This window comes from Homalodisca vitripennis, chromosome 8 (assembly GCF_021130785.1).
Source record: "Homalodisca vitripennis isolate AUS2020 chromosome 8, UT_GWSS_2.1, whole genome shotgun sequence".
NCBI lineage: Eukaryota > Metazoa > Arthropoda > Insecta > Hemiptera > Cicadellidae > Homalodisca > Homalodisca vitripennis.
The window spans coordinates 5,178,514-5,246,870 of NC_060214.1; the positions used below are offsets into that span (position 1 = coordinate 5,178,514).

At 34.3% G+C, this 68,357-nt stretch overlaps 4 protein-coding genes across 5 annotated transcripts in view; all 4 read left to right on the top strand.

Moving 5' to 3' along the window:
* Window positions 1-659, top strand: part of LOC124367192 (gustatory and pheromone receptor 32a-like) — a 1,023-nt gene extending 364 nt beyond the window's left edge. The window contains exon 1 of the mRNA XM_046823844.1: window positions 1-659. This exon is cut by the window's left edge and continues 364 nt beyond it. Coding sequence (XP_046679800.1) covers window positions 1-659 — 659 coding nt within the window.
* A 5,225-nt stretch (window positions 660-5,884) lies between these two features.
* On the top strand, window positions 5,885-38,361 carry LOC124367229 (prostatic acid phosphatase-like). 2 transcript variants are annotated; one of them, XM_046823905.1, is made up of 9 exons: window positions 5,885-5,950; window positions 15,482-15,707; window positions 17,840-17,955; window positions 21,518-21,625; window positions 28,002-28,244; window positions 29,652-29,852; window positions 35,353-35,512; window positions 36,246-36,445; window positions 38,104-38,361. In XM_046823905.1, exons 1-9 carry the CDS (start codon window positions 5,945-5,947, stop codon window positions 38,296-38,298), a joined length of 1,455 nt encoding a protein of 484 aa, XP_046679861.1. In that variant the 5' UTR covers window positions 5,885-5,944; the 3' UTR covers window positions 38,299-38,361. The 2 variants fall into 2 exon arrangements, with proteins under 2 accessions (XP_046679861.1, XP_046679862.1); XM_046823906.1 differs by having other exon boundaries at window positions 28,002-28,238.
* A 23,493-nt stretch (window positions 38,362-61,854) lies between these two features.
* Window positions 61,855-62,886, top strand: LOC124367193 (gustatory receptor 68a-like). The gene has a single exon (XM_046823845.1). It carries the CDS (start codon window positions 61,855-61,857, stop codon window positions 62,884-62,886), a length of 1,032 nt encoding a protein of 343 aa, XP_046679801.1.
* Window positions 62,887-64,672: 1,786 nt separating this feature from the next.
* On the top strand, window positions 64,673-65,695 carry LOC124367194. Its single transcript, XM_046823846.1, has one exon. It carries the CDS (start codon window positions 64,673-64,675, stop codon window positions 65,693-65,695), a length of 1,023 nt encoding a protein of 340 aa, XP_046679802.1.
* The last annotated feature ends 2,662 nt before the right edge of the window (window positions 65,696-68,357 follow it).

Sequence of the window (68,357 nt, forward strand, 5' to 3'; positions counted from 1 at the left end):
ACTTTGCTCAAGCTGCTCTATTCCTCCACTTTACACAAGTTGCTCAAAGTGTTGCCGCAAGGTTTAGGACCATAAACGGTAGTATAAAAAAGGAATTGGTCAGGAACAGACATGAACAATTAATCGGACGATTTGCTCCAAGGGTCAGTGCCTCTCAAAGTACCAGAGACCTCTCTTCCACCTACAAAGTCAAGTCCCTCATGGACTCCTACTGGCTTTTGTGTGAAGCGGTTCAACAAGCCAATATCTTCTACGGAGATCAGCTGATAGCCACTTTCCTCAGTTCATTTTTTCATGTCACAACCACTCTTTACTATTTCTTCTTCTTAATAATTAACGGTTTAACTATGGTTGCCATTGTCGACGGAGCTTGGATTGTCGTCCATGTTGCCCACTTGGTTCTGTTGACCCGTCCAAGCACAATAATGACACAGCTGGCCGATGAGACGGCATCTGTGATCTGCAAGTTGATGAACATGAATTTGGACCCACCTCTGGTGGAATTGCTTGAAGAGGCTTTACTGCTACTGAGGAAACATAACGCGAGATTTTCAGCTCTTGGATTTTTCCCCATTCACAATTCTACCTTGACTGGCATGGCAGGAGCCATAACCACTTATGTGGTTGTATTGATCCAGTTTCACGCTTTAAAAGACTAAGCACCGTATAAAAACCAACCAGAAAAGTTTAATGTTTGTATATGTTTCTTTTATTTTTGTTAGACGATTTTCAGAAATCTTTAAGAATTCCTCAGTACCCTCGTTATGTAATCATAACTAACCCACGACTTTTTGTTTATTTGGCTTGTAAATATATTTAAATAAATAATTAATAAAAAATATATCTCTTCAAAATTCTAATTTAGAATAACGCTGGTGGTCCTCTTGAAAGTTTTTAATATGAAAAGTTGAAAGTCTATGGTTGCGTAGTTCCGATAAAGTAGTGAAGGTTGGGTCCCATCACAATCCATACCCTTCACACCAAGATTTTCCAAAAGTGATTGAAAGGGAAATACTGATTATATGGTTCTTGCAGCCAAATAAACGTTAGAATGTTGGTCCCCAAGCACTATTTTTAAACTGGATAAAACAAATTTGTACCAGTTCCATTATTTAAAACTATCCAATAAACCTGTCAATTAGAGGAGAATGATTAGGTAGCAGGAAACATAAATGGTACTGCGCAGACATTTCTTTGTCCAAAGACGTCTTGCTCCTAAGTCTGTATCTCTAAAATATTGGTTGAAGTGAATTTTGATGGTAAGGTACTAAACAGAATCATTAATCTTTAGCTACTCAAAAATTTGGGACATGAAAATAAATCTAGATTTATAAATTATCAGGTTTAAAATTTAGTTGATTTTACCTAAAATTGTATGATGAAGTGGGCAAAATAAATATAACACAAAAAACTAAACATGAATGAAACAGGTTTTAATTAATTAAGACATTATTTAAAAGTTGTTATATTATTATATTTCTGAGTGATTTCTATCATATTTATAATAAACGATACATAATGATTTTTGAAATATTCCAACACTCAGAATAATAACTGTTACATTTATTGATAGATCATTAAATTTATTTTAAAGTTTGAGGTTGTAAATTGGAATGCTACAAGTGTTGTAACATAAAATATAAAAAATAAATTATGATTAAGTTACACATATCAACAGAATTTCAATTCCCAGGAAGAGAATTAACAATCTCTGTTTATCAACACTGGTTATTAAACATATATTTGGTCTCTTTACTGTCAATTTACTAGTTATGCAGAGATAAAAATATAAAATATTTGGGTACTTTGGGATTATACCGACCACACCCAGACATGAATCGTTATTTCACATTTCGTTTCTACTGATTACTAGATTAGCGTAGAACAATATTTCGTCAATATAAAACAGGAATTGTCTTATCGCAAACACCTCCCCATCCTCAGACAGAGGTCAAAGTCGAGCGTCTAGTAGATAACGTGATTGCAGAGTCTCGCCGCCCGTTCAGCTGGTGCATCGCTTTGTTGTACTTCCGTGTTTTACCTCTACATTTCTCCAAACACAAAAATTCAACAAAAACAAACATTTACCAAACTAAACTTTTTATTAAAAAAACACTCAAAACTTGTTTTTATTCTTGATCACATTCCGCCACCCAAAATGCGAGTGCCTCCGGCCATCAGCGCGGGCTTCGGCAGCACCTTCGGTGCTGCCCCGCGCTGATGTCGACGAAAGAAAAACATCCCTCGAGATAGTACCTATCAGTAAAATATCAAATTCTAGAGGGGCTAATCAGAAATATAAATTGAATTGTAATGGAAAGGCAATGATGTACCGTGCAAATCACGTGATGCCGCGCGGCCTGCCGTAATCAGGATTCTCGAGAAAGATAAGATAACAGCGACAACAATACCGATCACAATACCTGGAAATGCTTGTAAGTTTGTAATTTTGTAATTGAAGAGTTGTTTTTTCGTTCTATCATGTTTGTTTCTATAAATTTCTATTTTTGTGTTCTTCATACTGGTGTGGTCGGTATAATCCCAAAGTACCAATATTTGTAATATAAGATGTAAGATATAAGTATAAACAACCGATACATCTCATGTTATCCCTACTAATATTATAAATGCGATTGTAAGTTTCACGTGAAAACTACTTAACCGATTGTACTTATATTCTACATGGACATTCTTACGGTTCCTGGAATGAATATAGGCTTATTCATATTTCGAAAATACCTGCGGTCTACACCTTACTGATCTTTCAAATAGCGAAAAATCACATCTTGGTCTCTAAAATTGTGGAATATTAATTGAATGAGTCTGTATAATGTTATAACTGTTCTGTACAAACAAGGTTAATTTGTTTACATTTATAGAGAGTAATTTTCAGTAACCATATGTTTTAACGCCGATTTATATTTTAGCGATTAACAAAACCAACTATAGAACAAACATAATAAGAACTTTAAAATTGTTGACGTATTTTATTGATTGTGGCAAAAAGGCAAACTCAAAATTGGCATCGTAAATATAATTCACTTGAACTACCAGTACGTGCAACGCCTACCAAATTGCGTGCCAAACAAAAGATAACTGATAGCAATGCAGATATAAGAGACAATGTAGCCTGACTTATACTATACAAAGACTGTTATAACTGTTATCTAAGTTGTCTTTTGACAATAATACGAACTTGTCTCAGATTTAAATAAATAAGTTTTGCTAAAATTATTACTGTATTGTTTGTAATGCTGCTAGTTTTCTGTTAATTTTATGATATTTATCACTCCAAACAGGCTTTGCCTTGGAGTTTTTTTCTGTATCGTGTAATAGTAGATGTATGTCGTTGTAGTTGCATATGTATGTATTGTTTATGTGTAAGTACATCTAATGTTTTTTGGTCAGCCTGTGCAGTATTATAAAATTTGTATTTGCCATTTTTATCTGTTAGAAATAGCTTCTTACTTTCTTTTTAATGGGCTTCTCAGAGCTGGGTACGTACGTATATTTTGTTTGTCGGGAAAGAAATAAGATCAGCTTTGGAACAAAAAATAATTGGACTAGCGTAAATTAAAATGATCATAAATATACACGTGTCAACATTGTCGTCGGGAATAAAGTTCACTTGAACCAGAAGTGCTCATAGAGTTCCAAAACCTGTGAAATTGTGTGTGAAGCCGCGGATAACTGCTAGTGTATAAAGTTAATATACCAAGCCATATTTTTACGAGTGCAATTCCCAAAGCTATTTATTCTATTTTGTTTACTTAGTTTATGCTAATTTAGGCTCAGTGTATGGACTAATATTGCCTAGCAACGCTATTCATAATACACGATTCAATTAATACATTTCATAAATTTAATATCGCAGGTGTTCGCGTTCTTTTGATTTAAACATAAGAAATTAAATGTGTTTGTAATCAACAAAAATAATAACTTTACTTAAACAAGACTGTCAATAAATAGTTAATTTTTTTATTACAACAAGTACAAATTAAAATTTATACATGTGGCGCTAACTCTATTAACACGATTCAAAATGTGCAACCAACTGAAGGAATATTGAACATCAGTTGTTGAATATTGAACTAAAACTGTTCGTCCAGGATGAGATATTACCTCTAAATTGAAAACTATTTTGTACTCTGTTATAATATAAAAAGTACTGTATTGTGAATTCATTAGACGTCCTATGTAAATAAAGTTGTATTGAACTAAAACTGTTCGTCTAGGAGGAGAAATTACCTCTAAATTCAACATTATTTTGTACTCTGTTATAATATAAAATCTACTGTATTGTGAATTGATTAGATATCCTATGTAAATAAAGTTGTATTGAACTAAAACTGTTCGTCTAGGAGGAGAAATTACCTCTAAATTCAACATTATTTTGTACTCTGTTATAATATAAAAACTACTGTATTGTGAACTCATTAAACGTCCTATGCAAATAAAGTTATAATTTTTGTAAATTATAAAAAATCGAAATAAACAAAAACTTGCAATAGGTATGGTAAGGATATTGTGAAAGCAGTTCATCAATATAATGTTATAATCTCAGCTGACTGGAGCAGCTAAAACTAAAACAGATGATTGTTGGGACTATAAAACATTGCTGTCATTTAATATCAGTGGATAATTAATATTATTAGTACTCGGTTTTAAAGCACATTATCTTACTTATTTATGGAACAAATACTTCGTATAGTTGAATTTGTAATAAAATTTACTAACTAATATGTAGGAACAGTGACTTCATAACATGCTGTTTTATGATATTTATGCTTAAACCTTTTTTTGGAAAAATAAATGCATCTACGAAATGGACATTTTACGATTAGAACATTATTAAATTTCAAAATTCTTAATACCATATTTTGGTTTGCCTCTGGTCCAGGAATAATACCTTAAAATATTGGTAGAAAGTTCAGAGATACTGTATAACGATGGCAAATGTCCGAAAGATCCTCTCAAACATACCATTGTAATAATACAATATTAATACAGAATTGAGGAAATAATATTGAATGATTTGTAGCTGATTAAAAGCAAACTAGGTAACGAGTAGTGTACAAATAAATTCGACAGGTTTGTTACTGTGATATGCGTTTTGTAGCGTAACAAGATAAATAATAGTGTTGCCTTGCGGCAACAGTTATCTCAGCAGTAGGTTATAAGAAACTCCCTTTTATTTTGACAAAAGGATAACAAGGAACAATGCATTCATTCGTTTCGTTGCCGACAACGGTAACCTTAACTGGAAAAACGGTGGACTCGAAACTCATAAGTTGTTATTATTGGAGAAACTGCATTTTTATACACACGTTTATTCTTTTATTATTTATTATTTGTAACTATGTATTGATATTTTTAATTTTTCGAAAATGTCTTTTATATGAATTAAAATTTCATTTCTTCACACGGGTTTTTATAAAATGTTACTTTTAAGTATGCGGCAACTATTTTAAAAATATAATTCATACAGTTTTTATTTTTGAAGAAAGTTGCATTTAAATGAGAAACCCAAACATATAAAATTACAATGCCGCAAATGAAACCGTTTTAAACCTATGGTTTTTTCAACATAGAATATACAGACAGGCATACGGTAAACGAAACGAAACATACTATAGTGTTCTATGTCAATAATAAACCATGTCCCAAAATATTCCTCTTTTTTCAACACTCTGTATATAATCATGTGAACTTATCAATAACATAAATTAAATATGACCTAAATGTGTAATAGGAATAAATTTATCCTGTGATAAAGGCAGAGCACGTTATGTCTTATCTTTGATAATGCTATGACATGACGACGCACTCGGCTATTAATAGATAATCGGTCAACGGCACACAAGTTTAAAGGTTAAAGTTCAAACTTCCGTAGTCTGCGTTATCTCTACGGCCAGTAGAGTGCGTAAGTTCTGTTTGGACCGGAATGCAGGTAACGCATTTCTCTTAAGTTTTACAAGTAAAGTAAGAGTATTTCCTTTTTTTAACACAACCACGATATATATTTTTAACTAAGAGTGCAACTAATTTTATGTTAAAAATTGTTAAATTAAAATGATTTCTTATACCTATTTCGTAATATATCTATCTCCAGTTCGAGGTTAAAGTAAAAATGAATTTCATTGTAACTGGTTTCAGAGTTCGAATTTTATTTGTCGCGTTTTTTAAAACGATACCAATGAGACCTCAGACGTGTAGGGTTTCAGTTTATTAATTGCGCGGAAATTTGTATTAAGTTTACTCAAACAATTTGCAGTGTACATTGCCATTATGGTGGGTTGCAGAAATACTAGATACAAGTACACAAGTTCTATATATGTCAGTTTATTGTGCCTTTGTGTAATAGATCGGACAGGTTTTCTGATTCCTTGAAACATAAATTATGTTTTGATTATATTTTCCAAAGTTGGTTGAATATTGTTTTAACAACGTATTTTTTTAAATTCTGTTTCCAAGTTTTAGAAAGCAATTTTAATGTTATAATCGTGTAGAACAGGACTTTTTTTAGAAGAAATTACAATGAGCGAACATGATTATCATTTCGGTTAAAATACTGAGTAAACAGGGCTTAACTTAGATAAAAAAAAACACATTCTTACACTAAAATATAATTTTTGGATCATTTGATTTAAAATTACATTGTGATCTTACATCCTATTAGAATGGAAATCACAAGGGAATTTAAAACCTTCTGAAATTTTTTAAGAAATCACGCAATTTTTGACTATTGTGCTATTATACAGGGTGTTTAGTAAAAGTGTTCCAATACTTTAAATTTTGTTCAATATATAAAATTGAACAAAAAGGTTCATACGAAGGTATGTCCTAAAATCTTTATTTTCCTGTTTATCTGTCTGTATGTGTTCTTTATCAAAAGATTATATCTTTTGAACAAGTGAAAAAGTTATTAAACTTGAAAATTATATTAACCTTTGGTAGATCTTATTGAAATTAAATATTAACAAAATCCTTTCACTCGTTTCAAAATGGCGGAAGTTTAAATTATTGCATGAAAATAATTCGAAACCGAATAATGTCCGCTATTTTGAAACTATTCTTACTATTATTCGCTATTAATACTATTCTTAATTTTCATAACTTTTTCTTAACTGGTTCACAAAATAAAATTTGTTTGATAAAATACACATACATACATATAGACAAAAGACTTAAGGTTTTGGGTCATACCTTCAAATGAACTTTATTGCTTGTTTTAATGTTTAGAACAAAATCCAAAATATTGGAAAACTTTGATTGAACACTCTGTGTTTCTTTCAATAAGAAACCTAAGACAAAAACACACCGATTTGTCTGGACAATTTAGTGAGTGTTAAAACTTGTTCTCTAGGCTGAAGGATGCAATAGCGAGTAGCCCTTATACACCAATTAGCTAATTTTTGTAACCCATTTACGACACCCTCAAGTTCCACAGCTGGTTGTTTGTTACTAGAAAACGGCCAAAATTAAACTATTCAAAATGATAGAAACTTACACATTCAGAATTAAAATGTTATGTATACGAGAAAGAGGCCTTAGTTGCAATTTTGTGTATAGGAATATTAAACGAATTTATATAAGTATATAGTTTTAAACATGTATTAGTTCATAAGCGGAAATAGAACGATTCACTCGTTAGTTATGTTTAAAAGATTAAAAACTTTCTATTTACCTAAAAGCTCGGAAGTTAATGCGTTATAACGCATATTTGAGGGGGTTAACGACGATGTTGATCATTAGAACACAGAAAACAGCATGGTAATGATCAGAGTTAAAATGTGGCTAAATTTAATAAAAATAAAAATACATATATTTAAACTCTTCGAGAGCTATAATCTACATGTAATTAACACACATCACGGACATGTGAATAGAAATAGGGAAAGTTTAATTTTTGTGAGATAATTAGCTATTAGCCTTTAAAGATATAAACAGTATCAAAATGTGGATTATGAAACTCAGACTACAGTACAACGTATTGATAAACGGTCAAATAAAGATAACTATTATGTAAAAATGAAATTTTGATGTTTAAAAAAAATTAACATGGTAAAATTTACATTAAAAAATAGTTTTGACAGCACAAATTGTGGATTTTATTTGGAACCCGTAGAACATTATTTTGTTGGAGGTCCCTTAAGTATTTTAGTTACGCTGAGAAAAATAAATCAATATTTTTTATAAAAATAACGTAGATTGTTTGGTGGGTTGTAAAATAAAGATCTGTAATATTTGAAAAATTCGACAGCGGCCCTCTCGTATTTGTACGTAATATGTGTATAAATACCCTTAAGGTTAATAAAAATTATCTTTTTTGTCCATTTGTTTGGATTTTCAAGATGTGCATGGATCTGCCAAGAAAGGGGCTGTAAGGGGTTAAAATGTGTAACTGACAATTATTATTTTTAACAGTATTTTAGTTCTGTGTCAGATATTGCCTTGTATTTTATCTCTGCCGATGTCAAGACATCGTTATTTAAGAACTATATTGAGCATAGGAGATTTTACCTTATAGGGTTAAAATTTGAAGAGGTTATAACGTATATGTAACAATATTACACTTTAAAAAGCTTTACACAGTTTGTAATAAACAAAATATTATTTAGATATATTTTCTGTCTAAATACAGCATATAATGTGGGCATTAGATTCACTGCTCTTGAGTTAAATTTAAATGAAATTTTCAACTTTTGTTTTGTTCTCTTTTAAACCTCAGCCTCAGCTATGTCGGCTTCGATGTACATTGGTGTATTTTCAAAATACGCACACTGTTTCGTGTCTATATATTATTGGCCCTCCCCGGGATTTGAACCCGTAAACTCTCAGTTAGAGAGCCGAGACAACAACCATCAGAGGAGGACACGTTCAACATAATGCCAATAGAATTAAGTATGACTATAAACATGAATACTCCCCCATTTTAGGAAATATCTAGTTTGTTTACTAGTAAGAAACCATAACCTAAATAATAAGGGAAGTTAGTTTACGCCAAGGCCAGCGTAAGTGTACTGGTATTTATACAATTATATATTTTTAGTTAATTAAGGTTCTCAGTGATTAGCCAACAATACAAACACTGAATACACGGCAGCTCTCAATATAGGCCATGTCTTGTCACAGGACATCTGCTTTAAATAAACTATTTATTACTCGATTTAAATAACTTTAGTTTCATCAGATTTGTGATAAAATTTTCTAAAAATTTTTTCTTGTAGTTTTTCTCAATATGTGTTATTAAAATATTCAAAGTTGAACAGTTTTAATGGCCGCCATTTTGAAAATAATAAAGATTATTTCATGATATATTTTTCAGTAACCACCCTTGTCATCATAAATATTCGAGCCAAATTTGGTATAGTTGAAATTATTGGTTTTTTAGGGGATTACTTTTTGTATAAAAAACACATACGGACAGACATAAATGGGAAACTAAGCATCGGAGACCCATGTCCATATGGGGAAATATATCTGTCTTGATCTGAGTAAAATAACGTGGTATACCTTTGTCCAGACAGTTACGGGACACCCTGTAAAATAGCCGAATGGAAATTTTAAATAGAAAATAAATGTTAATGTAAGGGCTGAGTTAATCAGCTCATTCAGTGAACAATGTATAGAAATAGGATTCCCGTTGTCCTTGATGCAATAAATATTAGTGTGGGCAGAAAAGAAAGAAATATTTGTTTGGGTATGCAGGAAGATTCATGTCTGTAGATAACTTGGGGTGAAGCAAAGGATATTACGATAAATATTATAATGATAAGAACTTATCTTAATGTGAATGCCTTACTTGGAAAAGGTAACGGTTTATTTTTTGGCTCCTATTAATACTTATTCCCACTCTACTAGAAGGAATCCGTCCGCCACATCGCGTCAAAGGAATAGTTGGGATTGCATGCAAAAGCTCGAAACGTCCTGACAGATAGACAGGCAGAAAGACAATTATAAGAAAAAGAAATTTTTTTATCCTGCCGCCAGCTAGAAGGAAATTATGGCAACCTACTTCAGTAACGCTCGCCCAAATTGCATGGTTGAACAGAACTATTATATAAACCATTCTCGTCCATGTAGAAATGAAGTTTCATATTCAATTTAACGCATATACATAAAATCTTTCTCGGGATGCCTTGCTAATGATGTATTCAATTTTATTTTCCATTGTGGGGTTTCATAGCAGTGTTTTAACAAAATTATAGTCTACTAATATTTTTCCTCCATGCTACAGACCTAGGCACTACACGTTAGGTTGTATATCGAGTTTGGATACTTAGCATACAAATATACTTGTTAATGTCAAGTAATCAGATGTTACTTTTAGTAACAATTAAAATAGTACGCTAACCAATTTTATATCTTATATAAAAAGATGAACCCTTAAGTGTGTTGGTATGAACTGTAATTTCTAGAAGAGCAGGTACAATTCGGCTAATTCTGTTTTTGTCATTCGTTGTCCAAGAAATATTTGTAAGAATTTAAACGCCGGATAAAATTTCTCTGAATTACTAAAATTCTGTAAAATAATGATTATATGAAAATGTTCCAGAGTTATCTTACATTAAACAGCTATTATCGCTTTCAGTGAAATGGCTGAGGCATTTGTTTAAATTTACATTTTGTAGATAAAAAATAGTGTACAGCCGCATGTGTGGCACTCATTCATATAAGGATAAAGGTTCTAAATTACGTATACATTTAACATTTAGATGTCTGCTGTCTTTTGCTGTGTGACTGACAGGACATACATTTAAAATACCAGACATAAAAAATTGTTACCCACTCAAAATTAAAAATATTCATTTATTAAAGTTTAGTTTTCCTTTTTGATCTCACTAGTGGCCAAACCATAGGTTGTACCTCAAATTTTTGTGAGAGTTTTAGAAAATGAGCTGATCGACAAAACTGTAATAAAACAAATTTTTCCATATCTCCACTTATTAACATGTAAAACGCCCGCAAAATTAAAAATTTTCCCGATTTGTCACATTTTTCTAATTTCTCCATGTTGATTCTGTTTAAAAATGACTATAGTATCTAAGTCATAGGTCATAACTAGATTCTGACGAAAGATAATGGTGTGGAATCAAGTTTAAAACATTTTCTAGTGACTTGTTACCATATCTCACTTGGTTATGCTAAAAAACGTGGTTAAAGTCTAAGTTTTAGGTTAATTTTTTGCAATTTTGGTGTTCTTTGTATTCAAAGGCTGATTCAGAGTTCTTATTCCCTTAGTTTTTCCCTTTTCTCTATCCATCATAGCGGGCACAGTCCTTAAAGACAAAACTATAGTAAATTATTGCCAATTTTATAGATAAAATATGTGTATGATTATAATTTATTCGATTTACAACTCCAGTTTTTATATTACTTGATAAAGATAACAATTTTATTTTTTAATTATCTCCATATCAACTATTGTTAAATAGGGTGTTAGATCAGCAATTAAATAAATTTGCCTATTATTGGCTTAATTAAACTCAATTTACTAATTAAATATAATATATTACTGTATAGTTATTCGCGGCAATATAGTAGGCCTAGATATGACCTGTAAAGAAGAACATGTAAAGGGATGATAGGAGGGTAAACGGACTGTAGGTCCAGGTCGCAAAACTGTCAGGACCATTTCTTACCTACTTCTTAAGGGGTGGACAGTAGGTCCACGGGCCCGGCCTGGGATCCACTGTCCGACTCATGGGTTATGTTTTTGAGGGATCGTCGTATTCATTCTGCAGCACTTAAATGAATGCTTTGAGACCTATACTCTATAATGCTAAATACTTTTCAGTAGACTACAGAAGATGACAACAACACTACAGGAAGAATTAAACAAAATCTATATACATAAAACAAAGTCGGGTTAGTTGCAGCATTTATAACTTAAGAATGGCTGTAACGATTATAATGGTCTGCTTTATTGGATCCGTTTTCGCCCCGACTAGCAGAATAAGGATTAAAGTATCGTAAAAGTGCACGGTAACATCAGGCAAAGAGAACAAGACTTTTATATGTATAAGGACCTGATAATTTTAGTCAAATGTTCTGAGTAAACATTGTTTTATGGCAGCACAATTAAATGTTCAATTAATTTAACCAATATTTGTAATTTGTTCAATTTGGTCTTTAAAAGCAAAGAGTAAGCTTGATAATAACAACACTTCTCATTTCATCCTTTTCTGTAACCACTATTGAGCACTGTAGTAAGAGAAATATTAAGATAAGAAAGTTAAAAGTTTTAGCAGAAATCTACTTTTAACTGTGCATTTGGGTAAATATTACATGTGCAGTGTTGGTGAGTACTGTAATGTAGATATAAAAGAAAAATGTACTATATTAACTTTTACTATAAATTTAAAGCCTGTATTGAAATGAAAGTTCACTCTTGGCATAAGTAGCCTTCTCAGATCTTTGTAAGTCTGTATATTTCCTTGATCGAGGAAACAAGGCAACACCAACTAAGGCACAAAAGATATTAAGCCTAGCATAAATTACAATGGCCATAAGTATACACTTTCAGACATATTTCCTTGGCTGTAGGAACAAGGAAATCGCTACATTGGCGTCGGATATATGTAATTCACTCAAACCAGAAATGTTCATACGAAATTGCGTGCAAAACCGTAATAGTGTACATTTTTAAAACCTTTACAGCTTTTGTGTTTTTTATTAATTAAATTCAACATATTAAAACGTTTAGCGATTAACTGTTTATTTCAAATGGGAATAACACTAATAGGGTTTCAGAAAATATTTTACAATTTGTTGCGATCGAAGTCGCTGGTAACTGCTAGTAACTAAACATATTATCTCCTGTCGTTCCTGGATCACTAATTGAATTAAGTTTACACAATATCGCAGTGGGATATAGCGATGAATAGCAATTGGGAGTTTGAATGAAACTAGACAATTGCTTTATCCGGTCTTCATCGAATTGCTATTTGAGTGATATATACAACCTATTTTTAGCAGCAAAAGGTCACTATTATGTAAGTTAGTATATCTCTGTAGGCATAAGTTTTGTTTACTTTTTGGTTTATAGGTCAAGAGCCCCTATTTAAGGTAATAAAATATTTTGTCTTCTTATAATTATCTATTTAACGTAATTTGATACAACTATAAATGTGATATATTATATATGAAATAAATAGTTGTTTTAATTACTAAAAGTTATAATAAAACATCCATTTCTTTTGACGTGTACTACGAGGAACGTGTTTACTCGCATATACAGTATTATACTAACGATGGACAAGAGGAGTAATGATGAATACAAACTTACTGTAGATACTTACGGTTCATTAGGATAATGCCGAATTACTCAGATATTAATATAGTGCTATGTGGAATTCATTTAAGTTTAATCTCAATTAGTAATCCGTTTCATATGTGATGGATTGAGTTTTGGTTTGATCAAACTTTTGTTAATATTTACTGCCTTAGCAGTACGCTGTGCGAATGTAGTGGAAGCATCACTGATCAGAATGAAGAATGAGTGTAGGTAGAAAAAATAATGCATGGCCAGGTCAGTTTTGAAAAGTAGGACAGTTAGTCCACAGGTGTCGGCGTGGGCTAACTGTCCTACCCTGCAGAAAAGTGACGTCAGCCACCCTCATCAAAACTAGACGTGGGCCTACATTCCTACAATATTATAGGAGACTTTATTTATCAAATTTTACCTTATTTAATAAGATCCATTTATACATCTTGAGATTTTCATTGTCAAACTGTACCACCTCAATTCTATCAAACGCGTTGTGCGACCAAAAAATATTGATGAATTTAAAATGCATCTAGTGCTGAAATCCTGGAATTTCCTAGACGAGTATAATTGCCTAGATGACATGATTATCGGATTCAACAATAGATTTATCTTTTATCTGAATTTGTCATGTCCTTTAAAAAACATTAGAGTAAAAAAATGGCCAAACAGAATACGTGGATTACTCGCGGTATTTTAACTTCCAGGAAAAAAAATAAAATTTTATCATTAAATTTTTATAACAACAAAAATGAGGAATTTAAAATCTATTTTAGGAATTATAAAAGAATTTACAAAAAAGTAAGGGTAGGGTACAATAAGCGGACCCGGTGTTTTATATCGAAATTGGCAAACGATATTACTCAATCATAACCATCGATATAATCAATCGATACTAATTAATTATTTTGAACAATTAACTTAACTAATCTATATCAACAGCTGTAAAGAATTTCAAATAATACACGTAAGGTAATATTTCAATTTTACATATAAGTAACATTTGATTATTAAGAATGGCAGTCAATTTTAGAAAACTGCACAATTTTTGAAAGATGATGACATGTTTTTCGTGGCTTCATCATGTAGGACTCGTACCGAAAAACCCATTATGTGAAATTTGTGGGAAAGAAAAAAATGTAACTGTGAGAGGAGCAAATATTTTCGTCTTCAGTTTTCCTAATTTTGGTTATAATAATTTGTTTGATTGAGATACGAATATTAGGTATCGATGATTACATTCTTCGATATAAAAAACCGGGTTCGCTTACTGTACCCTACCCAAAAGTAATAAGAGCGGGTAAAGCCTACGAAATTGATGATAAACTAAGGAACTGATTAACCAAACTGCTAAACTAAAGTCCACAAAAAGTTTAAAATGTTCGGAAATTGTTAATGGAGATGAAACCTTTACACGGCCAGAACACATTGATGTGTTGGCCAGAACACGGCGAATGAGTTGAATGATTGATCCATACCTGGAATATGGTTTAATACTTTGGGGCAGCTGTGCCAAATACAATATAGTAAGAGTATTCAGACTTCAAAAAAGCTGTTAGAATAATTTCCCAATTAAACATCACAGTCGTGCAGGGATGCTTTCAGGGAGCTCGAATTGCTGACTCTGGCCTGCCTCTATATATTGGAGGTTGCCCTGTATTGTCGATCGAAGTGTGTTCTTATTCGGGGTAGTGACATTCACTCTTACGAAACTAGAGGCAAGGAGAGTTACCGTGCAGAAAATCATAGGACGGTGGCTTTCGAACGCTTGCCGTCACAGGCTGGAGTCAAATTTCTCAATCGGCTCCTTGAGAGTCTTATAAAATCGGATAATTTAAACCAGTTTAAAGCTCTTCTGAAGCGCCTACTGGTGTTGAATACGTTTTAATCTGTCGAAGGGTTCATGGCTGGCTGCTGGGAGATTTATAATCAAAGTTTACATAAAAAGTAATTAGTTAGAGCCCCGAGTCTCATGTTAAATGAATGTTGGCTTGAATGGGCAAGAGATGTATGTTTCAATGAGTATTGTAAGTAGGAATGTGTATAGTAGGGATTTTTTACTAATAACTTAAACCTGACTTTTGCAATATAATATCTTATTGCCAAAATTCAACAAAATAATAATTATTATTATCAAAATGTCTTGCAATTTGACATTATATCAACAATTCTGGCTACTCTACTCGTTCCATATCCTTCTGCTCTGTCCAGGTGGTGTTTCTAGCAGTAACGCTGCTGGCCCTAAGGGTAGCAGCAATCTCAGACACTTCGGACACCCCAGGCCACTGCTGTGAGCTTCACCGCACCCCATGCTGCAGGTCCTGCTACACCCCCATCCCAGGGACGCTATGTTACTGCGACCAACCCTGCAACAGCGACTACGGCAAATGCTGCCCAGATGATCGCTACGTTTGCTTGAACGAGGCCTCTGAACAATGTATGTTTGAGATACCACGTAAGCCTATTCGTAGTTACTGTACAGACCGAACCATATAGCTCGAAGCGAGGTCCGCGCATGCGTACAAATCACCCTTCATTCTCCACTCCACTCGGAAATTCATGATTTAGTCCAAACCAAAATACTACCAGAGGTGGAGCGACTTGTTCTGTCAGTGGCAGTGATTTTGGAAAGGGCTGTACACGGTCGAACCGCGAGTAGGGAAGGGTATTTGCGGGATAAGCGTGCATGCGCTTCATGTCAAATGGTTCGAAACGTACCAGTAAAAGCGAATCAAATTACTTTAAAGTTTAGCGTAATTGCACTCCCGTTGCACGGTATGAAGAACGCTCCCTGGGGTATAGTGCCGAGCCTGGTCTTGTACAAGGACTGGAACTACACCCTCCGGGGGTATAGATCTACTACTGTAAATCTGCACGACCTGAATAATGCTCCCGAGGATATAGTGCCGAGCTTTGTCTTGTACAAGGACTGGAACTACACTCTCCGGGGGTAAAGATCTACTACTGTAAATCTGCACGACCTGAATAATGCTCCCGAGGATATAGTGCCGAGCTTAGTCTTGTACAAGGACTGGAACTACACTCTCCGGGGGTAAAGATCTACTACTGTAAATCTGCACGACCTGAATAATGCTCCCGAGGATATAGTGCCGAGCTTAGTCTTGTACAAGGACTGGAACTACACTCTCCGGGGGTAAAGATCTACTACTGTAAATCTGCACGACCTGAATAATGCTCCCGAGGATATAGTGCCGAGCTTGGTCTTGTACAACGACTGGAACTACACTCTCCGGGAGTAAAGATCTACTACTGTAAATCTGCACGACCTGAATAATGCTCCCGAGGATATAGTGCCGAGCTTGGTCTTGTACAACGACTGGAACTACACTCTCCGGGGGTAAAGATCTACTACTGTAAATCTGCACGACCTGAATGATGCTCCCGAGGATATAGTGCCGAGCTTGGTCTTGTACAAGGACTGGAACTACACCCTCCGGGGGTATAGATCTACTAATGTAAATGTGTACGACCTGAATAATGCTCCCGAGGATATAGTGCCGAGCTTGGTCTTGTACAAGGACTGGAACTACACCTTCCGGGGGTATAGATCTACTACTGTAAATCTGCACGACCTGAATAATTCTCCCGAGGATATAGTGCCGAGCTTGGTCTTGTACAAGGACTGGAACTACACTCTCCGGGGCAAAGATCTACTACTGTAAATCTGCACGACCTGAATAATGCTCCCGAGGATATATTGCCGAGCTTGGTCTTGTACAAGGACTGGAACTACACTCTCCGGGGGTAAAGATCTACTACTGTAAATCTGCACGACCTGAATAATGCTCCCGATGATATAGTGCCGAGCTTGGTCTTGTACAAGGACTGGAACTACACTCTCCTGGGGTAAAGATCTACAACTGTAAATCTGCACGACCTGAATAATGCTCCCGAGGATATATAGTGCCGAGCTTGGTCTTGTACAAGGACTGGAAACTACACTCTCCGGGGGTAAAGATCTACTACTGTAAATCTGCACGACCTGAATAATGCTCCCGAGGTGCCGAGCTTGGTCTTGTACAAGGACTGGAACTACACTCTCCGGGGGTATAGATCTACTACTGTAAATGTGCACGACCTGAATAACGCTCCCGGGGATATAGTGCCGAGCTTGGTCTTGTACAAGGACTGGAACTACACCCTCCGGGGGTATAATGCCAAAGTTGGTGCTGTGGTTGTCTTGACAGTCTGTGAATAAATACATTTATTTTATAGGAAATATATTGTGTCAGTGAAAAAGTAATTGCAGTATAAAAATAGAATGTGTTGTCGGTAATAAGGTATATCTTTATATTACACATCACACACCTTTTTCCAATTTAACCCAAAAACTTTACTAATAAGTTTAAAAATGTGGATTGAATTTGTTCTCTAGGTCTGGCAAGTCCCCCATTTGACGACCCTCCCTTATTTGTATCTACTTACTAAATAGTTGGTAAGGTTGGTGTTAAACCTCACTTTGGCTATAAGAAAAGGAACTTGAGCAATGGATTTACCCTGATAAAGGTTTCTGTTTTCTGTTTGTAATCTTGGCTGAACTGTTCACAGCAAACGAGGCTTTTCCAGGCTTGGTTTTTGCCAACGTGGATTTTTCACGCAGACCACATTATCACGAATTCAACGCAACGCTTCCCCCTACATCTACTCTTCAATATGTCTACGCGGTGAGTATACCTTTGCCTACTGTTCTTGTAATAATGTTGCATCTATATTATTAGAAGGACCTGCAAGGTATATTAGACAAAGACAAAGAATTTATTCGTACAATTGAACATAATGTTTTTTTGTACAAGTCGATTACAAAAAAATGCATACGTGTGACTGGAAATTAATCTAATTTGAATTCAAATAATGTGAATGGACAACTGTAGCAGTAAATTAAAATTAAAATTAAATTAAAATTAAAATTAAATTAAAATTAAAAATAAAATTAAAATTAAAATTAAAATTAAGATTAAAATTAAAATTAAAATTAAAATTAAAATTAAAATTAAAATTAAAATTAAAATTAAAATTAAAATTAAAATTAAAATTAAAATTAAAATTAAAATTAAAATTAAAATTAAAATTAAAATTAAAATTATTAAAATTAAAGTTAAAATTAAAATCAAAATTAAAATTAAATTAAAATTAAAACAAAATTAAAATGGACTTGCTGGCCTCACAACCCTGTTGGGCCTATCGCCTCCCCAAGGCTGTAGAAAGCTGTCTCATTCAAAATTCGTTTTTAATTCCGATTTGAATAATTTTTAAATTTTCTGAGTTTTTAACCTGGTTTTCTATAGGCAACCAATTAAAAATCTTTGGACCGTAGTAAAAAATGGAATTTTTGAACAGACTAAGTTTTGAATCTGTCGGATATTAATTTACCTTTGTGTCGGGTAAAGTGGTCATGTTGAGCTAGAGGGAAAAGATTGCGGTTTTTGAAAAACAAAAATTGATGAGTGGTAAATCAAAAGATTGGTTAGCGTGAAAATTGTCTTTGAAAGAAACAGCTCTCCACAGCTTTTTGCCTGGTCTCAGTCCCCAAACAACTCTTAAAGCCCTCTTTTTGTAAGATGAAAATCCTATTAAAATTTTGGAAGGTCGAGAACCCCCAGAAAATAAGACCATATCTTAGCCTTGATTCGACCAAGCCGAAGTAAGCCGTGGTTAGAGCTTCCTGAGAGGAAAATTTTGAAAGACACCTCAGGGCAAAGATTGATGAGTTGATATGTTTAGACAAGGATTCTATATGAGTTTGCCATTTCATGAAGAAATCTATATGAACTCCTAGAAATTTATAACTGAAGCAATTACTGACATTTTGATTGTTTATTGAGTGTATGTTCGGAAGATTTACAGCTTTTTTTGAGATTGTAACTCCATAACCTGTGTTTTTGAAGTGTTAAGAAAAAGCTTATTTACTGTGAACCAGTGAGAGAGCGAGGACGACACTTTAGAGAACTCGTTGGAAAGGGAAACTGAATTTTTGTTGCTGAAAATCTGCAAAGAGAGATATTGTGGGACAGACATTGTTATTTTGATTTAAAAGGATTGTATCTGGAAGAACATTAATGAAAATCAAAAATAGAAGGGGACCAAGAATCGAGCCCTGAGGTACAACCTGTTTTGACGATAGAAAAATTCGGAAAAACACTGATTGCCGCTAAAATCCTGGATTTGGACATATTGGATACGACCTTGCAAGTAACTTTTGAACCAATCCAAAGTAACACCTCGGAAACCGTATTTTTGCAATTTGGAAAGTAACATTTGATGACCAACTACAATCAAAGGCCTTACTAAGGTCACAGAACAAGCCTAGAGCCTCCTCACCGGCGTCGAGAGATGAAAGGATCCTTTTAATCACTGCAGCAATGGCTACTTCAGTGTTCATCTGTGGTTGAAAGCCATATTGAAAAGGAGATACAATTTTATGTTTCTTTAGAAAGTTGAACATTCTATTGTGTACAATTTTTTTCAAAAACTTTGGAGATAACTGGGGTGATGGCTATTGGTCGGAAAGAAGATACATCACAGGTATTTTTTTATTTGGGTATAGGAACACTTTTGGTTATCTTTAAAATCGGAGCCAAACCTACCGCGAATTCTTTAAGAAAGTGTGTGTGTGAAGAAGTGTGTGTATGTGTGTGTGTGTGTGTGTGGTGTGTGTGTGTGTGTGTGTGTGTGTGTGTGTGTGTGTGTGTGTGTGTGTGTGTGTGTGTGTGTGTGTGTGTGTGTGTGTGTGTGTGTGTGTGTGTGTGTGTGTGTGTGTGTGGTGTGTGTGTGTGTGTGTGTGTGTGTGTGGTGTGTGTGTGTGTGTGTGTGTGTGTGTGTGTGTGTGTGTGTGTGTGTGTGGTGTTGTGTGCTGTCTTTTGATAGTGGGCAATGGTGATGTTGGTGGATAAGGGCCAGAATTATCGGGTACATTGACTTTTCAGTTTTTCTGAGACATTAATAACAGAAATTTTAAGAACATTTGCAATTTCAACTGGATTTTTGAGAAGTTTACCTTCAGCCTCAAGTTCAAGCTCCTTGTTAGCTGATTGTTTTTTTCCCTGGTCGACAACTGTTGATGATGTCCCAGGTTGCCTTTCCTGGTTTCGGCTTTGGGAAAATATACTCTTGGGCGTGTCTAGATTTGGATTCCCTCAGAAGTGCTTGATGTTCTTGCTTCAGGGCGGTTGTAATGGGCTCGCAGCTCTGGTGGACCTCTCATCTCCAGGTAGTAGGCATCCTGCAGTCTTCTTCTGCTTTCCATAACTGTTTCGGTGATCCACTTCGCTCTTCTAGAAACTGGAACGGTTTTTCTTCTTAATAGGGAAAGAAATATTGAATAAATTGATGATAGTGTCTGAAAATTTTGAAAACATAGAATCAACTGAATTTTTTTGGTATATACACTGCTCCAGTTTTCTTTGCAAAGATACTGATGAAATTTATTCTTGTTCAAACCGAAGTTGCGAGTAATTATTATTAATATCAAGTAGAAAATACTTTGGAAAAGAAGTTATAAGCCTAAACGCGGTTGCCCGCTTGAAAATATTCTTAAAATGTCTGTTTTATTTTAGTAAATTTACATGGTCAAATCTACTTATTGAATTTATTATAACTATACCCCATACTCAATTTATTAAAAACATGTATACTGATTTGAGCCTAACACTCGTGGGAGAGTTATTGCCTCCATGTGACCGTTGTACTTGTTCTTAGTACCATCGATCTTGTACTTGACTCTCCTTCTTATTCTGTACTATAAGATCCTCACAATGGCTAATGAAAATATTCAAATATTTTCCATGAGGTCAGCCAGAATAATTCTTAAAAGGAAACACAACTATATATGATGCCAGTTCACTTGTACGTTCTCTTGACAGTCTGGTGTGAAAAACCCAATATTTACCAGGAGTCTTTGTCTTTACAGAAGATTTTTTTGCTCTGTAGTTCACTAGTGTTTTTTTTTAAAGTCCGAAGCCTCGTATCTCTTCCACTGTAATTAAAAGTATTATCTTATTTCTAAACAAACCAAATTGATTTTCACAAGTAATTTGTACGCCCTTTTTACAGTAGCGAAGCACGGGTACTTTTAGCTAGTACATTACAAGTACAAATACACAGTGTATATAATATTTTTCATGACTGGCAGTAAACTTATAGGATAATCACTATTATATAGCATCTTGTATTTTACTGTTGTAATACTATTTATTAATTAGCACACTAATAAGGTGATTTCAATTTCAGATTTTTAGACATGGAATAAGATCTCCGATAAGGGAGCCGTACCCAAAAAGTCCAAACGCTCGGTTATATAAAAACGTTTTTCCTGGAGTTCGAGGAAAACTTACTAAGGTATGACAATATTGGCTAACTAGTTAATACCCTTAATTAGTCATTTTACAACAAACGTTTCATTAAAGTCCATTTAATATCCACCGTTTTTAAAATTAAGTGTTTTATTATAGTACCTGATTATAATCAATTTCATAATAAAACATCCTTTGTACCACCTTGAACTCAACCAAGTTTCATGTTAGGTCATGTTCTGACACTACAAACTGCAATAATTTAATTATTTTACAATGTCTTTATATTTTAATATTAAAAATAAGTAATTATTTAAATAAACGTTATAGAAATAAATACGTTTTTGTATACTGTTATACTAGCGCTGTCTTTTGGAAAATCATTAAGTGTGGGGGGGGGGGTGGTGGTAATAATGGAGTAAAGTTTAGTACAGCAAGGAGATACTGGTGCAGAATAATAAGTTAGAACTATTTTTTGTTCTCTGAGAACAAGTAGCTTAGGAATTGCCCCTAGTCCTAAAATTACCTTTGCGTTGCTTCCGGAGTGACTGTTCTGGATGGTTATGGTTGGAGGTTAGGGGATGAACCCCCGGAAGAACGGAAAGTCAACTCTGAACAGCCTCTCCAGTGGCACACCCTTATGTCTAGACTAGCAAGAACCTTTGTTCCTTAGGGAACAAATCTCACCCACTCCAACAGTCACCCGCAATAGACTAGACCTACCCGAAATACCCTTGCACTCCAGAATCTCGTCATTTGCGGTGAGTGGTGTGCCGCTCATGGACATCCATAAATTTAATTTGCTCAGATTGAAGTATTACATCGGTTTTTGCTTTGCCCAGTGTAGGTTTATCTGGAAGTAATTATTTGATTTTTAAGGGGTTTAAACGGCACAAATAACACGTTTTTTATTTTTAATACATTAATCTTTATTTAGTATAATTTTGGATTTTTATTTGGGTGAGGTAAGTGAAGTGTTATCCTATGCTAAATGTAAAAAATTAAACACAGCTTTTTCTCTCTAAACAGTAAATAACTTTTAAATATTAAATGAATGGTAATTATTATTGTAATTATTATTTTTATGGAAATAGCCAGCACTTATAGGTTTAAAATTTTATCTATGTAAAATCTCCGTTCTCTGCTTGAAAGAGACTATACGAATAATTTGGTCATAATTGTTAATAATTGATTGTCTCTACATGCCGGCCGACCGAACTGTTTTCCTGCAAACATACAGACCTCAGGGGACGAGTTAATTGAATTCTTCTCCTCCAATCGCTCGATTGAATTAAATTGTAAATTTTTTCTGAATTACAAGTACAATCTTTCATTAGGTTTATATCATACAATGTAGAATCTACAGGCACAAATCATTACTAAAATAACGCTTCTACTACAAATTAATATTAAACTAGACTTTGAAACGTTATTACATTTTATACAAACAAATCCATTTGTCAATTCAAGATTTAATGATTTATTACGATACAGATTTAATTACAATACCTAACTTTGTAACATACATATAATAAGTGAATTGCTGTTTAAGATATTTCCCTTAGGCGGTTGCTGCAAGTATATGAGTGTTACTAAATCAAAACAAAATGTTACTAAATCATTTGAAGTATTTAAGATACAGTAGTTACGTTAATTTTCTAAATACAGTTAACGTTATGTATATGGACTAGGGATAACTTTTCCAAAGTAAATTGTAAATATACAAATATTCATAAATAAAAAAAAGATATTTTGATATTTTTGCATGTGGGTTTAAAGTTGTTGATAAGCCATTTTTTATTTATAGGCATTAACCCCACCGTAAAAAACTTTTAGTGCACTCATTGAAGCAAAAAATACAGTCTTACCTCCTAATTGTTTTACTGTGAACCGATTTGCATGAAAATTTTGGAATTAGGCTCATCTTACCCTTAACTTAAAAAGTGAAAATGATCTGAACTCCGCCTATTATTTTTAAGGGGTGTAAACAACCCCTTAATGGAAAAATTGACATTGAGCCATTTTATCGCTAGAAAACATGTCTAATAGTAAGTGGTGGAAATTGTAAAGCGTTTTTTCTAACACCATTACCTCATATTAAAATCATTTTCAACCCCTTGAAAAATCTTACAATCCTTGGAAACAACCCCTACATTGAAAAAATTACAAAAACAAATTCTTTGGTATGACATAAAAAGATGTAAGTAATGAGTAAGTAATATTTTATATTCTCTATAATAATTATAAAATTTTAACCCCCTTTCAACCCTTGATAAAAAATTTTTAAATATTTTTTTTTTATAAAATGAAAAGGATTTACATATTATTCCACACTCTCGAAAATGATTATCATATTCTTAAGCTTTTCTACTCTTAAAACTACCCCTAAATTAGAACAGTAAATATATATGATTACATATTTAAAAATAATTTTTTTAGAGTAAAAAATTACCATTTATTGAATAAAATATTCAATAAATAGGGAATTTTTATTGCCTCCTTCACTCAAATGTGTTATATATACATATAAGAACGTTGGTATGTATTCATACCCACGTTCCCAAAATATATGAGGCCACATTATATATATATATATATATATACATATATATAAATAGTTTTTTTTTGGCTATATACTGCGTACTTTCACATTGCTCCAAATATTCACACTCAGAAAGTTTCAGTGACTAAGTAGAAAAAATATGATAAGTTTTTGGACCCTAACTCCTTCAATTTTCATGCTATCACAATTTATAAAAAACCATTGTAAAGGTAATTAAGAGAGCTACAACATCATTTATTTGCAATATATAGTAAAAAACCTTTTTCTAAAACGGTGAAGGGTTAAAGGGCTTAAGAGAGGCTGTGATTGCGCTGGCTACGCGCTCTTTGAAACAATCATATCTCTGTCACGTTTTTGTTTGGCAGAAAAAAAAAACAAATTGTTTGTCAGAAAAATACCTAAATTTGTTACCCCTAACTTTTACACCTATCTGTAGTCATTTTTGAGATACTTATGAAAAAGGTATTTTTTTTTTAATTTTGAAATTTTTGTTAATCGTTCCTTTTTTTGAAAAATATGTGTCCTGGAGGCAGCCAAACTGATACAAAACTATGAAACTCTTCATAATAAAGTTAATTCTAGGCGGATTACGATTAAATTTTAATTTTGGTGGAAATGGGCACTTATGAAACCCATTGATTTAAAAGAAAAAACATAAGATCCTCCTCTTATTTTACAATACAGTCTCACTTATTTTACTTGCAAAAGACTTTTAATAGTGCTCATTTTAAAGCTTATTTCAATCAATACAAAATGATTTTTTTATTAGAATGCCTAACATGCATCTGCTCGCCGCTAGATGGCATTGACCACATCGATTAAATTTTCAGACAAAATTAAAAACGGCTTTGGTCTTTATATCTAGCTTAATATTGCACTTTAAATACTTTATAAAAACGAAATTATTCATTATTTTACCTGCTACAATTTGTTTTTTATAGAACTTTCGATAAAAACGTATATTTTTTGGAGATATTTGCAAAAAACCAATGAAAAACGTGAAACAATTTGAATTTCCAATTGCCAATAACTTGAAAAGTATTGGATTCTTCGAAAAAAGCCTTTATAGATAGATATATTTGCTTAACAAAGGTAGGCCTTCTATCGATATCCGAGGTTATTTCTGAAAATAAAAAACCCCCGCGAGAAGGGTGGCAACTCATTGTGGTTGTGGAGTTCAAATCATTTTAACTTTTGAAGTTAAGGGTAAGATAAACCTAATTCCAAAATTGTATGCATTTCGGTTCACAGTAAAAAAAAATTCGGAGCAATAATGCTTCAATGACTGTATTTACAGTTGAAGGAAACAGGATTTTTTCCGGACATTTGCCATCGTTCAGTGAAACAAGAAAACAGTAACACTACGTTTCGAGAACTGCAATCTGATCTCTTCTTCAGAACTAACCTAATAAGAACAACCCTAACTGTTTACATGGCAAATGTCCGGAAAAATCCTGTTTCTTTCACAATCCTTCCATCGTCAAAAATAACCTTCAAACAAAGTATTTACAGTTATCGAATTGCTATAATTATTAAACTAGTACTATAAACTTTCATATACACAATTAAGAGCTGGCTACAGTAAAATTATTTTCAATTTTCCCTATAAGGACAATGTTAACATCATGCAGTTTCACGCGCTTATGGTCGTAAATTATGGGAGATATCTCATTTTTAAGACAACATTAATAAGCATCCAGCGCTTTCTAGTTTTTTTCGAGATTTTTATAGGTTTTTCAGGAATAAACCTGAAATCTTGTTGTAATTCACCATTTGAATATAAAAAAATATACACTTAAAAAAAAGTAAACCGTGATTAATAACGTATGAAATATATCTAACGAGATGTCTCCTGGATCGTTTATAGATTATAGAGTAATATAAAAAAACAGTTATTAATGGATAGGGTTATTAGTGAGCGTTAGAAGAGAAGGGTTCATGGAACGATGCCAATCCGCAGGCGTTCTTCTAGCTTCATGCCTGGCTTCCTCCAGGGACGGCACTTCCAGCTTGTTCAGGGCTTCCAGAGCGTTGAAGCGAGCTTCAAGAAAGAACGAGCCACTTATGACACCTCTCTCTTGTCACAACAACAGTCACTGGTATAGGGGTAGGACACAATTTTGGAGGGGATCCATATGTCTATCGCACTCGAGGCAAAGTTCAGAGCGGCACTTCTACTGCAAACGAGTTAACAAAGGGTTTCTAGAGATATCGTCCACCATCCTACCGAGACGAGTCAAAGCCAGGGTGACCAGACGAAAATTCCTAAAAGGGGGGCTTATGGGGGTGAAAAGGAGGACAATATTAAATATTCGTATAAACTTTGTGAAAGCATGTATTTATACATAATTATAAAACGCACATTATATATTAGTACTGTATTGCTTGTAATGCAAATAAAACACTAAATTTGGATTTTTCTGTTAAGTCAAAAAATAAATGGAATTAATATTATTTAATTGTATATTGGTGGAGGAAAGTATATTTTTAGGCTATTAATTTGTATGTGACATAAGATTTAATGAATTATTTAGAATTTTTCTCTGGAATAATATTATGGGTGATTTGAAACAAATATATTTTATTTATACGTATATATATATATATATATATATATATATATATATATATATATATATATATAAAGTATATATAGTATAGGCTATAGCCTACCTATAAAGATTCTTTTAGAGATTATACTCTCGGCGCCAAAAGACCAAAGAGACGATATAGTACTTTGGACATATCGTGCGATATAATGGTCGTTTCTCATTGGTGGAACTTATCACGTGGTCCCGTCTGTATGTCTGCCTGCTGTACTAAGCGTTCCTGACAGAGACGTAGTAGTAGGAGTCTCGTCCTGGAGCTTTCCGCGTAATGAAGTATCAGAAGTGGTCTTATTTTCTCTCTACTAAGGTGAATAAAAATTGAACCCCCTCCCCTCTTGTGTAACTCGTTGGCTGCAGCAGTGCCGTTTTAACCAGGATGACCAGAAGTCCGGCTTTAGGAGGACATGTCCTCCTTTTAATGTTTGTCCTCCTGACCTTCTGGCTTTTGAAAATTATGTAATATGTCCGGCTTTTTAGCGAAAAATTTAATGTTCAAACATAGTAGTAACATGTTAAAATATTTTTCCGATTTCAGAAGCCCCAAAGACAGGCCATGAAACATTATTGCAGCGCACACGTAATGCATGGTATGTGAACTGCTGTTAGATTCAGTTGTATGTTGAGTGGTGTCTATAGTGTCACTGACTCACTGTTGTTCCTATCCGCTCAGCTGCACTAGCGCTACTACCCGTTCCCTTGACTATCTATTCATCCATTATGAATGATAGTGATATATATATATATATATATATATATATATATATATATAATATATATAATTATAATTTAAATAAACATTGAAATTAAATAAGGCAATTGCCATTTATACCATATAATTATAATATGTATATATTATAAACTTACTCTACCTAGAGCTACAGAGTGGCCCATAAGTCAGTTGTCACTTGCAATTTTTCAAGACGATGTTTGTATAGAACAACGTGGAAGCCACTTTAAGCACCTATTGAAGGTTAGATACTCTTTAAGTTAATAATTAAATATAAATAATAATAACTACATTAATAATACAATACTTTTTACAAATACAGTATTTGCACTTTTCTGGTAACTATGTATTTTCATTTCTGACAAGTGACTTATGGGCCACCCTGTATTTGCAAATGTGGTATGAAACTGCTTAAGGTTTAACCTTGTTGCTATAAAAAACTTAAAAACTTAAAGTAATCTTACTGCAACCGGCCCTTGTAATTTTTAAAACCCTATTGTAATCAATGAATTTTCATAAATAGGCTGGCATAAGACAAATGTATAACGTCGGAAAAGATCTAAGGGCAAGATATGGAGATTTTGTTGGGGACTACAGTCAAGAGAAGGTCCACGTGACCGCATCCAACGTGAGTACCAGGACTGTGGTGTCTTCCATCAGTGTGATGGCCGGCATGTTTCCTCCTGCCGCCCCGATACTCAACAATTTACCGACATGGCAGCCCATCCCTGTCTGGGAGAACTCTACAATATTCGATAAGGTTTATGTGAGTATTTTATACTAGTAAAGATGTAGCGATTTGTTCTTAATATCAGTAAATTTTGTGAACGCGGAAATGTTATTAATTAATTCTCATGCGATTTACATGTACTCAATCTTTAAAAACCCGTTATAGATACAAAATAAAGGTTTTAAAAACAAAAGCATTCTTGAAATTCTTTAGTTTTACTCTCTAAATCCATAAATAACGAAGTTATTAATTACAAAAATTCTTAAATTTCTCTCTATATTAGAAAGGAATTAGGTATCTAAAATCGAAATTTTGTTCCAAGTTTTAACTTTTTTCATCATTCCTATAGTCTGTTCTTGGTTGTAAAATTGCTCTACATGAAGGTTGTACCGTTAAACTCAAAACGGCCGTTTTGGGCCTAGTAGTCATGTTCGGCCAAGTTTTCTGTAATTGGTACTAAGAGGATGATTTAAAAATATGATTTTATTTCTTTTGATCTACCTAATATCACACTATTGCAATTGCTTTCATTGTAGCACATAATAGTAGAAATAAGATATTATGAATTTCTCAACTGAGTTTATTTACCATCCTGGCACTCAATTTCGTTTCAATATGGCGGCCATATATAAATTACATGTCCGATATTTATGAACCTATAGACAAAATCAGAAAGTATTCTGGAATTCTTATACAATGTATTCAAAATTTTGTGACTAATTTTTGTGAATGAAATTTTTGTGACCAAAAAATTTTGTGACCAAAAATTTTATGACTAATGATTTCGTGCATAACAATTTTCCGACTAACAATTTTATGACTGAAAATTTTGCAACTAAAATTTTGTGACTAACAATTTACTTGTATCGCAAACTGTTTTAGAGATATCGATGACATGTAATCCCAAAAGTATAGTATTTCAGCTGTCACAAAATCTACCCATTTCTTCCTTCTGAGCTGGGAAGACTCTTAAGATGCGCCAGTAGCCTTAAATTAACTATTAAGTCAATGTTTGATAGATAGGCTGCAAAAAGTTTGGAGCAGCCATTAACAATCTGCGCTGAAATCTTAAGAGGAGACGCTAGTCAGCTGCCTGGCGCACATCTTAAGCTCTGTTCTTAACATGTGGCTAAAGTTTGAAACTGCATTATAAATAGGAACTCGTCTCGAATTCAGAAATATTTCACTATGGAAACCTAGAATTTAGTGTCTCAATTTTGAGATAAACAAAAAACTTCATTCATCCATCAATACTAATTTCGTATAATTTATATTCATTGTAGTATTTTTCACGTAAGAAATTCTATATTGAATATAGATAATCAAGGTTTTTTTTCTCGCAATTTAATAAAATACACAGAATTCCAGAAATAACTAAAACATTATTATTAATAATTTAGTCATTATTAATATTATTTGTTACTGATGTGCTTATACGTTCAGGTATATGATGCTCCAAGCGTCGCCACCCACACATGTCCAAAGATTGCAGCCATTACCGCTGCAGCTCTTAACGTGTCAGAGCAACCCGACCAGAGGAAAGATCGTCAACTGATTTATAAACTGATGAGAGAAAATACTGGTCACCCAGAAATGGATTCGGTAATGTCTGTCGGAAACGTTTATGACGTTATACTCTTTGAGGTGAGTTAAATAGATGTAATACAGTATTCAAATTACAAGGCAAGTTTCCAATGAATTTGGTGCAATCGATTTTGGGGTTGTAAAATGGTTTTAATCTTAAAGCCATGTGCGAACAGGCGTTAAAAAACTGATGTTAGGTTTTTAACACCATTCCACACCACATTAAACACGCTATTTAAAGTTTAATAAGAGGTATAAACCATTAACAATGTTTAAGAACTTCTTAATTAATGTCAATTTATCAAATAATTACAACGTATACCACTATCACATAATTATCTACGAATAATCGGATAACATCAACGTGACAATTCCCGAACTCGCTTACAATTCAAAGCAGGTGGCGTCCAAGTAGTTTGAGTAATGTCCGCAAGATTGCACCACCAACTGGACAGTTATCTTCTAGACATGTCTAACAATAGAGCACCAAGTAACACAAAATAACAGCCAACGCAACAAAACTAAAACAGGATCAACGGCTAAAGATAAAAAGTGTAATTGAGTTATTTATTTTGTCATGACTTATGAATAAATTGCATATATTTTAAGAACTTTACATGTTTAAACCTTTATATCGACGAAATGAATGTTTGTATGAACAGAAACGTTTTACTCCCTACAGCTATAGCTCATTCTCATGCTATACAAATTCCAAATTTTTATCTTTATCCATTTTTGTTTATACCTTATTATAAAATTGTCTCAACTGCATCCTTTGAATGCATGTTAGTTTCGCGTGAAATGATAAAACACTCTTTTTGTACTTAAAACGGACACGAATTTAACAGAAAATTTCGAAAAAGAAAAATAGATTCCACTACCTTAAACGTTTATTATCTGTAAAGTGAAATAAAATACTGTAAATTACAACTTACAAATCTACCACTCTGGGTTTGCTTGGCCTGGTCTAAGATTTTTCACGTTTTTTCTTTGTATTTTATACAGAATACAGTTTTATTTTAGTTTATATTATTGCTGTTATGTAAACAACTCTCCCCTTCATTTTGTTAATGAATAACAACTAGTAAAATGACAGATTATATTCACAAAGAATGATCAAGCTGCGAGCCACTGCAGGTTCAAATGTAGTCTGTGATGGTAGTGATTTTTATCAGTACTGTAGATCGTCTACTGTATCGACTCTCCCCCTGATTCCCCTGATTGTATTAGTTGCATTTTTCCATTGGATAGTTCTAAAACTTTTAGGAAACATCAAATAAAATTAAAGTAATTCTGTTTTGAACTGTACAAGATGTAAAACAAAAGTCTTGTTTAGAGTTACAGTCTTTCAACTAGAGTTTGTTTAAAATATTAGCCTATTGCAACTAATTGTACTTGAGTTATCTGCATAACCTATTCTAGTCTCTAGCCACCAGTTTGTATTTTTTATTAAAAAATAATATTTCTAAATTTAGTTAAGCTAAAGAAACCAAATTTGGTAAATATGTTTTAGTAGATGAGAGGTAAATATGTATTGTGTTTTTTCATAAATATTAAAAAATAGCGTTTATTGAAATTTTTAAGTTAAATAAGGTGCGCTTGCGCAAACCGGGAGCAGCAAATATTTTGTTTTTTGATACACACCATCTGTTTTACATAGATTATAACAATTTTACAAGATTATAACTATTTTTGAATTATGTTAGCAATCTCAACCATACCTGTTTCAAACGAAATCCCTTAACGCATAAGCGAGCATGAGCACTTAAAACATACGCTTGCACATGCCAGGAGCAACAAACAACTGATCCTTCTCAACTGTGACTTGTTTGGAGCTACCATATACAACAGGGTATACATTAAGCCCTGATACGCCTGGATATATTCCAAACGCACTGAGATATCGATGTACAATCTTCACCACACCTATTAAATACTTTTTGGACTTTTCTAAGGATAGAAATCCCCCCTCCCTCTTCAAAGAGGGGTGGGTCACTTTAAATGTTCAAATTGTAACCCCTCTCTCCTGACATGTTATTTGAAAGGTCTATTCAATGGAAACACAATGAAATGAACAAAATATCACTACGAAGATACTAGCAAAAGTTATGGTTAAATAATCCCCACATCTAAGGGTGTAAATTAAGATTATGATAGACTCTGTATAAAGGGAAATTATCCCCACCAATAATAGCATTATCACATCCTAACTATGTAAAGAGGTCTATGGAAACAATATAAAAAAATACAGTAACTTTTGAAACCTGGTACCAACATTTATCTTATAAATATCCCGACTAAGTTCGTTAGCCAGTTTGGTAACGGAATTTTTTCATATTGTCAGCTTTTAAACTCTTAAATAACTCCATTATTTATAAACCTAGAGAAAAATTGTAAATGTGTTCTAAAATGCTTATATTTTTTAAACTCAACGTTTCGAGGATTGTAATCTATTCTCTTCATTAGGTGGGGGATGTACATACAAAAATAGAGAACAGAAAGAAGAAAAGAAGGGAAAGAAAAAGGTTCAAACATACACAAAAGATGGTTGGGTGAGTGATTGTTTTTCTCGTACTCGTGACTTGTGCTTGGGACTAGCATTCTCTACAGTGACGACGCCTGGACTGGACTCCAAGCAGCTTTTGGGTTGTTTGAACCCTTTGCTTTCCCTTCTTTTCTTCTTTCTGTGCTCAATTTTTGTATGTCCTAATACCTCTCTCACCTGACGAAGAGGATAGATTCCAATCCTCGAAACGTTGTGTTATACCTTATGTAACCATAACGATGGAAAATGTCCGAAATTCTGTAAAATTTTCCATCGTAAATAACAAACTTCAAGCAAGGAATTTCTTTAACGTTTTGCAATTTTTACCTCGAGCAATTTTTAAAATATTGAGTAAGTTAATAAGAGTAAATTAATAACATATCAGGTGATAAAAATAATACCTATTCTTCCGTCAGAGCCAGGAAGGACTATTTTTATATCTATAGTAAAGGTCAGTATTTATCTCTTTTGTTTACGGTAATCAAGCACAATATATATATTGTGGTATATATACATAGGTTTGTAAAAAGTGGTAAAACACTCTTTAAATATATAATTTAATTATAACAGATTTTAGTGGTCTATCTAGATTTTATATAAATACGAGTAGTCCATGCATATTTCAGAAATATCAAACACAAAACCGTAAAAATATGTAGAAATATGAAATTATGCAGCAGAAACATTGTTCAACTATCACTGTACGCTTTTTAGAAAATCAAGAATATTTTGCATTGTATATAGCCTATTATTATCGCGATATCTTATTAAGTTATTAACTTCATTAACTTCACATTACAGGGTTATTTTTATATTTTTATAATGAATGGTCAACTAAAGCCCTTTTTAAATTATTTTATTTCCAAACACATGTTTCGGTATTCGACCATCATCATTGTGAAAATAAACCTCAAAATATACAGGGTGGTTATAAATTATTGTACACATTTTAAGATTGAATAAATAAATAACCAATCAACTTAAAAACATAAGAATTGTTTTATTAAATTGAAAATTTAAAACAGTTTTATATACTGACTGAAAATTAATAATTGTACACATTACAATAATTATACAAAGTAGTTATAAAAAGAAAGTAAAAATGTCACTTAAACTGTGGGTGTAAGGTATGATTCTTCTTAATGACTTGTGTTGTGACATAGTCAGCTGGTCAACAATGGATCTTACCACACCAGCTGTTAATTACAGTTGACTAAACAGACACTAAACTAACCTCAGTATCAAAATGGCTAGTGTGCAAGAAAAAGCAAGGTGTGTTCTTTGGTTTCATGAAAGCAGATCTGTAATAACTGTTCAAAGAAGGTTTCGTTTAGAGTATGGCCGCAATCCTCCGAGTAACAATTCTATAAAACGCTGGTATAGGCAGTTTGAACAGACGGGAAGTGTCCAACATAGAAAAGGTGCTGGTAGACCTCCAGTTTCTGAAGCTATTGCTGATCAAGTAAGAGAATTGTTTACGAGGAGCCCTGGTAAGTCTACTCGGCGTGCAAGTTTGGAATTAGGATTACCTCGATCAACAGTCTTAAAAATTTTGCACAAACACCTTAAGCTCCATCCATACAAAATTCAATTATTACATGAACTAAAACCTAACGATAAACCTCGACGCTACGATTTTGCTGTTAGATTACTTGACCTCGAAGAACAAACAATAAACATTGGAGAAAGCAATTTCTTGAAAAAAGTAATTTTTTCTGATGAAGCAACCTTTCATGTTTCTGGTAAGGCGAATAGACACAATTGTAGGATTTCGGGGTACTGAAAATCCTCATAATGTTCGAGAACAAGAAAGAGACAGCCCTAAAATAAACGTTTGGTGTGTATTGGCTATAGATGAAGTGATAGGACCCTTTTTCTTCGCAGAACCGACAGTCACTAAAGAGGTATACCTCGACATGCTTGAACTTTTTGCAATACCGCAAATTGAGCATAGACAACCAAATTTTTACTGGCAGCAAGATGGTGCCCCTCCACACTGGGGTAAGATAGTACGTGACTACCTAAATGACACGTTTCCTGGTCGTTGGATTGGACGGGATGGTCCAATTCCTTAGTCTCCACGTTCCCCAGACATTACACCCTTAGAATTTTTTTTTGTGGGGCTATGTCAAGGACAGAGTCTTCGCCAAAAAAGTTCAAGATATTGAGGAACTCAAGAATAGAGTTCGAGAGGTTATTGGAAGCATATGCTCAGAAACACATGGTGTGAGGTTGAATTTAGACTACAAACTTTGCGTGCAAACCTCGGAGAGCACGTGGAATTAATTTAGATTCCTTGTAAAAGTATGAGTAACAGTAATCTTTTTGTCCTTTATTGGTAATAAAATTGTTTTAAATTTGCTATTTAATAAAACAATTTCCATGTTTTTAAGTTGATTGGTTATTTATTTATTCAATCTTAAAATGTGTACAATAATTTATAACCACCCTGTATAATAAACAACTAAATATACACATGTTGACCGTTTAAACAGATCTTAAATTTATATGAGACAGTTGTAATTTTGATGGGTATTCTACATTAAATATTTAAATTTTTTCATAAATCGGATTTGTCTTATTTTTCAAATTATTATTAAAAATTTGATGAGGATCTTTATTTTAATATAGATAGATGTGAAAACATTTCTCCTTCCCTTTCGGTATCTAAAATTTCCATGTTCTTTTCAACATTTGTGTAGTTATGGTCAGTTTTTAATAAATGTTCAGCGATATTTGATTTGATCGTAAATACAGAATACTAATCACAACTTTGTCATATAAATTTAACGTTTGCTTAAATAGTGTACATGTGTATATTTATTTTTTGTTATGTATTTAGAGGGTAATGTACACGCTGATGATGGTTTAATACCGAAACACATGTTTGGAAATAAAATAATTTAAATAAGGGATTTAGTTTACCATTCATTATACAAATATGGGGATATATATTTATTGCATTATTCTATTTGTCACTTTCATTCCAAAGTAGTTAAATTAAATGTGTTTTAGGGCTTAAATGGGCTTCCACAACCAGAGTGGGCTATTGGTCCAAGGCCAGAGTTGGACAACAAACCCCTCTTCCCCGATCTTCTAGAACCTATTTACTTAGAGTTCTATTATAACAACGTTTACTTAGAACACAAACAGAGCTGCCTACAATTTATTTCAGGTATGGTTTATGATAAGGTGAAATTGTAGGGTATTACTACTGGCTTGATTATAATGTGTCTGTTGTGTATCATCGTCATGGCGTGTGTATCATTAATACATTTAAAATAGTCTACACTCTTCAAAGATTTTTCAACTTTTTAACATTTTAAATACATAAATTATATTGTTTACAGTACCGTATTGAGATTTATATTATTATTTGGCAAGTTGTTTGCTTAAGAAAAATTAATAATTGGAATTTCAAGACATGTTTCGGTGATGTATAAAAAGATTTCAAATCTACTGGCATCAGTAAAAGTAAACTTCATTTCGTTTCATTTTGAAAGTGTTTTGTAAACGGAGCGATCAATCACACACAATACTATACGCATGTTTTGGATAATCGCATAAATAAGTTAAACGACGTTTACTTCAAATATAAAAAAACATTTTACTCAAAGTAAAAAAGTCTGCAGAAAATCATATTACATTTCTAAACAGAATATTGTATCTTAAAAGTAAGTAAAAATTCCTCTTTAAAACTCTTATAAAAATGAAATAAAGTGGAAAATAGTCAGAAACAAAAAAAAATAGACTAAAATGACCGACATCTGACGCTCAAGGTTGTGCAAATTTCTATAGTTTATTATTATTAGAAAGGCTAAGATTTGTTTACTTCATAAACCCTACTGTACTTCGGTATACTTAAATTTTACTGTTTAAGGTTTAATAAAATTTGATTTTTCTTTCAGGACCACTGCTGTACAGTATTCAAGAACAACTGAAAAAACACGAAGTGCCAGGAGAAGAAAAGTTCAGGTTTCACGGAACATCTGATTTTGCAATAATGGGTGTGCTGAGTGGTATAGGGGTAGACGTGAGGGCAATCATTGACCCCGGCGATGGTGTTCTGTTTGAGGTTCATCGAGAGAACCTAGTCCCAGAAGTCAAGGTACTACTCCTATTTACAGAAACAATGTGAAGAAAAAACCTCCAGAGTGGGGGGGTGTCTGAGATTATACTTCATGTAAACTGAAACATTTACAATGTTATTGATAAAGCACTGATTCATTGACATGAAAAGTGTAGGTGCCCAAGTAGTACAGCTAATTTAAAGGAGTTTCATGAAAGTTTAGTTCGTTTAATTCTTCCAGCTTTTATTTCGATAAGAACGAATAAGGGTATCAATTTTTTGTACTTTTCAAACAAACCACAAATTTTAAAATTAGTCACTCGGATACTTGTGATCCTTTATTACGACAAAATTTGTGTAAAAGATTGTTACAAATAAACTATTTTTGTACAAAATTGTATTATTATTATATAAAAATATTGCTAATAAATTACCATCCAAACATTTGCTCTTGACCGGGCGATTCAAAATTTCAGAATTTTCTTCACTATGCCATTATTTTGGACCTCTAATGCTTGCCCTACCAATGGTTTTCTTTCTGAATCACTGTTGAGCTGATGGTCTCCCAATTAAGTCTAGTGATGGGCGAGCTGGTTGAAGTTTACACCCACCTTTTCAATCGGTTGTTTTTATTTATAGGGTACATGTTGACTTTGAGATGATATTATCAAACTTACGAAAGTATATAAGGTTAAAAATAAATAATGCATTGTACTGTGTGATACTAGTAAATATTTAATCAGAGAAAGCAATTATTATTTTATTTTATTCACTATTTTGATACATTCCAATTCCAGCCTCTAACCGAAATTAGCACATCTGACGATCGTTTCGTTTCTTATAAAATGATTTATAAATTTAAATAAATTCCGGGTTAAATCTACTGATTATTTTTTTCTCCTAGTTTAATTAAATTTATGGGAAATAAAGTGAAGAACTTCTACTTGTAAACACGTAAGATATTGGTCATGAACAGAGAGTTCAGAAATGGGTGTAAAACTTCTGATAATACTCATCATATAAAAGATGATGTACCCCATACACATAAGTCACGAAACGAGTCGTTTAGCCGCTAGACGCATTTTTGTATTTTTATTAAAAATATCTCTAGAACTAGTAAAGCTACTGATACCAGCCTTTCCATATAAATATAAAAAAAATTAAAAAAAGGAAATAAAATAAAATTTAGTGTGCTTTGCTTTAATATTACCAACATGATATCTGTTACAAATGCTTAAAATCAAATAGCAAAAGAAAACAGTATTGTTGTAAAAAACATACCAAATATTTGCGTTTTCTTTTGAGTCCGTCATTGCATAAGAGAGCACGACCAATAATTTAAAAGTATGCTTGCACAAGCTTGGAGCAACCAAAATTTTGTCAGTTGAAACATATCAGCGCTGTTGTGACTGTTTGCTGCTGAAGGCTTTTGTTGCAACAATATCTACAAAAATTACAAAATGGCGGCTAGCAGCTAAATGAAATGTTTCTCGACCTATATTTATGGATTATTTCTTTTTTTTAATTGTGAGTACTATCAGCCACAGAAGTTTGTAATTCCATCTTCTGAACACTCTGTGTATCAAGGAAATTAAAATTCACATGTAAAAATTGAGTTAGTTGTAGTCATAGTTAATTATATTACACTAGGAAATCAATTTTTAACTAATACGAAATTTGTGTTTTCTTTTTCTTAGGTCCTATATTACCATTCTATGAGTCATAGCCTCGAAAGACTGATTCTGGGAAGATGTCCCGATCCATGTACTGTGGATGAATTCATCAAGAAATTCCCAGGACTCTCACCAGAACGGTGGACAGAATTGTGTTTCTCGGATGATCCTTGCCCTCCAGCTGAAGATTTTGAGAAAACAAATTTATACGCCTTTTAAAAGCCTACTTTGATCTGTATCGTTTTAATTCATTAATTTAATAAAGTTTTATAATACATTTTATATTCGTATATACAATGTTTTAAATCCTTAAAATGATTTAAAAATCATAATTTATCTATCAAAAGAAAACTTGGAATTCACAGAAATTCATTAGTGATTTTTCTATTTCTAAAGATGTAACAATGGTGCGTTGTTCATCAAGATTTTAACAGGTTATTAAATAGTAAATATTACTATCTGTTGCCGCTAATATAACAAATAGCAGTATACAATTATAATTTAATTATCAAACGCAATATCTAAGAAACAAAATATCATTGTACATAATTTTGTTTTGGAAAAATATTTTACTGTCTTCCAATGAAATCGAAATATACATTTAATTTCATAAAGTGTTCTTTATTGGATGGAAATTATCATTAAAATGCACGGCTTCTCCACTTTTTTTAGTCATAATTGGGTTAGGATTTATTCAAACTTATTAATTTATTTCGTAATATATGACTTTTTATAGAATATTCATTAAACTTAGAACAAATAATATATCTCATCTCACACAATTTTTATATGTAATATGTAATATACTATATTGATAATTTATTTGCTGTCGTAAATTATAAAATAGTAATAGTAATAAGACAAATTGATTTATACTCATAACTGTAAAAACGAAACACAATTAGATTCTCAAATTCTTTACATCTTTACTAGAGTACATAGAATTGTATACAAATATTCAAAATAAAATAAATGAAAACTATAAGAATATTAAAGCCTAATAAATATTAAAAGAGATTGAAACGAAACAGATACACCAAATACAGAAATGGACACGAAAGTGAGAAAACATTTTTGTAAATAGAAAAGTTAAAAGAAATAACACAAATTAAACTTTAGGAATAGGACAATTTCCTTATATCTAAATATAGATTTACAGACTTTACATCGCCAAATGATTCGAATAAATAGGAGTTATATATGTGTAAAATCTTATTTTTACTATTTTAAGATTTATTATTTAGGATCTATCAGAAATTGGAACAGCCTCCCATGAATTCGGATTTTATTTATTTCAGAGCTACTTGTATTAAACCCGTTTTTTCTAAAGATTTTAAAAAGATTATTTGTAATAGGCTAGCTGATTTTTTTGTATACAAATTGTTCGCTTTGAGTGGGATCCTTACTTGTATTGATTCTGTAGATCCCTCGGTTGGACTTTTTTGTGACCTCAGCGAAGCAAAGTTTGTCATGTTTTTTATTTACTATTTGAGAGGTCGGTTACAATATGTTCAAATCTAAATTAATGGAAAGATGTGAATCTGAATTTCTATTCCTTAAAACAATCGCTGAGGTTTAACGTTCAATTCTGGTACTGCTCATATTTTAATTTTTACGAGTATATTAATGACTTAACCAGCTTTATAACGTCTCTGCATTGTAATGTTTTAAGTTGCTATTTTTGCTGACGACACCTGTGTGGCACTAGATCACAATGATTTCGAAGAGTTAGTGCAATAATATGTATTTGTAATCTGTAATTGTAATTTGTAATTGTAATTGTAATTTGTAATTGTATGTAATCTGAAGACTTTTGTAATTATCTCTCTGTAAATATACTTTTCTAGAATATTTATAAGACACAGACAACTCAGCTTCACCCTCAAACATCGAAAACTTAAGTCATTAACAACAACGTTCCTTGGTATCCTGACCTTGGTTTTGATGTCAGGTGGTCTAAATAAGTTCACATGCTTTTTAAGCACCTGATTTAAGGAGCATTTCACAATTTGATTCAAGGGAAGCCTCGCCTTGGGCTACTATGTTCTAATTGATCCAGATACAATTTTTACATTGTCTTCTGGGGTTTCTGTTGTGAGTCTCCTTTATAAAAACAGATTTATTTTGCAGCCGTGAACCTTCGGGATTTGCCGAAGAACTGGGGTAGTTCCAGGGGAGGTCTTTCAATCAAGCGGCATCGTTACACTTACAAGTCTTCTGGTTTATCACACCATAATGTTTGTCTTAAAAATAAATGTTCCATACTTTAAAATACTGTCACGAAACCATAAATAGTCAAAATTTAGTCATCGAATGGTTTAGACTGAAAACCTTTTTAAACCGCTTCCTGCTAACCTGATATTCATTCAAAATACTACTCGTATAACTTTCAAGTTCAAATTAAAATGAGAGTTGACTAAGAGGGGTTTTTCACACACCCTTCAAGAGGCACAAAGTGAGGTATTTTTGTGATAATTTTAAATATTTTATTTTATTTCTTAGAAATTAGACTTATTACAAAATTGAGCACTTTGTATTGAACGTTGTTATATGACAGCAGAAAATTGTATAAATTCCATTGACACATGAGAAATGAATTACATCTAGTTTAATTAAATCAACTTAATAAAACATTTTTTTATTTAACAAATTAAGTGTACATTTTTGTGTTTTTAAGTTAAATAAGTACCTTTTTGGATTAAAAATTCCCAAATTATTAAATTTTTTCTCTAAAAATAATTTTTTTTAAATTTTTATATTTGTCACTTAGTTCGGTTTATGAATAATAAGTCTTATTTTTTACCTTTCTCATTTTATAATCGCAGAAGAGTGTTTGTTTATTTGATACGCCTTCACTCGTAAACTGTACAGCCGATTGTTCTGAACTTTTATATGTACATATTTAGAGTCCATATTTATATGTATAAATAGGCTATATGGCTATTTTTATTTCGAAAACCCCTCTGGGCTGCGCCCCACTGGTCTCTAAACTTGCGAAAAATCTTAGCTTGGTCTCTAAAGTTCCATTATAGGTAATAAGTATTATTAATTGAAAGAGAGAGTTAGATGCAATAAATTGTTGTAATAAAGCGCTAACTATGCCGGCTTCGGTGTACACTGTTATCAACAAAGTACACTAATTATTATATTTGTGCATGATTGGCCACCTCGGGCTTTTAACCCTTGAGTTTATAGTTACAGAGCCGAGACTATAAACATTAGTCTACGGAGAAGGCCATAATAAACTGTTCTGTAGAAACATTGTCTTATGAGTAAATGTTTCATTAATTTAACCACTATTTTCCAATTTTTACTTATAGTATGAAAACATGGAGTAAACTTAATAGTAACAACACTTTTTATTTTACCCTTTTCTGCAACGGCTCTTGATCACAGAGTAGGAAAATATCAAGATAAGAAAATAAAATTATTTTATAAAAATATGCGAAAGTGACTTTGTTTGTTTTGATTTTACGTAGATAATATTTAACCGATTATACTAAACTGTTATATGGACATTCTTTAATGTCCTGGAAAGAATATAGACCGATTATTACTTCGTTAAATCTTCCGGGATACGTCCTACAGATCTTTACAGCAGTTAAAAATCCCTTTAAGGTGGCAAAATAATAATTGAAAGCCTATTAATTGTAATAAACTGTTCCGTGCAAACAATGTTTTATGTAAGCACGACTACATGTTTTGTTGATTTAACCACTATTTTAAATTTGTTTGCATTTACACTGTGTAAATTTTCTAAGGAGTAAACATTAGTTCTCCGCTGTTTTCAGATTTTAGCGGTTATGTAAGTACTCATATAACTTAGGAAATGTCCTCAAGCGTAAGAATGTCAGAATTGGCTCCGAAGACTCCCTTTGAAGGAGTTGGGAACTAAGCTAGATAAAAGTTCGCTGTACTGTGCTTTTGAACCTATTACAGTTATAGATGTTCTAAACTATTAAAAATGTTGTTCAATTTTTACACAAACAAACACATAACATAAACAAGTTCTATCTTCCATATATGTTTAATCTACTATAACATTTTTACGTGCCAAGTTGATGCAAGCCCATAAAGACTGAAAGCTTAATCATGGTAACTAACATTTTAACAGGTAAAACTTTTGTTAGTTCAGTTTAACAAATGAACTCAAACCCGGATAATTATGTCACTTGTATGTACAGAATAGGGCTCGACTTCGAGTATCTGCCGAGCAAGTACTTTTTGTAAATCAATGTTGAATGGAATTAATATTTATATTTTCATTTATATCTCTCTGTAAGTCAGTCTGTCTATTTGTAAGTCTGTTCGCACGATATGTCAAAACCAAACTAACCAAAACCACTTCAAACTGTGCAAAAGGCTTCATTTCCACATGAGGAACACTGAGTTTGATTATGGTGCATTTTTTTTTTTTTAATGAGAAGCCGATCCCCCTTTAAGCCTTATTCTGCCCGTCCTCATGGGCCACTGGCCTGTGCGAGGATCTTATCAAATAGATTAAGGGGGAGAGTCGATACAGTACAAGGTCAATGGTACTGATAAAAAGTGCAAGGGTCAATCAGTTACATCTGTTAAAGTTGAATCTACTCCGTCAGGTCCACATTCTTAGCATGTTATATTCTATTTTGTATAACGATTATTCCTCTTCCTATCTATCTGAACGCTTTTCTTTCATTTCTGAAACAAGCAATTTGAATACCCGACGTGGAGCCTCTCTGTTATCTATTCCTGTTTATAGATCATCTATTTACAGTAAATCATTCACAGTCTCTGCTTGTCGACTCTGGAATACTCTCCCGGATCATATCAGAGGTATTCGTAGTCGGGAACGGTTACGGGGGGTGCTTAGAGACCATCTGTTTTGGGCCTCATCGGGTTGACGATATCGTGGCATAGGGTATGGGACGATGGCTTTGTATGAATGGTGATGGATGGATGATTGTTATTTTACTTGTAAGTTTTATTCTATTTATTTATTTGTAGTTTCATAGAGAACCTTTATTTCATTTTATTACTTTATATAAATAGAGATGATAATTTTTGAGTGTAAAATAGTAATTTAAACTGTATTGTGGCTCTTGTTTTACAGTAATAGTATAGTTTATTAATTTATGGTTAGGTGTAAGAGAGGACTTAATAGTCCTAACCTCACCAATTAAATATGTTTTACGTTGTATTCAATAAAGACATTTTTCATTTCATTTCAAGGGTCACAGACAGGATACACACAGGATTACACTTCCTATGATTTTTGTGACCGATAACGAATATTTTTACATTGTTCTTATCCATGATGGCAAATATAAAATAACAGAATAAATAATTTTGTAACCAAACATAATGTATCCATAAGAGATTCGAACCTGTAACATATTAACACATGTATACAACACCATTTCATAATGAGTTGATGTGTAGACTTTACTATTTAAAAAATTATATCAAACTAATCTAATAAATGCAATTGTTAATGTATCATGTAGCAAGAAATGTCGAGAAATATTTAATATGTAGACTTTCTGTGAAACTTCATTTATACAAGAGTGATTTCTATGATGCATAAAACTTATGTTAATTTCTCTTTTGTATTGTCCTATCAAAAGAGTTTATTAATATATTATGTAAGTATATAAGAGTTTTATATTGGAGCATATAAGTATATTAGTACTTTTCATGGCAGTAAGATTATTTATTTTTCGTAAAACAACACAAATTCTTGAAGAAATAAATATTCCTTTCGGTACATCGGAATAACAGTAATTTTCTCACGACCGTTCATCATGAAAGATCATATTAAAAAGGCACTGATAGTTATGTTTGTCTTATTTAAGAAATATTATTACGATTCTATAGTGTCCGTATCTTGTAAAAGAGGTTATTTACAACTGTATTATATAAGAAGTCATCTTGAAACTGTGCTTTATATTATAACAAATAAGTTTAAGACACACAATCAGTTTATAAGAATCTAAATTATATTTTGAAGGCATAATGTGGATAAATTGTGTTATTACTGTAAAAACCAACACTTTTAATACCATTGCACAATAGCGTGAAGTAACAGAAACAAAGTTTTCAAATTAATTAATTGCTTGTTATCATTTTATTTGTTTTGCTTTCAAACTGACTCAACATACCACACCAGACATGATGATAATAAATGAATGCCTTCTGCATGTGTTTTCACTAATTACCGCGTGAAAGCGGTAGTAGTAACAGGTCGATCATAGTCGGAGGCTTTTCTGGTAGGTAGAGCTGCATTACTTGAGTTTCATCAGTTTGTTCAAATTGAATAATAAATAACAAGATTTGAGTAACTAAGTTAATCTTATAACAATTACATATATACAGAGTGGCCATGACCTAGTGTTAAAATGTTTTGTTGGTGATAATACAACATATTGTGACTCAAATACATACATAGAATACATAATACTCATAGAAATAAATATGCATTATTGGTCCCTGGGATCATAATATTGGAGGTTAGGTCTACTGGGCATCGTTGATGGCTTAAGAGTGTTGCCAACTGTGCCGCGACTATAACCCGATTTCCCGCTAGTGATTGCCCTAGTCATTCTCGGCAGTCCTTGTTAAATCAGTTGCGGTCTTATTATCTTAGCGCCTTCAATTCACTGGCCGTAAAAAACAGCTCTAGCTGTGCGGTGATAGTTGTTACAGAAATTCCAGGCGTCAGATCGCGATATAATATTGGTTGTTGAAATTCGTTGGTATTTTATATTTGAGCTTTTTGTACTAAATGTTTTATGTGTCTGTTTTATATACGGTTAGATATTTTTAATTGTTTATTTAAGTATTCAGACTTGAAATATATTTATGCTGGAAAATATAAGCTAAATTATTAATATATTCTTAATTTTTCATACGATGAATATTTCATACTAATTGTAAATCTAAATTGGTTACGTTATTGATTGTCTTAATGGTTTATCTGAAAAGTTAAAACATATACAGACAGCCATAAAAGGTATTTTGTAACGACAATTGAAAGAAATATAGAATGTTCCAAAATAAATTCTAAATTTGGCTGCTAATTTAGAAAATGGTGATATTTACTTATGGTACTGTAAATTTATACTTTTATTTTGTACTAAAAATTATATGTGGGTGGTCCCAAATTTAACATTTCCCGTCATAAAACCTTTCTTTTAAATATCAATAGTGGCGCAGTTAAAGTGAACACCCTGTATATATGTACACGATTAGTTGTATCGTAAAAAATGTTTGAAAACAAAATACTCTAACTATAAACAACTATGTAAAAGTAATGTGGGAATCTTCATTTCGTCTTAAGTTCGTTCCAACTGGTCAAACTGTGACGTAATTGTGATTTGTGTACACAGCAGAGATGAATATGCTGGCAGAGAACGCAGTTGCCTTTTGAAGGAGTGGAGGAAAAGGTTGAAGGAGTCAACGCTGCTGCATACAACGTTTTCAGAGCGCTGCAGACAAGGAAGCTGCTGGAGAAACCATAGAGGGCGTAGAAGAGTCTCCTACCAAATAGTTCAGAAGATCTGGTGCACCGAGGATCCTTCAGATCAACTTCAGGAAGCAAACTCAGGACAATCGACGAATCCATTGACGATCTAGAAAAGGAACGTTAAATCAATGCCTTTCTTCTTGATTCAAAATTTGATAATCACAAGAAAACCTGCACCTTACTTACAAGGAACGGAAGAATAATATAAACCCAGACGAATACCAAACAATCTGACGAATCTGCGTTGGACTCTTACCAGGGCCTCACTGTGTTTCTTCTGGTCTGGAGACCACATAAAATAAGTACTCCAGAAGGGATGTCAAAAGTGAGATGCGAAAATTCCTGAACTTTCTGCAACTTCCATAATTGGAGCCTGATTTACTGCGGTTCTTAGATAAGACTCATAGTTTCTGACCAGATTCATTAGTTATTCACGTTAGACTGTGGGGTTAGTAGGTCATGCTGTTAATCTTTAAATGCATTTAGCCCCTCTTTATAAAACGATGAAAAGAAACGCCCAACTCGTAACCATTACTTGCAGGCCAATTACTTGTAATTGATTTTATTACCGAAGGCTTGATTCTGTATCATGTGTACACAAATACACAGGAATTAAACAAAATGTTAAGTAGTTTGAAGTTATTTTATAAACAGATACAGTGAATACATAGATAGATAACAATTTATGTACTGTTTTGGAAACAAGTAAATGTAAATATACCCACCAAAACTGATTTTACACGTTTAACTGTAAGTTACCATATAATTCACTAAATATTTTTAACAATAGTACTTTATGAACATTGGACCTTATTGAAATATATACTGATTTATCATGAGCTAGATGATTCACTTACAAACGTAACGAGGTATCGACTGAACGAATGGACGGCTGAACGATTTTGGGGACCTGTTATTACCTATAATACACGGTTTTACTAAGGTCCATATCGTGTTGAGTTACGTTTCCAATTTTTAAATGAATTTAATTCTAATGTTATTATTTGTAATGATTCATTGAAATAATTTATCTGATTAAAAATATAATTTCATATTTACAAAGTGGGGAAAAAGTGAATGGTTCGGAGTGATAGGTTCTTTTAAAATACTATGATTCGGATCACTCTCTCAACTGAGTGACCCTTTCGAATTGACGTGACCGAACGGTCCGCTCTAGTGATAACCTTCTTAAAGCTCTTCTGTCCGACTTGCGATAAAGAGATACTCGTAGAATAATGTGATTCACGGTGATTCTGTGTAGTGTACAGTTTTTGTTTATTATGTAAATTCTAATGATTCTATTGTTAAAAAAAAACAAAGCAGGAATGCACGACACCACGTGTTACGCAACATGTGTGCGACAGCCTGATCAGTGGGATAGTAAGGAACGATAACGTTTTGGTCAGTACTTTCGTGTGGCGCTGAACGGTCTCAGATGAATAACTGTAAAGAGCTGCTCCCAACAGAACAATGATTGCAGGTTGGAATGTGATTAAATCACAGGTAGAGATTTCAGTTAATCACTGTTATTGGTATGATATGATGATACTATAATGACTCGAATAACGATAATCGATAGATAAACATCGATTGTAAAATCGTTATCATCCACAATCACTAATATAATTGACAACAAAACATAAATGTTCTATATTTCAACTTAAGATGTTTCAGGCTTAAAAATATGGAAAATGTCGACTTAAATTAACGTGTTTGAATTTAATACGCTTTAGGTAAATAATTTTAATTTGTACTGAAAACGTATTTCCAGAAAAATTAAAGCACAATTTAACATTGATTTGCAACTTATTGCAGCAGAGGGTGCACTTATTCAGACTGAAACATCCTTGTTAATTTGGGAATAGACAAGCAATTTACATTTTAAATACTTCAAATCAAATCTTTAATTGCTCGCAACAATTTCTCCACATTGTATGGCAAACGTCATAATTATTTCTTAATTTTAAACTCTCATACCACACTACTACCACATTCAAACTTACATAATTTTTCATACATTCCAGTCTCATTCATCCTTCGCCAATCTCAACCCACTTCAAGCGCTGGAGTCAGTTATCGAATTGGGCGGTCCCCCAGTTAAACGCCAGAAACTCAACGCTGTAGAATGCCTTTAACACCAGAAAGCGCTTAAGACGAGCTTTTGACGCCTTGGACGTTTGGGCGTTTTTCATAGAATTTGGCAATCTATTGATGAAATGAACACCTGCCTGCGAAGGCAAGTGCTCATAAACCACCGCTATGTGTCTTCTAGTTCGGTAGTTATCTCTGCCTCTAGTCTCATACCCGTGTATGTCACGTCCCCTGGTTAGGGCACATTTAGACAAACAGAGCAAAGATGTTTCTAAAATGTAGAGACTGGGCAAAGTCAAAAGTTGCAAATTTTTGAATGCTGTCCTGCACGACTCTGAAATTCAACTTTGAGATAGTACGAATCACTTTATTTGTAATTTGAACACCCTCAGGAAATTATTGCCTGCACAGGCCCCCCAAAACACCACCCCATAGGAAAGGTGAGAGTGAATTAGCCTATAATATGCCGCAATCAATACCTGACTGGGGCAATACCGGGCTAAGGACCTCAAAACATATATTCCTGAGGACAGTTTGGTACACTGAAACCGTACATCGCCGCTCGCACACCCACAGCAAACCATCAGGGAAGCGCGCGCCTATGGTGGCGACCGGGATGCCGGATCAAAACAAAACTAGGTAAAAAAGAACACCGTGGTCAGTATACTCAGGTTCATTTACTAAGACACCGCATAGGCCTATCCAGTCAAAAATAAATATATATATATATACTATAAATAAAAAAAAAATAAAAAGTGCCTGCAGTAGTATACCTCAAACAATCCTCTCGTCAGGTGCACCTGCATACAAAAATTAGAAACGCCATAATTTGAAACAAGAAATGCCAATTCCACCCGGTATCCTTCGGCTAAGGGCGGGCTCCTAATGAAATCCAAGAAATAACTAATAATATCTATAAAACTAACTTAAAATTAAATAACAAAATATAAACTATATAAATGGCAACAATAACAATAACAAATAAATAAAGAATATGGGCAGGGTATCACAGATGTTGACTAGTTAGAAAATGTCCATCATGGTGGCCGTCCTTCAGCAGAGCGCAAAAGCGAAGGTTCTCTGCGACCCACGCATGATGGAGAGATGGCAGCAGAAAATCAACTCATCTCCTGGACCTCATCAGTGAGGGGCCGTAAACTTAGCCGCACATGTTAGAAGGAGAACAGCTCAGCAAAACTAAATAAAACACTTAGTTAAACAAAAATTTTAACTTGGAGCTACTCCAAACTTGTACACCACGGCTCGGAGTCTTTGCCACCCTCCCGGAAAAGGCCAAACGCCTTCAAATGGTCAGTGGCCTCTGCAGCCAATAAACCACACACACATTACACTATATAAAAACACACATGAGCCGGGGAGATATAGGTATTGAACCGGCTCAGACTCCCCCCCCAAAAGGAGGAACTCCCCTCTGTTAATTTCTTCAAAATGAAGAACCAAACGAAATGCCTCTCCCCCCAATGGTTGAAGAATTATAAACCGGAAACCCTGAAGTCTGCAGAAGGTAAAACCAAGAAAATCCAGTTTGGAGGCAAGAAATCCCTCCAAGAGTTGCGTGGGTACAAAGAAGAAAACAGGAACCTTGATCAGGAAGAAGGAGCAGAGGTGATCAGGGCCACTTGGACCTAAAACCCTCCCGCACAGACTAAAGAGAAATCACGGATGACTCCGGCAAGGCTTCAGATGGGATATGTGCGCCTTCCTGAAAATCTTCCCGGACTGAGGATCTCCCAGTCGGGCAGTCACACCGGAGTCAGAAACTTCAAGATGCGGTGGGGAACCAGTCCACCTGTAGCAAAGTTTAGCAGCTCTTTTATCCACAGCCGAACTGACTGGGTGAGCCTTGCAGTAAACTAGATCCCCCACCTGGAAGGGATTGGCAATACGACCTCGGTTGTTACTTCCTCCTTACTAACTCCCTAGCCCGAATGAGATTCCGCCTGGCTGCCTCCCAAGTGGCTTTCACATTGGTAGTACCAGGAGGTGGCAGAAGATCGCTAATTTTCCAAAGGTTCGCCAAAGGGTTGTTTGGCGGAAAGCCAAATAATAACTCGAAAGGTACCGCCTTGTGACTTTCATGCTGGGCCGTATTAAAGGCAAATTGGATCCAAGGTAGTTGTTGATCCCAGGTGGTCTGATTTTCCGCATGAAAGGCAATGAGAGCAGATCGAAGATTGCGATTTAAACCGTTCGGCGTGAGAAGGCTGAGGATAGAAAGGGGAAGTAGTCACATGGCGGATTCCGTGCCCAAAGCACATTCTTTTAAAGATATTGGAGACAAACTGTGAACCATTATCGGAAACTAAGGTGGCGTGGGATTCCAAAGTGTTGAAAAAAAATGGTTACGAAGTGCTTGCACCGTGAGCTGCGCGGTAGCACTCCGCAATGGGAACAACCAAACAAACTTGGAGAAGGCATCCACACAAACAAGTAGGAACTTATTTCCGGACATGCTACGCGGAGAGGCCCAACATAGTCAATGAAAACCTTCTCCAAAGGTTTTTCCGCCACCTCAGATGACAAAAGACCCAACTTGGTATTTTGAGCGGGTTTGCTTAGCGAGCACAGTTTCACAAGAACGTACTCGAGCTGCAATATCCCGGTCCATACCTTTCCAGATGAAACTGATCCCTAATCTTCGCGATGGTCTTATGAATTCCTAGATGTTCCGCCCACAGGAGAAGAATGAAAATACTGAAAGACCATCGGTACAAGAAAGCTTGGCAGCACTAACTTAGGTTTTCTCGCTGCCTGTCACGGCAGCATAGAGCACCTCGGTACAGACAATAAGGAGGGTGGGGCACCTCCGTTTTTAAGCTCATTGATGATAGCAGTCAGCTCGGGTTCCTTAAGTTGGTGTGGAACAATGTCCGAAAATGCCAGAGGAAAGTCTAGGAGCACGCCACAACATGGCGGCTCTGATAAATTCTGGTGGTCGTTGGGTAAGTGATACATGCGTGACAGAGTGTCCGCTATGATATTTTTGGGTGCCTCGCACGTGCTGCACTGTGAACTTAAGGGCAGAAATTTGGACTAACCAGCGACCAATCTTCCCGAGCTGACGGGGGTGGGCAAGGAGCCAAGAAAGTGCCTGGTTGTCGGTTTCCAACAAAAATTCTTTATGTTCTAGGTAACGCCTGAACTTGTTAATTTCCAAACACGACAGCCAAACATTCCAGCTCATAAACAGAACAACTCTTCTTCTCACAAGGGGTTAACTGCGTGCGTGAAGCATAAGCTATGGGCTGCCGGCGGATACCATCTACTTCTTGCGATAAAACAGCAGCAACGGCTAAGGAGGAAGCATCAGTTTGCAAGACGAACATACGACTGAAATCAGGCATAGCAAGACTGGAGGCTGCATCACTGCCTCTTTTCAGCTGCTCAAAAGCAGTCTGTTTGCGCTTCACCCCACTCAAACTTGGCACCTTTTTTCCTAAGAGAGTTCAGAGGGGCCGCCACTTCAGCAACATTGGGGATGAAACGACGATAAAAATTTATCATTCCTACAAAAACGGGCAATCCCCTTGGCATCCTTAGGAGGAGGAAACTCCCTGATTGCCTGGGTTCTCTCTGGATCAATACAAACACCTCGAGAAGAGACAAGATGACCCAGAAACGATATTTCAGGCTGAGCAAAACTCACCTTTTCAGGATTGACGGTAAGGCCAGACTCTCGCAGCCTAGTTAGAACTTCCTCTAGATGAGTCAAGTGCTCCTCATAACTCTCACTGTACTACAAGAGGTCATCCAGATAGTTGAACACGAACTTAAATTTGACATCATGAAAGATAGAATCCAGGAGTCTGGTGAGTGTCTGGGCCCCCACAGCCAAGCCCATTGGCACTCGGTGTGAACTGGTACAAATTCCAAGGCACACAAAAGGCAGTGAGAGGTCGAGACTCGTGTTTTAGAGGAATCTGATGATATGCCTGATTAAGATCAAAAATGGAGAAATACTTGGCCCTTACCAAACCAGTCGAAAGCAGAATGCAAATCGGGGAGAGGCACGGAGTCAATTTCTATCTGAGCATTGAGCTTTCGATAATCCAGGACCAATCTGGACTTCCCATTAGGTTTCGGCACTAGAAACCGCTGGACTGGAAAAATTTGAGCAAGACGGCTCGATTACCCCACTCTTAAGTAAATCATCAATCATATTTCTCAGAATTTCCATCTTGGGCGGAGCAAGCTTATATGGATGGGAACGTACAGGACGGGTGTCTGTAAGACGAATCTCGTATTCCAAGAGATTGGTCGTGCCCAGTTTGTCAGTTAGGACTTCAGGAAAACTGGAACAAATCTGCCTTATGTCCTCAGCCTCTTTCGGCGTAAGATGTCCTAGTTGGTCAGGAGGAGTCAAGCTCTTATCTTCCATCTCTAAGGCAGCAGTCCCACGAGACTCGACATCTGAAAAGGGAACGAGCACCCGCCTGGCGAAAGCAAAGAAAACATGACTGGAGGCCAAATCCAAAATCATGCCAGTTTTTTCCGATAAAATCTGCTCCCAAGATGAAAGGAAAAGTCAGGTCCTTAGCCACCAAAAAGCTCCAATCCCAAGAGAAATAAATTAATTTTGATGTGAATCTGGGCACTACAGATAATAGGTAAAGGTGTGCGTGAAGCAGTCCAGCAGATAAGTGAAACTAGGCTCAACCTGCCGTATTAGCCCAGAGGATTTTAGATCTTCAAAAAAACGACAAAGAAATCAGGCTGCGTGCTGACCCAGAATCAACCAGGGCCTTCTGCACCACATTTCCCCACAAGTACATCCAGTTGTGGGCAGGTTGAGCGGGCAGCCCTTACTCCCTGCGCAGCCAGAGCAGCAACCTCCCCTCTCGGCCAACGATGATAACTGTCCCCAAGTCTATTTCTTTCTGTTTTCTTTCTGTTCTGCATTTAAACCAGCTACCCTTTTACCATCAAAATCAGGTACATATTTGCCCTCAAAATTACCTTTACGGCACGAGTCGGGCTTACTCGTCCGCAAGCTTACTAGTTTTTTTTATTAAGTGGACAAAAACGGTCTAATATGTCCCACTTGCTTGCAGCCATAACAGGTTAGGAGGCTGCCTACGGGAAGGAGCAGCTGCTGGCTCAGACTGCACCGGAGCATGGACCGGCCCCGTGTGGCAAGTGAGGAAGATGCCTCGACGTGGCCTCCCTTTGATCATCCGCATCCTGAACCCCTCTAGAGATGATGGAGAGGCGGTCCAAATCCGCAAAAAGATGCGGGACGGCTACAAAAAATCAAACGGGAGCGTTCTTCAGGTTTAATGCTCCTCCAAAATAAGGCTCACCAACTCCGTTTCGCTCAAGCTCAAGCGCAACACCCGGGCTACATCCCGTATCTCCCCGAAAAAATGGCTCAACGTCTCGTCTGGTGCCTGAGGACGGTAAACGCGTTCCACCCGCAAGCGCTCCCTAACCCTAGCAGGTACAAAGAACTCCAAGATCTCGGCGTGGAACTGGTCAAAGGTGGCACCTCTCTTAAGGCAGTCTAGAAGGCGATCAAAAAGCGGCCTTAAGGAAAACTGCGCTAAAATCTGCATAAGCATGGCATCTGTCATACCAGGAAATTCTCTTAGCTTAAAAACTTCCAGAAGGAAATGGATAAGTAAATTAGTGTCAAGCCCATCAACTCTGGGGAAGTGTTGTAAAACACTCCCCAAAGGATGGGGCAGTTTGCCAAAGCTAGAAAAGGAAGGCACAACTATAGATGATGCCTCACCACTACCCATCGGAGACATAGTAACTCTGGGAGGCTCGAAAGAAAGAAAGAGCCGGTGGATGGTTAGCAAAAGTAATGGTAGTGGGGGACCTCCGTTTGAGTGACAGCGGTAAATAGTACCCCCTTCTCTTTCACCGAGCGCACCTCACTCAAACCATCTAAGGCTGTTTTAATTTGTTACTGGCCGAAAAAGCCCAACTTTTAATATCAGAGTTTAAACTAGGAGCTGACATAAGTAAAACTATTTCTGTCACGCCAATGTAAAAGCTGAGATGCCAATCTAGCCTTTGCTGACCCGGACATGAGAAGTGACTCAAATTAATATCGTCTTCTAATTCCTCCATGCGGGTTTTACAAAAAACTCAAATTCTGTGTTAATTTGGAACTCTGCATTCCAGCTGCGGTCCAACGCTATACAAGCCCGTAATTGAGCTCTTAATGCCCTCACATCTCCCTCGGGCTTTCTGTCCTCTCGCCAGGACCTCAAAAAACCAACTCGGGCTTACGTAGATGTTCAGGCACCAGGGGAAAACGCCATACCAAACAATTAAGACAAATAAATACCACAATAAACAACAAAGCGTACGCAACAATTACTTAGTAACCTAAGTGGACTCAACTCACAAAAGGCTTACACTGACGAGGTCCAAGTGAAGAACTTAATACCCGCTACCTAATAGAAGGATACCCTGCAAATATACACTAACCACAACCTACAAACACAGAAGCAATAAATATAACAAAACAACACATTAATAGGGGAGAAAGTAGAGTACAGTTAGATAAATTTAGCGGTTAAGCAATTTAGAGTCCTTGCTCCCTGCAAAGGGTAAGTCTGCAGGAAGCAAGATACTAAACCCAAATTCCACCCGGTATCTCCTGTGTGCTAGGCGAGCTCCTAATGGAAAAAAAAATTGTGTACTCTAACCTCCCCCTAACCTAACACTAACCTACACCACAACAAACAAAACCAGAACTGAGAGACAGCTGAGAGAGCAGCTAAACCACGCTCTGCCACCATTGAAACCGTACATCGCCGCTCGCACACCCACAGCAAACCATCAGGGAAGCGCGCGAGCCCATGGTGGCGAACGGGATGCCGGATCAAAACAAAACTAGGTAAAAAAGAACACCGTGGTCAGTATACTCAGGGTTCATTTACTAAGACACCGCATAGGCCTATCCAGTCCAAAAATAAATATATATATATATATATACTATAAATAAAAAAAAATAAAAAGTGCCTGCAGTAGTATACCTCAAACAATCCTCGTCAGGTGCACTGCATACAAAAATTAGAAACGCCATAATTTGAAACAAGAAATGCCAATTCCACCCGGTATCCTTCGGCTAAGGGCGGGCTCCTAATGAAATCCATGAAATAACTAAATAATATCTAAAACTAACTTAAAATTAAATAACAAAAATATAAACTATATAAATGGCAACAATAACAATAACAAATAAATAAAGAAATTGGCAGGGTAATCACAGATGTTGACTAGTAGAAATGTCCATAATGGTGGCCGTCCTTCAGCAGAGCGCAAAAGCGAAGGTTCTCTGCGACACGCAATGATGGAGAGATGGCAGCAGAAAATCAACTCATCTCCTGGACCTCATCAGTGAGGGGGCCGTAAAAACTTAGCCGCACAATGTTAGAAGGAGAACAGCTCAGCAAAAACTAAATAAAACACTTAGTTAAACAAAAAATTTTAACTTGGAGCTACTCCTAACTTGTACACCACGGCTCGGAGTCTTTGTCACCCTCCCGGAAAAGGCCAAACGCCTTCAAATGGTCAGTGGCCTCTGCAGCCAATAAACCACACACACATACACTATATATAAAACACACATGAGCCGGGGAGATATAGGTATTGAACCGGCTCAACACACATGGTCAATGTGGTTATTCCATGTCAACCCTCGATCGAGGAGTATTCCAAAGAATTTTGCGGAGTAGACTTCTTCCAATATAGAATCTGCCAACATGACAGCTGACCCACATTGGGAGTCCACTGGGCGCAGTGCGAAATGTAGCACGTTGGATTTCGAAGGATTTGTTCGAAGGTTGAGGCTATTGAAATATTGAACACAATTGTTGATATCGACAAAGGTTTATAGTTCCAAACCTTCTTGTGAGTTATCTCTGAAACAGGGAGTCGTGTCATCAGCATAGCATACTGCACGATTTTACCTAGCAGCAGCGATGAATTTACGTCGTTGACTTACAACAGGAAAAGGATTGGGTTGAGTATAGAGTCCTGGGGAACTCCATAACTCAGTTGCATTGGTTTGTAAAATTGGTTTGAGATCTGAACCACTTGAGCTTTCTGACTTAAAAATGATTTAAGCCATAAGAGCGGAACGCCTCTGATGCCATGAGATTGTAGTCTGTCAAGTAGTATTTCATGGTCAACGCAGTCGAATGCCTTAGAAAGGTCAAGGAACACACTTAATGTGTGATCCTGACGTTCTAGCCCCTCTAAAACCAGACCCACCACTGCGCCTATTGTCGATTTATTTTTCCTGAATCCAAATTGGTGTTCAGAAAGCTGGTTGTTTTGATTTAAGAAGTAAAGCATTCTTGCTAGAAAAAGTTTTTCAAATATTTTGCTTAAGATAGGCAACATTGAGACGGGCCGATAGTTATTTATTGAACAGGGGTTTTCTTTCTTGAAAAATGGATGCACTTTTGAAATTTTTAGGAGTGAGGGAAAAACTCCTGAGTTAAATGACAAATTGACTAATTGAGTCAGTGTTTTACAATATGCATTGAGCATTTTTTTAATAACCACATGGATCTCAATTCTAGATAATTTAATTTTTTGGCTGGGAGTTCTTGAATAATTCTATCGAGCTCTTCCTCAACTACGGGAGTCAGAGCCATTGAGGCTATTGGACTCTGTCTACGCGTGGGATTCCCCTGTGGCATTAATAGAAGAGGGCCCTGTCTACAAGCAATAGACGCAAAAAAGCCGTTAAACGTCGGCAACCCTAGAAGCATTACACATAAGTGTGTCCCCAATTTTGACTGTGATTTGCTTGAATTCTTGATGTTTATTGTTAATGATGCCCCATACAGTTTTGGAAACGTTTTTTTGAAGAAATAATTGATTATGAAACATCATGCGCTTTTGCAGTATATCTTCCTTAAATAGAATTTAAACAATATTTCTTTGGCTGATTGTTAGTGAAAAATATTAGTTGGGAAATGGAATACCATTCTTTCCACACATTAACTCGCTCAAGAACTAAACTATGGACTAGAACATTTACATGAATTCACATAGAACTGAGGTTGGTCGGTGAATGCAGACTTACTGCGATTTATATCTTTTAATTCAGTTTTAATAATAGTTTTTGGAAATAGACTGACCACTTTTACAAGTAGTGTGGCCAGTTAGTAAATTGAAAAAATAATAAATACACATTTACGGGAATGTAGCACCTTAGATTACTTTGAGCCGCCATTTGGGTATCTACAATAAATATTTATGCAATAATACAATTCATAAAATAAATTATATACAATAAACAAATACAAACAATAACTAAACTATACACCAAACTACATACACAAATATAATTAACAATAAGTACTAGTGAATATCCATAAATTACCAATAAACAATGATAAGAAGCAATATGTAATTATATACAAAGATAATGAAACTCTATCAAAGTACCTTACATCTTATGACATCACAGTATTTAAATATCCAATGTCGTGCTGCAAAGTAAGCCAAATAGTTACTTGTTGACAAATTCTTTTTAAATTTGGAATATTTTTAATGTGTAATGGAATGTGATTAAAAAACTTTGGTCCCAAATACTGAAAAGAATGGCGAAAATGGATTTATTTACTTTGGGTAGTCTAAAATTATTTCTATTTACATATCTAGTACAATAATATATATATTGTCATTGCCTACATTCCCACTTCTAGAAAAAAACAATCTTAGGACTTTGTACACAAAAAGGTGTTGAATAGGTTTAATATTTATTTCTTTGTTAAGGGGAAATGAACTTTCCCTTTTTAGTTTTTTTAACTTAATATGTGATACTTGTTATCTGCATCCGTGACCAGGTAGCTGGATCGATGGCGTCATGCCACGTTGTCACTAACTTTTGACTAAACAATCGCAGATTGTACAATAAAAAAACATTTGAAAAGTGTATGTCGATAGATTCTCTCTGGTATTAAAAGGGTTGGTGCGTTGCCTATCTTGTTATCTCTAACAGTTTTTATATACTTATTAGTTCAATTTTTTGTTTCAAATATGTTCATTTAAGAAGTAGTCTGCAAGCTGATTACACAGTTTGCTTTTATAATGATATTTTATTAGGAGATTATTTCAATGACTGAGGAGGCTAAACACTTAACAAGTAACGGTTTTTCAGATACCAAAAACTATGTTGCTTTGCTCCTTTTTGCTGTTGTTTACAGAGAAAGTTGTGTAGAATTTATACATTGAATTTTTAATTTAAAAAACTGTTCATATAGTCTTTTTTATTATATTCATATGTTATTAGTATCCATGTCCGTCTAACAATAACGGAAACGAAGCTAATCGTCTATTTTTTCGTTGGTTATTCCCATGGTACAATAGAAACACCCACAAAATACTTTAGGGCAGGTGAAATCCAAAACATCATATAGGCCTACGTGGTGCTATCTAGTAGAAAATGCCAGAACTACCTGTGTGGCACATTTTTCATAGAATGCTCTTGAGCAATTTGACGATAGATAGTAGAGCGATGTATAATATTACGTCACTATCTATGGACGTAATATTACGTCAGTAACCGTGAGGCTGTTAAGAGACCACTCGTAATTCATTAAGCTTCTCGTATATCCTTATCTGTCTCTGTCTTTGTATTTGATTTTAGTAATTTGACATAAAATTGCTGTGATTATAAGTAGTTTCCCACCGATATTCCCAGCAATTCTCCCCCTACTTTATCCAATATTCCTGTTACAAAGGAAAGTGACTCATCACCATAGAAATTCAGTTTTTTATAACAAAACGAATTGCTTTAGCCCCTGAATATCATCTTAAAGCTTTAGGTAACAATTTTAGACAGTATCTGAGACAGAGAATGTTACTGACATGGCTCTTCTGTCTTTTATACTTTACAAATCCTGTTATTATATTCATCATATTTTTACAACTCCAGAATGTTTCCAGGACGATGAGATATCAATAACGATCTGAAGGCTGCTTTCTGAAGATTTAGAGCAGAAGACGAGGACACAGGTAATTAAAAAAGATTAATCATACGAAAATTTATCACTGTAATAGTTATAATTCATACTGATCAAAGACAACATGAATTTCATTTTAATGTTCTTTAAAGTAATATTCGAACTATTCTATTGCTCAGATTAAAATACTGTAGAAATTATGAGTAAATAGTAATATACTAGGTAAAGACAACATGAATTTCATTTTAATGTTCTTTAAAGTAATATTCGAACTATTCTATTGCTCAGATTAAAATACTGTACAAATTATGAGTAAATAGTTCATACTAGGTAAAACAACATGAATTTCATTTTAATCTTCTTTAAAGTAATATTCGAACTATTCTATTACTCAGATTAAAATACTGTAGAAATTATGAGTATGTTATTTCATTTCATTTCAAATGTTATTTGAATCTCCTATAAATTATCATTTGAATTATTCTATTGCTCAGATTAAAATACTGAAATACTGCGTTGCATATAATTTAAAGTTATCTATAAGTTACTCTTATAATGATTTAAAGGAATTAAAATACAAATCTTATAAAATATATCTACAAATGTATAGTCACGAATCTCAATAGAAACATTATCAACAGTGTTTTTCAAGAAAATCGTTACATTAGTTCAATATATAGCCTTAAAAAAGTCAATATAACACATTACTTAACTTTAAATCATAACTAAACATTTTATTTTGAATTGCTGGTCTATGAATGATTTAAAAGTAACAATAATTTCTGTAGACTATAGTTTGGTTTAGTTTTCAAGTAAATATGCTTTTGTTCTCCTGTGATTTGAAATGTTCAAATGATCGTCTCATTATTCATAACCACTATAATCTAACAACCGCTTCTGTATTATGCATAGTACACAAATTTGCGAGCACAAAATTTCGGACATCCCTTGGTTTCTACAGAAAACATACACATTTAAAACTGCATGTTTGCGTTTTTTTTGCGTGTTTAAATACTCATCAAATATTTTAAAGATATCTACGACTATACAATCATAACAATAAGTTTGCAAGTTAGTTACAATACTTGTGATACATATTTCCAGTAGACGTCACAATTTTTAATAGTCTACTTTTAGAAGCTATAATACCTAAATTCCTCACTATGAGTACAGAATAATTACACAATATGTTGCATTAAATATTAACGAATTTATTGATGTAATTATTATACTGTTACAGTTAAAAGAATATTTATCGCAGCTAACTGACACTAATGTTACGTTCTCTGCTCATGGGTGTTTCCGGATTCATAACAGCATGTTGTCAACGGTAATGATTATATTATACCTAATCAGTACTGTATATTTTATATAGCCATATAGTTTTATTTATATCATTCCAGTAGAGTAGTAATATACGAACACCTTTTAGACTCAATTTTTAATAAATATAAAAAATTTAATTTCACATTTTATTTCTTTAAAGATAGAAATATAATATAAAATTATCCAACTTAAGAAATTTTGGAAAGGGTTTATTCTAGAAGAATGTTGAATTCAGCTCCAGTTTACCTTTTACTTGGTGCAGCGTCTGAACTCTAACGCTGCAACAGACTTGATTCCTGGAATCTGGAATCAACATCCATCTGAAGAAATCCAAAACAGTCAGCGACGAAGAAGCTCAAAACGAACTCTCTACATCGTTTCGTCATAAGAGACACCTTGAATAAAAACAATTGTAATTAAAATGAAGTGGTTTTGTCATTGTCTTATCAGGTACACAATTGAGTGCACTACGATACTTCTGAGAGGATTTCACATTACGGTGGAGCAACCCAGTGTCCTACACATAACTCACCATTTCTCTACGTATTCTACATCACTTCATCTTGATTTCATTTGTTTGTAGTCCAGGTGTATCTGATGTCGAAACGATGTAGAGAGTTTCTTTTGAGCTTCTTCGTCGTCGACTGTTTTCGATCTCTTAAGATGGGTATTGTTTCCAGATTCCTCATATCTGTCACAGCGTTAAACTTCAAACGCTGCTCTAAAACATTCTTTAGCCAAGGTTATTAGCAACATGTGCTGTTACCCCTAAAGGTGACTTCCGAACCACCACCAATGGCTTTGCAGGCGGACTGCTTGCAAGGACAGGGTCGCTCAGCGGTCACCCATCCAACCATCAACCACACTCGACATTGCTTGATTCGGCTATCTTGCGATAATCGCCGTACCCGCTACACTGCGCTATTTGTGCGTTCGGAATGAGTTAAGAAATAATTAAGTTAGTATCTTCATCTACTCTGCATTTTTAAGGGATGGAGAAATTTGAATTGGCTAAAAAGTACCTAATACCGCACTTTCTTCCTCATAATAAGAAAATCTGAAGATAAACGATTTCTTTCTTCAAAAATAGAAATTATTTTACAGTAAAGTGACTAAAATGTCAAAAGCATACTATCTTACACACTTATGAGGAATTTAATCTTTAAGTACGTCATTTTATAAATTGAAATAATAATAATAAACAAAGAAAAACTTAAATATTACAATATAAAATAAACATAATAAACTATAAAAAGATTTCACAAAAGCAATATAAATTATGAATAATAGTTAATACTTATCTTCGTAAAAACACTTTAACCGTGCATAAATATGATTGTTTTGGGATTACCTCCATGATCATAACGTTGATAAAACTTATAGATAAGACAAGAAAAAGTTGGTACACAACATTATTAGTAATAACAATATTGTAAGTAATGAAATATTTTGGGCTTTATGGTAGACACATGTTTACAATACGTGTCCAGAGTGAACGCTTAACGGAATAGAAAATCAATTTATAAAACAATCACATTCCCACAAAGTAAAATGACAGTCATTACTATAATGAGTCGTTCACCTAAGGAAAACACTTCAATATTGATTGCTAAGTAATGAAACATATAAGAACTACTATTAATCTTTGGGTCTGGGGATGTGGTTATAGCAACATTGTTGCAAAATCACGTTTCATAACAGGATATAATGTCTAGGAGCTGGTTCCAAGCCGGGTATAACATGAAACTTTTACCTAAGGAAGTGTTTATTTTTAGCCAACTATTTGGTGGGTTTCCAATGGAAATAACTTTGGGCTCAAAAGATAAAAAAAGGAAACTTAGGTTTTCACTTCCAGTTTTCTTGTGGGGCTTAGCACTCATTGTACTACAGACAGTGATGGCGGTATTGGGGCTGTACACAGACTACGGAGAAAACCATGCCGGCCATCCTGTACGGATGTTCAGTTACAATACGACCCTAGTGGTACTTCTAGACATCGTATCTCTCAGCTTGTTGTTACCTGTTGTGTTACTCAGCTGTTCCAGGAAAGACCGACTGTTCCTCAAAGTCCTTGACATTCTAGACAAGGTTGAACAGAATCTTCAGCAGGACCTTCCAGACAGGAAGGCCAAAGTGAAAATGTTCCTCGTCTGCACAGTCATTATGACTCTCATTGTCTGTAATGGAGCGTTGGATTTTACATCATCACTGAGTACAGGTCGCCTAAACCACATGAGGTCACTTTGCTACATTCCCGCACAGTTCATGTACTTTGCTCAAGCCGCTCTGTTTTTGCACTTCACCAAAATCACTGAAAGTATTGCCTTAAGGTTTAGAACGATCAACGGCGAGATCAAGGAGGCGTTGCTCGGAAACAGGAGTGAACGAATAGTGCTCAGAGAATCTCCGAGAATCAACGTGAGTGAAAGTGTCGGAGGTGTCTCATCCATCTGCAAAGTGAAATCTCTCATGGACACTTACTGGATGTTGTGTGAAGCGGTTCAAAAAGCCAACATCTTCTACGGAGGCCAACTGTTGGTGACTTTCCTCAGCTCATTTTTCCAAACGACGATTGCGTTGTATTACTTCTTCTTCTTCGTCATCAACGGTTTCGCCATGGCCGCCACTTTCGGTGGAGCCTGGATTATCGCCCAAGTTGCCCACTTGGTTCTGTTGACACGTCCAAGCACACTGGTGACAGAGATGGCCGATGACACAGCTCCGATGATCTGTAAGTTGATCAACATGGATTTAGACCCAACTCTGGTGGAATTGCTTGAAGGCATCTTAATGCAGTTAAGGAAACATAACGCAAGGTTTACAGCACTTGGATTTTTCCAGATTCACAATTCTACTCTAACGGCAATGGCAGGAGCTGTAACCACTTATTTGGTGGTATTGATCCAGATGCGCATCTTATATTCATAGCTATTAATGGTAGTAAAAATGTGTAATGGTTTGTTGAATTTTGTGTTAATTCGTTTACACATTTGAATATAAAAATGTATAATATTCCTCGTTGTGTTTTCATAGCAAAGTATGTATTTGGATTGTTAATGTATAAAAATATATGTGCAATTAATGCGTCTACTTTATATACTACAACCAACATTAGCAGTAAATTACTTGAAAGAAAAATACACAAGAAACTTGAGAACTGTGAATGTAAAGTAAGAATAATTTTACTATTAGTCAATACGTATGCGACTATTAGACTCTGTCTATTATGTTTAAAATTGTAAAATGTATACATATATTTAGTTTTATTGGTGAAAAGCAGGCTGTAGGTACTCAAAGGAAAAGTAAAACTTTTTCATGTCTAGGGATTTTTATACCTTGAAGACATTTTTAGGACTTAATGTAGCATAAATAACTAAAATAAAAATTATTGTTCTAAATTTTAAAACGATTTCGATACATAGAATGTTATACATAGTGGTATTGGCTGAGCGTCAGTGAAACGTATCACTTGGGGGCTGGAAAATTTCATTTCTGTCTGTCTGCTTATCTGTCAGTTTTAAGATAACATATAGACAGATAGACATATGTTATCTGTATATGTTATCTTAAAACTAAGTCACTTACAGACTTGAAATTGTGCATGTTTTATTTTTATATGAGGAACACTGAGTTCGATTATGATGCACGTTACTCTATTGGTTTTGGCTTAACGTTAGCGAACATTTTCACATTTGTCTGATAGATAAGAATCAATATACTCATAAAAGGTTTTAACATGTGACATATAGCCTAATTATTCCAACAAACTCCACATCATTTTATAGTGACTTGTGTAAACTTTTATTATTTCAACACTGATATTAAACCTAATTAAATGAACGGAAATTTGAATGTATCATGTGTCTTCGTTTCTACGTAGTCAAAAATGCGTTCTGTGATGTTGTATGTCTTGATATAGAATTTTCCAGAGCGATGTTGAAGCCTATCATTAAGTAGACAGACCGATGTTGAAGACTATCATTAAGATTTACCTTTCATTTGCCACCGCAAATAAAAGTTTTGCTGTCTCATGATTCTTTGTCGTTTTATCTATCAATAACAAGATGAGTTTTAGACTTGAACATCATTGAGCCTGTCACGTGACACGAGGTGTGACGTAATCGTGCCTTGGATAAAAAACGTGTAATTTAATCAGGTAGAACCCTGGATCTATAAACTCATCACACTAAAGCAAAATAAAAGAACAAGTAATCTTGATACATAGTGACATTGACTAAGCAACAGTTATTACATTATTATAGCAATAAATCAATAGCAGTGTATGCACCAATGTTACTAAGCAACATTACTTGTTATTGTTCCTACGGCTACATTCGGAAAGTTCTATCACGAAAAGTTAGCCGCTTTGTCCAGTTAGTGGTTTAAGTCTGATCGAATAATGAATTCTCTTCCTAAAGAAGCAATAAATCAATAGCAGTGTATGCACCAATGTTACTAAGCAACATTACTTGTTATTGTTCCTACGGCTACATTCGGAAAGTTCTATCACGAAAAGTTAGCCGCTTTGTCCAGTTAGTGGTTTAAGTCAGATCGAATAATGAATTCTCTTCCTAAAGAAGTACTTAACTTTAGCCAGGTATTTGGTGGGTTCCCATTTGAATTTTCCTCGGGTTCAAAAGATAAAAAAGGAAAACTTCAGTTTTCTAACAAAGTTTTCTTATGGGGTATTGTTTTCAATGCAATCCAGATAATGATGACGATATTGGGGATGTGGACTGACTACGAGGAAAAGCTAGCTGGGCGGCCAGTACGGATGATAAGTGACAATGCATACCTAATAATACTTCTAGACCTTCTCCCTCTCAATTTGTTGTCAGCAGTCGTGTTCTTCAGCTGCTCTTGGAAATATCAGCGGTTCCTAAATGTCCTTTACATTCTGAAGAAGGTTGACCGAAATCTTCAGCAGGACGTACCAGACCAGAAGGCAAAAATAAAAGTACTTTTCATCTGCATTTTCATCGTATTGCTCATAGTGAGTAATAGTGTGTCGGCATACACATCGCCACTAAGGGAAGGCAATATCAAATCGCTTTGCTACACACCTACACTTATCATGTACTTTGCTCAGGCTGCCCTATTCCTCCACTTTACACAAGTTGCTCAAAGTGTTGCCGCAAGGTTTAGGACCATAAACGCTAGCATTAAAGAGGAATTAGTCAAGAACGGACATGAGCAATTGGTCAAACGTTTACCTCCAAGGGTCAGTGCCTCTCAAAGTACCAGAGACCTCTCGTCCACCTGCAAAGTCAAGTCCCTCATGGACTCCTACTGGCTTTTGTGTGAAGCGGTTCAACAAGCCAATATCTTCTACGGAGATCAGCTGATAGCCACTTTCCTCAGCTCACTTATTCATGTCACAATCACTCTTTACTATTTCTTTTTCTTCATAATTAATGGTTTTACAATGTTTGCCATTGTCGACGGAGCTTGGATTATCGTCCATGTTGCCCACTTGGTTCTGTTGACCCGTCCAAGCACAATAATGACAGAGCTGGCTGATGAGACGGCATCTGTGATCTGCAAGTTGATGAACATGGATTTGGACCCGCTTCTTGTGGAATTACTTGAAGAGGCTTTACTGCTGCTGAGGAAACATAACGCGAGATTTTCAGGTCTTGGATTTTTCCCCATTCACAATTCTACCTTGACTGGCATGGCAGGAGCCATGACCACTTATGTGGTGGTATTGATCCAGTTTCACGCTTTAAAAGACTAAACACTTGTATCTGTATCTTTTCTTTTTCTTTTATTTCCTACATTTTAAAAATTTTTTAAGAACACGCCAGTGCCTTCGTTCTGTTATATGAACGTGTTATTGTTTATTTAGATCGTAAATATATTTAAATAAGTTATAAAATTAATTAATAAAAAAAAATTTATCTCTTCAAATTTAAAATTTAGATTGAACATTGATAGCCTTCTTGAAAGATTTGAATTGGAAATGTTCAATGTCTATGGGTGCGAATTTCTAATGAAATAGTATAGTTCGAGTCTCATCAAAATATATACCCTTCACATCAAGATTTTCCAAAAGCTTAATAGGGAAATATCGATTATGTTGTTCTTGCAGTGTAATTAAAGTTGGACTGTTGGTTTCCAAGCACTATCATTCAATTTGAGTAGAATGATGAAGTGGCAAGAAAAAATGTTTACTTCTCAAATGTGTTTCCTTTAAAAACTTGCTCATAAGTCTCTCAAATACTCCTCTCTATATTGGTTGAAACGAATATTGGTGGTAAAATATTAAAATGAATCATTAACTTTGTACAACTTTAAACAGTTTGTGCAGAAAAATAAATTTAGGTTTAAAGTTATTAGATTTTAAATTTAGTTGATTGCACTTATAATTTAATGATAAAGTTTACAATTAATTAGAAGGTCAAAGAATTAAATATCAATGGAATTATTTTAAATCCCACAAGAAATCATTTAAAATTTGTTTATATTATTATATTTCTGAGTGATTTCTATCATATTTATGATAAACGAGAGATTTTTGAAATGTCTAAACACTCAATATAATAATGGTTAAACATAATAGAACATTAAATTTAATGTAATGTATGAGGTTGTAAAATTGGAATGCACTATGTTTTATAATACTAAATAAAAAATAAATTATAATTAACTTACACATATCAACAGAATTTAAATTCCCAAGAAGGAAAGCAACAATCACTATTTTTATCAACCCAAGTTATCAAACTCAAAAACCATGAAATATCTCTTATCTTTACTACCAATTTACTAGTTGTATACATAAGATAAAATATTTTTAATAAGAATAAATACGCAATACATCTCGATATGTTTTCATAAAGTAAATATTCAAGCCATATTGTTGCAAGTGCAATTTCCAAAGCTATTTATTCTATTTTGTTTACTTAGTAATATAGAATCATTGTATGTACTAATGTTACCTAGCAATGCTATTCATCATACACAACTTAATTAATAAATCTCATAAATATCGAAGGTGTTCGCGTTATTTTGATTAAAACATAAGAAATTAAACGTGTTTGTAATCAACAAAAATAATAAATTTACTTAAACAATACTGTTAATAAATACTTAATACTTAATATTTGTTTTTGTATTACACCAAGTACAAATTATAATTGACACATGTGGCGCTAACTCTATTAACACGATTCAAAATGTGCAACCAAATGAAGGAATATTGAACATCGATTGTTGAATATTGAACTAAAACTGTTCGTCCAGGAGGATAAATTACCCTTAAATTGAAAATTATGTTGTACTATTTTATAATATTAAAACTACTGTATTGTAAATTCATTAGACGTCCTATGTAAATTAAGTTATTATTTTTGTAGATTATAAAAAATCGAAATAAACCAAAACTTGCAAAGGTTCGGTCAGGATATTATGACCGGTTCATTAAAAATAATGTTACGAAAGCACATTATCTTACTTATTATTGGAACAAATTTCTTATGCTTCGTATTGTTAGATTTGTAATAAAATTGACTAACTAATATGAAGGAACAGTGACTTCATAATATGCTGTTTTAATGATATTTATGCTTAAACATTTTTGTAAAAATAAACGCTTCTTCAAAATGAACATTTTATGATTAGAAAATTATTAAATTTCAAAATTCTTAATATCATATTTTTGTTTGCCTCTGGTCAAGGAATAATACATTGAAATATTGGTAGAAAGTTGAGAGATACTGTATAACGATGGGAAATGTTCGAAAGATCCTCTCAAACATACCATTGTAATAATACAATATTAATAAAGAATTGTGGAAATAATATTGAATGATTTGTAGCTGATTAAAACCAAACTAGGTAACGAGATAGTGTACAAACAGTTTCGACAGGTTTGTTACTGTGATGTGCGTTTTGTAACATAACAAGATAAATAATAGTTATCTCAGCAGTACGTTACAAGAAACTCCCTGTTATTTTGACAAAAGGATAACAAAGAACAATGCATTCATTCGTTTCGTTCCCGACAACGGTAACCTTAACTGGAAAAACGGTGGACTCGAAACTCATAAGTTGTTATTATTGGAGAAACTGCATTTTTATACACACGTTTATTCTATTATTATTTGTATGTAACAATGTATTGATATTTTTAATTTTTCGTAAAATGTCTTTTATATGAATTAAAATTTCTTTTCTTCACACGGGTTTTTATAAAATGTTACTTTTAAGTATGCGGCAACTATTTTCAAAATATAATTCATACAGTTTTTATTTTAGAAGAAAGTTGCATTTAAATGAGAAACCCAAACATATAAAATTACAATGCCGCAAATGAAACCGTTTTAAACCTATGGTTTTTTTAACATAGAAAATACAGACAGGCATACGGTAAACGAAACGAAACAGACTATTATAGT

What these genes read in the sequence shown, in the direction of transcription:
- LOC124367194 (XM_046823846.1), top strand. Translation starts at nt 64,673, where the DNA reads ATGACGATATTGGGGATGTGGACTGACTACGAGGAAAAGCTAGCTGGG.
- LOC124367193 (XM_046823845.1), top strand. Translation starts at nt 61,855, where the DNA reads ATGGCGGTATTGGGGCTGTACACAGACTACGGAGAAAACCATGCCGGC.
- LOC124367229 (XM_046823905.1), top strand. An exon ending in CTCTTCAATATGTCTACGCG is followed by an intron (nt 17,956 to 21,517) that starts GTGAGTATACCT and finishes TTTCAATTTCAG; the next exon opens with ATTTTTAGACATGGAATAAG. An exon ending in CTGCCTACAATTTATTTCAG is followed by an intron (nt 35,513 to 36,245) that starts GTATGGTTTATG and finishes TTTTTCTTTCAG; the next exon opens with GACCACTGCTGTACAGTATT.